Consider the following 72,089-nt stretch of genomic DNA (forward strand, 5'->3'; position numbering starts at 1 on the left):
TTTTTCTTAGATTCCATATATACATGTTAGCATATGGTATTTGTTTTTCTCTTTCTGACTTACTTCACTCTGTATGACAGACTCTAGGTCCATCCATCTCACTACAAATAACTCAATTTTGTTTCTTTTTATGGCTGAGTAATATTCCATTGTATATATGTGCCACATCTTCTTTATCCATTCATCAGTTGATGGACACTTAGGTTGCTTCCATGTCCTGGCTATTGTAAATAGAGCTGCAATGAACATTTTGGCACATGACTCTTTTTGAATTATGGTTTTCTCAGGGTATATGCCCAGTAGTGGGATTGCTGGGTCATATGGTAGTTCTATTTTTAGTTTTATAAGGAACCTCCATACTGTTCTCCATAGTGGCTGTATCAACTTACATTCCCACCAACAGTGCAAGAGGGTTCCCTTTTCTCCACACCCTCTCCAGCATTTATTGTTTGTAGATTTTTTGATGATGGCTATTCTGACTGGTGTGGGATGATTAACTCATTGTAGTTTTGATTTTCATTTTCTAATGATTAATGATGTTGAGCATTCTTTCATGTGTTTGTTGGCAATCTGTATATCTTCTTTGGAGAAATGTCTATTTAGGTCATATGCCCATTTTTTTTTTTTTTTTTTTTTTTGCGGTACGTGGGCCTCTCCTGTTGTGGCCTCTCCGTTGCGGAGCACAGGCTCCGGACGTGCAGGCTCAGCGGCCATGGCTCACAGGCCCAGCCGCTCCATGGCATGTGGGATCTTCCCGGACCGGGGCACTAGCCCGTGTCCCCTGCATCGGCAGGCGGACTCTCAATCACTGGGCCACCAGGGAAGCCACCTTCTGCCCATTTTTGGATTGGGTTGTTTGTTTTTTTGATATTGAGCTGCATGAGCTGCTTGTAAATTTTGGAGATTAATCCTTTGTCAGTTGCTTCATGTGCAAATGTTTTCTCCCATTCTGAGGGATGTCCTTTGGTCTTGTTTATGGTTTCCTTTGTTGTGCAAAAACTTTTTAAGTTTCATTAGGTCCCATTTGTTTATTTTTGTTTTTATTTCCATTTCTCTAGGAGGTGGGTCAAAAAGGATCTTGCTGTGATTTATGTCATAGAGTGTTCTGCCTAAGTTTTCCTCTAAGAGTTTGATAGTGTCTGGCCTTACATTTAGGTCTCTAGTCCATTTTGAGTTTATTTTTGTGTATGGTGTTAGGGAGTATTCTAATTTCATACTTTTACATGTACCTGTCCAGTTTTCGCAGCACCACTTACTGAAGAGGCTGTCTTTTCTCCACTGTATATTCTTGCCTCCTTTATCAAAGATAAGGTCACCATATGTGTGTGGGTTTATCTCTGGGCTTTCTATCCTGTTCCATTGATCTATATTTCTATTTTTGTGCCAGTACCATACTGTCTCGATTACTGTGTCTTTGTAGTATAGTCTGAAGTCAGGGAGCCTGATTCCTCCAGCTCCGTTTTTCTTTCTCAAGATTGCTTTGGCTATTCGAGGTCTTTTGCGTCTCCATACAAATTGTGAAATTTTTTGTTCTAGTTCTGTGAAAAATGCCAGTGGTAGTTTGATAGGGATTGCATTGAATCTGTAGATTGCTTTAGGTAGTAGAGTCATTTTCACAATGTTGATTCTTCCAATCCAAGAACATGGTATATCTCTCCATCTATTTGTATCATCTTTAATTTCTTTCATCAGTGTCTTATAATGTTCTTCCTACAGGTCTTTTGTCTCCTTAGGTAGGTTTATTCCTAGATATTTTATTCATTTTGTTGCAATGGTAGATGGGAGTGTATTCTTTTTTGGGGGGGGGAGTGTTTTCTTAATTTCAGTTTCAGATTTTTCATCATTAATGTATAGGAATGCTAGAGATTTCTGTGCATTAATTTTGTATCCTGCTACTTTACCAAATTCATTGATTAGCTCTAGTAGTTTTCTGGTAGCATCTTTAGGATTCTCTATGTATAGTACCATGTCATCTGCAAACAGTGACAGCTTTACTTCCTCTTTTACGTTTTGGATTCCTTTTATTTCTTTTTCTTCTCTGATTGCTGTGGCTAAAACTTCCAAAACTATGTTGAATAAGAGTGGTGAGAGTGGGCAACCTTGTCTTGTTCCTGATCTTAGTGGAAATGGTTTCAGTTTTTCACCATTGAGGACGATGTTGGCTGTGGGTTTGTCATATGTGGCCTTTATTATGTTGAGGAAAGTTCCCTCTATGCCTACTTTCTACAGGGCTTTTATCATAAATTGGTGTTGAGTTTTGTCTAAAGCTTTCTCTGCCTCGACTGGGATGATCATATGGTTCTTCTCCTTCAATTTGTTAATATGGTGTATCACATTGATTGATTTGTGTATATTGAAGAATCCTTGCATTCCTGGGATAAACCCCACTTGATCATGGTGTATGATCCTTTAAATGTGCTGTTGGATTCTCTTTGCTAGTATTTTGTTGAGGATTTTTGCATCTGTGTTCATCGGTGATATTGGCCTGTAGTTTTCTTTCTTTGTGACATCTTTGTCTGGTTTTGGTATCAGGGTGATGGTGGCCTTGTAGAATGAGTTTGGGAGTGTTCCTCCCTCTGCTATATTTTGGAAGAGTTTGAGAAGGCTGGGTGTTAGCTCTTCTCTAAATGTTTGATAGAATTCGCCTGTGAAGCCATCTGGTCCTGGGCTTTTGTTTGTTTGAAGATTTTTAATCAAGTTTTAATTTCAGTGCTTGTGATTGGTCTGTTCATATTTTCTATTTCTTCCTGGTTCAGTCTTGGAAGGTTGTGCATTTCTAAGAATTTGTCCATTTCTTCCAGGTTGTCCATTTTATTGGCATAGAGTTGCTTGTAGTAATCTCTCATGATCTTTTGTATTTCTGCAGTGTCAGTTGTTACTTCTCCTTTTTCATTTCTAATTGTATTGATTTGAGTCTTCTCCCTTGTTTTCTTGATGAGTCTGGCTAATGGTTTATCAATTTTGTTTATCTTCTCAAATAAGCAGCTTTTAGTGTTATTGATCTTTGCTATCGTTTCCTTCATTTCTTTTTCATTTATTTCTAATCTGATTTTTATGATTTCTTTCCTTCTGCTAACTTTGTTTTTTTTGTTCTTCTTTCTCTAATTGCTTTAGGTGCAAGGTCAGGTTGTTTTTTCGAGATGTTTCCTGTTTCTTAAGGTAGTATTGTATTGCTATAAACTTCCCTCTTAGAACTGCTTTTGCTGCATCCCATAGGTTTTCGGTCGTCATGTCTCCATTATCTTTTGTTTCTAGGTATTTTTTGATTTCCTCTTTGATTTCTTCAGTGATCACTTCGTTATTAAATAGTGTTTTATTTAGCCTCCATGTGTTTGTATTTTTTACAGGTCTTTTCCTGTAATCGAAATCTAGTCTCATAGCATTGTGGTCGGAAAAGATACTTGATACAATTTCAATTTCTTAAATTTACCAAGGCTTGATTTGTGACCCAAGATATGATCTATCCTGGAGAATGTTCCATGAGCACTTCAGAAAAATGTGTATTCTGTTGTTTTTGGATGGAATGTCCTATAAATATCAGTTAAGTCCATCTTGTTTAATGGGTCATTTAAAGCTTGTGTTTCCTTATTTATTTTCATTTTGGATGATCTGTCCATTGGTGAAAGTGGGGTGTTAAAGTCCCCTACTATGAATGTGTTACTGTCGATCTCCCCTTTTATGGCTGTTAGTATTTGCCTTATGTACTGAGGTGCTCCTGTGTTGGGTGCATAAATATTTACAATTGTTATATCTTCTTCTTGGATTAATCCCTGGATCATTATGTAGTGTCCTCCTTTGTCTCTTGTAATAGTCTTTATTTTACAGTCTCTTTTGTCTGATATGAGAATTGCTACTCCAGCTTTCTTTTCATTTCCATTTGTATGTAATATCTTTTTCCATCCCCTCACTTTCAATCTGTATGTGTCTCTAGGTCTGAAGTGGGTCTCTTGTATTCAGCATATATATGGGTATTGCTTTTGTATCCATTCAGCCAGTCTGTGTCTTTTGGTGGGAGCATTTAATCCATTTACAAAAAGGTAATTATCGATATGTATGTTCCTATTCCCATTTTTGTAATTGTTTTGGGTTTGTTATTATAGGTCTTTTCCTTCTCTTGTGTTTCTTGCCTAGAGAAGGTACTTAAGCATTTTTTGTAAAGCTGGTTTGGTGGTGCTGAACTCTCTCAGCTTTCTCTTGTCTGTAAAGGTTTTAATTTCTCCATCAAATCTGAATGAGATCCTTGCTGGGTAGAGTAATCTTGGTTGTAGGTTTTTCTCCTTCATCACTTTAAATATGTCCTGCCACTCCCTTCTGGCTTGCAGAGTTTCTGCTGAAAGATCAGCTGTTAACCTTATGGGGATTCCCTTGTGTGTTATTTGTTGTTTTTCCCTTGCTGCTTTTAATATGTTTTCTTTGTATTTAATTTTGGACAGTTTGATTAATATGTGTCTTGGTGTTTTTCTCCTTGGATTTATCCTGTATGGGACTCTCTGTGTTTCCTGGACTTGATTAACTATTTCCTTTCCCGTATTAGGGAAATTTTCAACTATAATCTCTTCAGATATTTTTTCAGTCCCTTTCTTTTGCTCTTCTTCTTCTGGAACCTCTATAATTCGAATGTTGGTGCGTTTAATGTTGTCCCAGAGGTCTCTGAGACTGTCCTCAGTTCTTTTCATTCTTTTCTCTTTCTTCTCCTCTGCAGTAGTTATTTCCACTATTCTGTCTTCCAGGTCACTTATCCGTTCTTCTGCCTCAGTTATTCTGCTATTGATACCATCTAGAGTATTTTTAAATTCATTTATTGTGTTGTTCATCATTGCTTGTTTCATCTTTAGTTCTTCTAGGTCCTTGTTAAATGTTTCTTGCCTTTTCTCTATTCTACTTCCAAGATTTTGTATCATCTTTACTATCATTATTCTGAGTTCTTTTTCAGGTAGACTGCCTATTTCCTCTTCATTTGTTAGGTCTGGTGGGTTTTTATCTTGCTCCTTCATCTGCTGTGTGTTTTCTGTCTTCTCATTTTGCTTATCTTATTGTGTTTGGGGTCTCCTTTTTGCAGGCTGCAGGTTCGTAGTTCCCATTGTTTTTGGTGTCTGTCCCAGTGGCTAAATTTGGTTCAGTGGGTTGTGTAGGCTTCCTGGTGGAGGGGACTAGTGCCTGTGTTCTGGTGGATGAGGCTGGATCTTGTCTTTCTGTTGGGCAGGTCCACGTCTGGTAGTGTGTTTTGGGGTGTCTGTGGACTTGTTATGATTTTAGGCAGCCTCTCTGCTAATGGGTGGGGTTGTGTTCCTGTCTTGCTAGTTGTTTGGCATAGGGTGTCCAGCACTGTAGCTTGCTGGTCGTTGAGTGAAGCTGGGTGCTGGTGTTGAGATGGAGATCTCTGGGAGATTTTCGCCGTTTGATATTATGTGGAGCTGGGAGGTCTCTTGTGGACCAGTGTCCTGAAGTTGGCTCTCCCACCTCAGAGGCACAGCACTGACTCCTGGCGCAGCACCAAGAGCCTTTTGTCCACTCGGCTCAGAATAAAAGGGAGAAAAAGTAGAAAGAAAGAAAGAAAGAGAGAGAGAGAGAGGGAGGGAGGGAGGGAGGAAGGAAGGAAGGAAGGAAGGAAGAGAGGAAGGAAAGAGGAAAAAATAAAGTAAGATAAATAAAGTTATTAAAATAAAAAATAATTATTAAGAAAAAAAATTTTTTTTAAAGAAAAAAGGGACGGATAGAGCCCTAGGACAAATGGTGAAAGCAAAGCTATACAGACAAAATCTCACACAGAAGCATACACATACACACTCACAAAAAGAGGAAAAGGGGAAAAAATCATAAATCGTGCTCTCAAAGTCCACCTCCTCAATTTGGGATGATTCGTTGTCTATTCGTGTATTCCACAGATGCAGGGTACATCAAGTTGATTGTGGAGCTTCATCCTGAGGCGCGCCGTGCGTTCTCCCGGGGAAGTTTTCCCTGGATCCCGGGACCCTGGCAGTGGCGGGCTGCACAGGCTCCCCGGAAGGGAGGTGTGGAGAGTGACCTGTGCTCGCACACAGGCTTCTTGGTGGCGGCAGCAGCAGCCTTAGCGTCTCATGCCCGTCTCTGGGGTCCACGCTTTTAGCCGCGGCTCGCGCCCGTCTCTGGAGCTCCTTCAAGCAGCGCTCTTAATCCCCTCTCCTCGCGCACCAGGAAACAAAGAGGCAAGAAAAAGTCTCTTACCTCTTTGGCAGGTCCAGACTTTTCCCCGGACTCCCTCCCGGCTAGCCGTGGTTCACTAACCCCCTGCAGGCTGTGTTCAGGCCGCCAAACCCAGTCCTCTCCCGGAGCTCCGACCGAAGCCTGAGCCTCTCCCAGCCCCGCCTGCCCCGGCGGGTGAGCAGACAAGCCTCTCGGGCTGGTGAGTGCTGGTTGGCACCCATCCTCTGTGTGGGAATCTCTCCGCTTTGCCCTCCGCACCCCTGTTGCTGCTCTCTCCTCCGCAGCTCCGAAGCTTCCCCCCTCCGCCACCCACAGTCTCCGCCCGCGAAGGGGCTTCTAGTGTGTGGAAAGCTTTCCTCCTTCACAGCTCCCTCCCACTGGTGCAGGTCCCATCACTATTCTTTTGTCTCTGTTTATTCTTTTTTCTTTTGCCCTACCCAGGTACGTGGGGAGTTTCTTGCCTTTTGGGAGGTCTGGGGTCTTCTGCCAGCGTTCAGTAGGTGTTCTGTAGGAGTTGTTCCAAGTGTAGACGTATTTCTGGTGTATCTGTGGGGAGGAAGGTGATCTCCGCGTCTTACTCTTCCGCCATCTTCCCGATTCCCGCAAATTTTTATTGATGCACATCACCATACAGTACAAAATTCTTTAGTTTGGGGATTACATCAAGGCCACTTAAAAAATATAATTTATGCAGTTAATTGATGTTACAAGTTGAGAAATCTTTGAACCTGAACAGTGAATGTTTATAAAAATATATTAATGCATAGAGGCAAAAATAAAATAATTGAAATTAATTCCAAAATATTTATACATTTTATTGCATGTTGCATTTCTTCATAAGCATAATATAAAGTAGGAGCTGAATTAAATGTCTATGCTTAAGTGTAAGGTAAATTTAATCAAGTGCTGCATATCAAATTAACATAGAAAATTACAGAGCAAAACACAAATATTTTAAGTCAGTTAATGATAGAATTAGCTAAGAGATTTCATTTTACCTGTTTCAATTAACAATATAAGTATATTTGCATTTCAGAAATTGCTTCTCTTATGTTGTTATAGTTAGCAATTTGTATCAACACAAGTTTCAGTTATATATATTCTTGTAATCATTTTAATTTTCAAGAGTTGCAGAATTTGATTTCATTGGTCTTTTAAAAAATTAATTAATTAATTAATTTTTGGCTGCGTTGGGTCTTTGTTGCTGTGCATTGGATTTCTGTAGTTGCAGTGAGCGGGGGCTACTCTTCGTTGCAGTGCACGGGCTTCTCATTGCCATGTCTTCTCTTGTTGCTGAGCACAGGCTCTAGGCGCACAGGCTTCAGTAGTTGTGGCACGCGGGCTCAGTAGTTGTGGCTCATGGGCTTTAGAGCGCAGGCTCAGTAGTTGTGGGGCACGGGTTTAGTTGCTCCGTGGCATGTGGGATCTTCCCAGACCAGGGCTCAAACCTGTGTACCCTGCATTGGCAGGCGGATTCTTAACCACTGTGCCACCAGGGAAGTCCCTGTTTTCGTTGGTCTTAAGCAAATGCTTCTTGAATTTTATGATTAAATGAGGTAATTGATTTTATCAATTGGATATTGAGTATAGTGAGAGTATAGCTATTAATGGGCGTAGATAAATATGTTTATAAAATTTATAAATATATTCCATTGGTTTTGAGAAACTGTGGAGAAACGTTCTGTTCATTGTAACTGTCCTAAATTTTATGAACTTTACCTCATAAAAGAGGGCAGGAATTAAAAACCTGAGTCAGACTTAGGAAGAATTTATTCAAAAATAAATTAATTTTACTTATTTTTTACTTTTAAAATTTATTTATTTATTTATTTATTTATGGCTGCATTGGGTCTTCGTTCCTGCGCACAGGCTTTTCTCTAGTTGCGACGAGTGGGGGCTACTATTCGTTGTGGTGTGCGGGGTTCTCATTGCAGTGGCTTCTCTTGTTGCAGAGCATGGGCTCTAGGCGTGTGGGCTTCAGTAGTTGTGGCGCACTGGCTTTAGAGCGCAGGCTCAGTAGTTGTGACCCATGGGCTTGGTTGCTCCGTGGCATGTGGGATCTTCCTGGACCAGAGCTCAAACCCATGTCTCCTGCACTGGCAGGTGAATTCTTTACCACTCTGCCACCAGGGAGGTCCAAAAACAGATTAATTTTATGTATAGCTTGAGTATTTGTCTTCTGTAAATCACTCTGAGTGTTAATTAGAATTTTTATTCTTCAGGATTCACTGCACACTCCGATGAGGGTACAACATGTGTAATTCAAATGTTAAAAAACATTTATGCGAAGTGGTTGAAGATTTGGGATTTTTCCAGGGAAAATGGGAAAAAATAAGTAATTAAATTAAGAGATCCATATGAGCAGATGTTTTCTTAAGGTGATGCTTCTCAAACTTAAGTGTGCATATGAATCATCTGTTAATTTTGATAAAAAAATGTAGATTCTGATTCACTAGGTCTGGGGTGAGGCCCAAGGTTCTGTATTTCTAACAAACTCTCCCAGGTGATGCCCCTCCTTCTGGTTCGAGAAGCACATTTTGTTTCTAGTTCTTAGTACTCTGTCTCTCTGAAAGCAGTTTAGAGCAAGGTTTACTGGCTATATCACAGCAAAGGAGTTTTATACTGGGAAGCAGCAGAGGCTACCATGCCACTGTACTTCTGTCCCAACAGTATTTCACACTGGGCTCAATTCCTAATGGACATGGCCTGAGGATGGTGGTGGCTTTCGATTTGTCAACAGCTCACAAGTGCACCTAGCCTCCACTCCAATTGTCCAAATGTACAAAAGGGACATTCTCTGCTCCCCTCTTGGCCTTGAGTTGAGAAAAACAGCCACTGCCAACTGTGGCCAGGCAGGGAAGAAGCTGGGGGGACTTCTGTTTTGTCTTACCCTTACATCCCCTGCTCATGCCTCTGATGGGCCAAGCCCAGCCAGAAGCCAGAACATAAGAGACCCAGCTGGTGCATTCCATGAAGATTAGTACAGGGCACGGAGAAGGGAACAATTAAATGGAGAGGGAAGCAGAGAATATTCAGCATACCCATTTAAAATACCTTTAATATAGCTCTGTCATGGTATAGCACATACCATGAACTGGTTAGAGCAATATTTTGTAAGGAGTGTATGAATCAGAGTGGGGAGAGGGGTTATCACTTGGGTATAGATATGAGAAAACTCGTTAATTGTTTTTGCCCATTCTCAGCCCCAAAATATTTACTGCCATTGCCAAGTAGGGTCCAATCTGGAAACTCATTTATAACATATCTAAAGGGTCTCTGTAACTTTTATCTTTAGGAAGAGTACAAGAGAATGCTGAATACATTAGATTTAATGGGAACTATAAGCAATTTAATATATAATGAATATTACATAATTATATGCAACCACTATAAATTAAAGAAGTGGGTTCTGATATTACTTTCCAGTTACTAACTCAAGGGACAGATGAAAACTCTTTCTTAGGAGTGACTAAAAGAATGGTCCCTAAGGAAACTTGCTCAAGCCTCTTAGATAGCCTCATCCACCAGAGGGCAGACAGAAGAAGCAAGAAGAACTACAATCCTGCAGCCTGTGGAACAAAAACCACATTCACAGAAAGACAGACAAGATGAAAAGGCAGAGGGCTATGTACCAGATGAAGGAACAAGATAAAACCCCAGAAAAACAACTAAATGAAGTGGAGATAGGCAACCTTCCAGAAAAAGAATTCAGAATAATGATAGTGAAGATGATCCAGGACCTCGGATAAAGAATGGAGGCAAAGGTCGAGAAGATGCAAGAAATGTTTAACAAAGACCTAGAAGAATTAAAGAACAAACAAACAGAGATGAACAATACAATACCTGAAATGAAAACTACACTAGAAGGAATCAATAGCAAAATAACTGAGGCAGAAGAACGGATAAGTGACCTGGAAGACAGAATGGTGGAATTCACTGCTGCAGAACAGAAAAAAGAAAAAAGAATGAAAAGAAATGAAGACAGCCTAAGAGACCTCTGGGACAACATGAAACGCAACAACATTCGCATTACAGGGGTCCCAGAAGGAGAAGAGAGAGAGAAAGGACCTGAGAAAATATTTGAAGAGATTATGGTGGAAAACTTCCCTAACATGGGAAAGGAAATAGCCACCCAAGTCCAGGAAGCTCAGCAAGTCCCATACAGGATAAACCCAAGGAGAAACACGCCGAGACACGTAGTAATCAAATTGGCAAAAATTAAAGACAAAGAAAAATTATTGAAAGCAGCAAGGGAAAAATGACAAATAACATACAAGGGAACTCCCATGAGGTTAACAGCTGATTTCTCAGCAGAAACACTACAAGCCAGAAGGGAGTGGCATGATATACTTAAAGTAATGAAAGGGAAGAACCTACAACCAAGATTACTCTACCCGGCAAGGATCTCATTCAGATTCGATGGAGAAATCAAAAGTTTTACAGACAAGCAAAAGCTAAGAGAATTCAGCACCATCAAACCTGCTCTACAACAAATGCTAAAGGAACTTCTCTAAGTGGGAAACACAAGTGAAGAAAAGACCTACAAAAACAAACCCAAAACAATTAAGAAAATGGTCATAGGAAGATACATATCGATAATTACCTTAAACGTGAATGGGTTAAATACTCCAACCAAAAGACACAGGCTTGCTGAATGGATACAAAAACAAGACCCATATATATGCTGTCTATAAGAGACCCACGTCAGATGTAGGGACACATACAGACTGAAAGTGAGGGGATGGAAAAAGATATTCCATGCAAATGGAAATCAAAAGAAAGCTGGAGTAGCAATACTCATATCAGATAAAATAGACTTTAAAATAAAGAATGTTACAAGAGACAAGGAAGGACACTACATAATGATCAAGGGAATCAAACCAAGAAGATATAACAATTATAAATGTATATGCACCCAACATAGGAGCACCTCAATACATAAGGCAACTGCTAACAGCTATAAAAGAGGAAATCGACAGTAACACAATAATAGTGGGGGACTTTAACACCTCACTTACACCAATGGACAGATTAAAAGGATCATACAACAACACATTAAACAACGCATTAAAAGTATCATACACCATGATCAAGTGGGATTTATCCCATTGATGCAAGGATGCTTCAATATACGCAAATCTATCAATGTGATACACCATATTGACAAATTGAAGCATAAAAACCATATGATCGTCTCAATAGATGCAGAAAAAGCTTTTGACAAAATTCAACACCCATTTATGATAAAAACTCTCCAGAAAGTGGGCATAGAGGGAACCTACCTCAACATAATAAAGCCCATATATGACAAACCCACAGCCAACATCATTCTCAATGGTGAAAAACTGAAGGCATTTCCTCTAAGATCAGGAACAAGACAAGGATGTCCACTCTCACCACTATTATTCAACATAGTTTTGGAAGTCCTAGCCATGTCAGTCAGGGAAGAAAAAGAAATAAAAGGAATGCAAATTGGAAAAGAAGAAGTGAAACTGTCACTGTTTGCAGATGACATGATACTATACCTAGAAAAACCTAAAGATGCTACCAGAAAACTACTAGAGCTAATCAATGAATTTGGTAAAGTTGCAGGATACAAAATGAATGCCCAGAAATCTCTTGCATTCCTATACACTAATGATGAAAAATCTGAAAGAGAAATTAAGGAAACCCTCCGATTTACCATTGCAACCAAAAGAATAAAATACCTAGGAATACACCTACCTAGGGAGAAAAAAGACCTGTATGCAGAAAACTGTAAGACACTGATGAAAGAAATTAAACATGATACCAACAGATGGAGAGATATACCATGTTCTTGGATTGGAAGAATCAATATTGTGAAAATGACTATACTACCCAAAGCAATCTACATATTCAATGCAATTCCTATCAAATTACCAATGGCATTTTTTACAGAACTAGAACAAAAAGTCTCAAAATTTGTATGGAGACACAAAAGACCCTGAATAGTCAAAGCAGTCTTGAGGGAAAAAATGAGAGCTGGAGGAATCAGACTCCCTGACTTCAGACTATACTATAAAGCTACAGTAATCAAGACAACATGGTACTGGCACAAAAACAGAAACATAGATCAATGGAACAAGATAGAAAGCCCAGAGATAAACCCACACACCTATGGTCAACTAATCTATGACAAAGGAGTCAAGGATATACAACGGAGAAAAGACAGTCTCTTCAATAAGTGGTGCCGGGAAAACTGGACAGCTACATGTAAAAGAATGAAATTAGAACACTCCCTAACACCATACACAAAAATAAACTCAAAATGGATTAGAGACCTAAATGTAAGACTGGACACTAAAACTCTTAGAGGAAAACATAGGAAGAACACTCTTTGACATAAATCACAGCAAGATCTTTTTTAATCCACCTCCTAGAGTAATGGAAATAAAAACAAAAATAAACAAATGGGACCTAATGAAACTTCAAAGCTTTTGCACAGCAAAGGAAACCATAAACAAGACAAAAAGACAACCCTCAGAATGGGAGAAAATATTTGCAGACGAATCAATGGGCAAAGGATTAATCTCCAAAATACATAAACAGCTCATGCAGCTCAATGTTAACAAAACAACAACCCAATCCAAAAATGGGCAGAAGACCTAAATAGACATTTCTCCAAAGAAGACATACAGATGGCCAAGAAGCACATGAAAAACTGCTCAACATAACTAATTATTAGAGAAATGCAAATCAAAACTACAATGAGGTATCGCCTCACACCAGTTAGAATGGGCATCATCAGAAAATCTACAAACAGTAAATGCTGGAGAGGGTGTGGAGAAAAGGGAACCTTCTTGCAGTGTTTTTGGGAATATAAATTGATACAGCCACTATGGAGAACAGTATGGAGGTTCCTTAAAAAACTAAAAACAGAATTACCATATGATCCAGCAATCCCACTACTGGGCATATACCCAGAGAAAACCATAATTCAAAAAGACACATGCAGGCTTCCCTGGTGGTGCAGTGGTTGAGAGCCCGCCTGCTGATGCAGGGGACACGGGCTCGTGCCCCGGTCCGGGAAGATCCCACATGCCGTGGAGCGGCTGGGCCCATGAGCCATGGCCGCTGAGCCTGCGCGTCCGGAGTCTGTGCTCCGCAACGGGAGAGGCCACAACAGTGAGAGGCCCGCGTACCACAAAAAAAAAAAAAAAAAAAAAAGACACATGCACCCCAATGTTCAGTGCAGCACTATTTACTATAGCCAGGTCATGGAAGCAACCTAAATGCCCATCAACAGATGAATGGATAAAGAAGATGTGGTACATATATATAGTGGAATATTGCTCAGCCATAAACAGGAACGAAATTAGGTCATTTGTTGAGACGTGGATGTATCTAGAGACTGTCATACAGAGTGAAGTAAGTCAGAAGGAGAAAAACAAATATCGTATATTAATGCATATATGTGGAACTAGAAAAATGGTACAGATGAACTGGTTTGCAGGACAGAAATTGAGACACAGATATAGAGAACAAACATATGGACACCAAGGGGGGAAAGCGGCGGGGGAGTGGTGGTGGTGGTGTGATGAATTGGGTGATTGGGATTGACATGTATACACTGATGTGTATAAAATGTATGACTGATAAAAACCTGCTGTATAAAAAAATAAAAACAAACAAACAACAAAGAAAAAAAACCCAAAACAAAACAAAAGAATGGTCCCTGGTCTGCTAAGACTGGATTTCTGTCTTTCATGACCCACTCTACTAGTTAGGATGTACCTTCTGCTGCCTATAACAGAAATGGAAATTAAGAATGGCTTAAACAAGATAGAAAAATATTTTTCTTTTAGGTAATAGTCCCTGGCAACACTGGTCTACATGGCTGTACAGGGATCCAGTTCCCTTCAATCTTCTTGCTCTTCTGTCTCTCCTCTGTGTTTGTTTATGCAGTTCCAGATGGCTTGCCATAATATTCATGTTCCAGACAGTAGAATAGAAGAAGCCATAGGAGGGAGGGAACTAAAATATGCTTCTCCTTTTAAGGGTGAGAACTAAAGTTTGCACATGTAACTTCTCTTCACACCTTAATGGCCAGAACTTTATCACATGGCCATACATAGCAGCAAAAGAGGCTCAGAAATTCAGCCTTTAGTTGGGCAACCATAATCAGCATAAACATTTTTTAAACATTTATTTATTTATTTTTGGTTGCATTGGGTCTTTGTTGCTGCACGTGGGCTTTAGTTGTGGCGAGTGGGCACTACTCTTCATTGCGGTGTGCGGGCTTCTCACCGCGGTGGCTTCTCTTGTTGCGGAACACGGGCTCTAGGTTCATGGGCTTCAGTAGGTGTGGCTTGTGAGCTGTAGAGCGCAAGCTTAGTAGTTGTGGCGCACGGGCTTAGTTGCTCCACGGCATGTGAGATCTTTCCAGACCAGGGCTTGGACCCGTGTCCCCTGCATTGGCAGTTGGATTCTCAATCACTGCGCCACCAGGGAAGCCTAGCATAAACATTTGATTACATCAAAAATGGATCACAGATACAAATGTAAAATGCAAAACTATAAACATCCTAGAACATACCATAGGAGAAATTCTGGATAACCTAGGGTTTGGCAATGACTTTTTAGATAAAACACCAAAGACACAATCCATGAAAGAAAGAATTGATAAGCTGGTCTTCATTAAAATTAAAAATTTCTGCTCTGTAGGAGACACTATCAAGAGAAAAAAAGGGAAGCCACAGACTGGAAAAAATATGTATTTTACTTATATTATAAAAAATATGGTAAAGGACTGTTATCCAGAATATGCAAAGAACTCTTAAAACTCAACAATAAGAAAAGAAACAGCCAGATTTAGAAATGGGCCAAAGTCCTTACAGACACATCACCAAAGAAGACATATAGATGGCAAGTAAGCATATGAAAAGATGATCCACATCATATGCCATCAGGGAAATGCAAATTAATACAATGAGATACTACTACACACCGATTAGAATAACCCAAGTCTGGAACACTGGCAGTGTCAAAAACTGGTGAGGCTGTGGAGCAACAGGAACTCCCATTAATTGCTGGTTGGAATGCAAAATGGTACACTTTGTATGACAGTTTGGTGGTTTCTTATAAAACTAAACACACTCTTATACAATTCAGCAGTTGCATTCCTTGTATTTATTCAAATGAGTTGAAAATTGTATGTCCACACAAAAACCTGCTCACAGATGTTAGTAGCAGCTTAATCCATAATTGCCGAAATGTGGGAAGCAACCAAGATGTCCTTCAGTAGGTGAGTGGATAAATAAACTGTGGTACTTTGAAACAATGAAATATTATTCAGTGCTAAAATGAAATGAGCTATCAAGCCATGAAAGATGTGGGGGAAACTTAAATGCATATTATTTACTGAAATAAACCAATCTGAAAAGGCTACATACTGTATTATTTCCAACTATATGACATTCTGGAAAAGGTAAAACTATGACAGTAAAAGGATCAGTGGTTGCCAGGGGTTAACGAGGAGGGTTGGCAGAATAGACAGAGCACAGAGGATTTTTAGGGCAGTAAAAATACTTTGTATGATACTATAATGGTGGATATATGTCATTATACATTTGTAGGGACCTATAAAATGTAGAACACCAAGAGTAAACTGTAATTTAAACTATGGACTTTGGGTGATAATGATGTGTAGCTTCTTCAGTTGTAACAAACGTACACTCAGATGGGGCATGTTGATAATGGGGATAATGTGCATGTGGGGGCAGAGAATATATGGGAAATCTTTGTACCTTCCCCACAGTTTTGTTGTAAACCTGGAACTGCTCTAAAAAACAAGGCCTATTAAAAAAAAAAGATACTCGGTGGGAAAAGCCCATAGATTAAGGCAGGGTGACCTCAGAGGTAATCTAATTTAATTCATTCATTTTGCATTTGGGAAGAGTGAGGCCCAGAGAGGGTGAATGACTTGCCTGACATCACACAACCAATTACAGTATAACCAGAACGACTCTTGACTGAGGGATCCCTTTTTGGGGGCATGAAAGATAACCATGACTCCACAGTTGAGCAGAATCTCTATCTGACAAGATCATCCCCAATCTTCAAGGCCTGACACAGCTCATTAGCTCTCTGGGAGTCTTGAGCAAGTTTCTGTGTATTTCCATGGCGTCCTCATGGCCACCATTTTCACATGGAGAACATGAGGCACAATGAGCCTGCTGTCATGCTGAGGTTCCACAGATAGTAAGAAGCTATCCAGAGCCTGGGTGCTAGGTCTCTTGATTTCATTCCTTACTGTCCCCATCTCCCTCTTTCCAGAAAAGAGACCTTCCTCTTTCACTTACATGTATAATGTTGAGCAACCACTCAAGGCACAAGATTCTCCATTATGCACTGGCAGCACCACAGACAAGGCACCTCCCTGCAACCGTTTCTCATGCCACGACACACAGCTTTTTCCCCTGTGCTTCTGGAGCTTTGCCTATATCAGTCATGGCCACTACCAAAAAACTGTATTACATAAAAGAAAAGGAGAGCAGATGTTGGGGGACAGCCAGCAGCCCCTCCCATACTTGGGTTCCTGTGATCTTCCTCTGGATCTTTTGCTGTCATTGCCACATAGCCATCACGCTTGGAAAGTCACCTGCTTGTATCAGGGCTCTTGGTATTTGTGGGAAATGCTCAGTATTTGACCCACATTTAGATATTTTTTTTGGCATTGTATTTCATTTAATTAATTAGTTAATTAATTTTTAATTGGGGTATAGTTGTTTTACAATGTTGTGTTAGTTTCTACTGTACAGTGGAGTTCCCTGTGCTATACAGCGGGTTCTCATTAGTTATCTATTTAATACATATTAGTGTGGATATGTCAATCCCAGTCCCCCAATTGAAATTTTAAATGTTGTAATCTTTGTATTGCTAAGGAAATTTAAAAGTTTTGCTTCTTGCCAATATATTGTGCCTGCTGCTGTACCTTTTTAACTGGAAATTGTTTCTCGTTCTGTCTGTAGAACCTGCAGCTTTTGTCTGTTACATTCACCTGACCACCCTATTTTCTCGTTTCTTTAGTCGAATGCTGCTTACTGTTTTTATGTTTGACCAGCAGTTTTGCTCCTTTGTATGAGGATGTTTTGCTTATTTCTTTGTTTATTCCTTCAGGAATATTTATTGTGTCTACTATGCCCTGGGCAGAATATTAATTATTGGGTAGTGGACAGGACAGGCACAGTTTTTGTCCTCATGAAATTTATGGTACAGTGGGGGAGGAAAAAATAAACATTATATAATATACATATGTATACATATATACACAAACCACACATGTATATGTACATATATACATGAATATATACACATATATCTTAGAAATGTTGCGAATTGCCTTAAATAAAAAGAAAGGATGGAGTCAGAGTAAATAATGGAGATAAATATAATTTAGTTTGGGTGGGAAGGTCAGGAAAGGGTTCCCTGAAGACATGACACTTAAGCTGAGACCTAAAAGATAAGAAGGGATGAACTGGGGGAAGAGAGGGGAGAAGAGTAGGCTAGGCAGAGAGAAGAGCATGGATTAATGTTCTGAGGAGGGAAAGAGCTTAATAAAAATTGGGAAAAGTGAAAATAGGTGAGTTTTAATGGAACAACGTGGAGAGTGGTGGAAGATGAGGTTAAAGAGGTTGGCACAAGCTTGAAATTCATGGAAAGCTATGGATGTCATTTTGAATTTTATTCTAAGTGCAGTGGAAATTTGAAGAACTTTAGGAGAATAACATGATGTAGCTTACATTAAAAATTCCTTTGGCTGCCTTTCGGAAAGTGGAGAGCAGGAAGGCCAGAGTGGGAGCACAGAGACCAACTCAGAGACTATCAGGATAGTCCAGGAGCATGATGATAGTTGCTTGATCTAGAGTGGTAGTGGTAGAGATGTGTTTGAATCATATTTTGGGGGTAGGTTTAGCGGGATATGGCAATGGGCTGAATATTGTAGATGAGGAAGAAGAAAGAATCAATAATGTCTGTCAGGTTTCTAAGTTTATCAATGGGCTGGATGGTGGTGGCTTTTTCCTGGATGGGTAAGAGTGAAAGTGGAATAGGTTTTGCAGAAAGATGAAGAGAAAGTTTGTGATTGGGTCTGGACTGCAAATAGCCTTATCTAATGGGTTAAAATCTACTCGTGGACACAGCAGGTCAAGGGTTTATGGTTAATCATAGTGCCTTGATTTTAAGATGCCATAAGTTTTAAGGCGCTGAATTGATTTAACATCAGCTTTTCATAAAGAAAGGAATGCTATCATATTAAATCTGTACATGGATGTAACACACATCTCAACTGAACTGTTAGAATGTGGAAAATACATCTTAGATTTGAGGAAATTTAATATTTCAAGCCCACTACCACATAAAGTACAATTGTAAATAAAGGATAATAATAATGGATAGACCCAAATAAAAAGTTTATTTTTAATTTCTAAAGAGCTTCAGGAAATCCTTTCACAACTTTGCAGAAATGGATATCCATTTGTCTATCGGATGTCTTTACACAAATGTCTCATGAATACCTCAAGGTGCTGTGTGTTTGAAATGGAATTCACTCTTTCCCATTAATCCCAAATCTGCTTCTCTTCCTAAACCTCCTATTTTGGTTAATGGTGCCACCATCCTCTCAGTTTTTCTTTCTTTCATTTATTCATCCATTCAACATATATTTTTTGAGCTCTGACTAGCAGTTAGGTACTTTGTTTTCATATCCCTTTTTATATCTCTTATCTTTCTGAGGGATTAGAGTTGCGGTAGCTTGGGCATGTGACATGCTTTGGACAATGGGACGTAGTAAATGTGATACAAGTGGACACTTAAAAAGTACTTGCACAATGGGGTTTGACCTCTCTTGCTGCTCTTGGGAACTTTGTGATTATCACTGTGTGAATAAGCTTAGGCTAGCCTGCTGGAATGATGAGAGTTATGTGGCCAAGCTCTTCTTATTATCCCATCTGACGTCAAGTCAACAGCCAGACATGTGAATGAGGCCAGTCTAGATCACCTAACCCAGCCAGGCTGGCCCAGACCAGAAGAAATGCCAAGACAATTCACAGAAGTATAATAATACATGTTAGTAGTTTTAAACACTAAGTGGTGAAACGGTTTGTTATGCAGCAAAATCTAACCAATAAGAGTCGTGGACTATTTCCTTAGTAACTCTGTAGGAGTGGGTGGGTGAAGGAGTCTGGTTTCACGTCTGTGTTCTGACATTTACATTTAGATACCTCAAGCAAGGAGAGTCCTATTCCAACATCCTATGATGTTAGACATTAGCGTCTCCAGTTTTACAGAAGGAAAAACAGATCGTCGCGGAAGTAAAGTGGCTTGTCCAAGGTCACACGTAAAGTTGGAGAGCTATGATTTGAACTCAGTTCTTTTTGAATCCAAAACCCTTGCTTTTTTCTGTAATATCAAATTATATATTTCTCTAATATTCCCTCAAATCTTCTGGATTAATGTTAAAGGATATAGCATGATTCCACATATGCTAAGATGTTTCCAAATAACTTTTATGTTTCTGCAAAACAAAACAAAGCAAGATCAAAACTCCCCAAATCATGTCATATTGTGCATTTTGTGTGGTTAAGAGACTCTTAGCTAGAATAGTACTTAATACATTTCAATTTCAAAGCACTGGATTTGTAATCTGCTTTTAATTAGACAGATGTATGTATTTACATGTTCTTATATAAATAAACATCTGTGCAGTGCACTGTAAGTACTTGAGATGATTACATTTTCACTTAAGGAAGAGTCCCTTCATTCTGTGCCTACAACCTGTTAACTTATCCTCTTATACTTCCATTTCATATTCATGCTCAGCCCAAAATGGGCTCATACTGCGTTTCTCTTCTTAGTTTCCTTTGTGTAGCATCAGTTACTACAGAGAATGAAGTAGATCCTGTGGGGTGCACAAGCTCCTGCCTGGATATAAATTAGGAACCTAAAAATATTTAAAATATATATTATATTCATTTATACTATATTATCATATTTATAATAGCTTCAATTTTTAAAATACAAACTGTGGGCCTTTAATTCTAAAAGGCAAAACATATGCTTGAATATATAGTACAATACACTGATTTTTTCCATTTTTATTATTGTTTAAGTATAAATATGCTCAATTACACATGTAGAATATAAATTTTCAATGGCCAAAACTTGAAGGTGGAGTGGGGACTGAAATTAGTCTCTATCTTGAACTCAGTTTATAGCAGAAAATGTAATTTAGTCAGTTCTAGGTAAACTCAGTCCCTTCTAGTTTCTGTTTTTCTGTGTCTTTTTCAAGTTAAAACTGTGAGTTTTCCTTCATTCAGTTTTCTCCATGAGCTCCTAATTCCATTCTACTTCTGTTACGGAGTTTCATCTTAATATAATTTATTTTATCTTTAGATGTATGTTACTTCTCTGCCAAAATATACATAAATGAATAGTTTAAAAATTTTCTGTGTCCTTCATGGGGCTGAAAGTGTTAAAACAGTGGCTTTAAATTTAAATCAAATTTCTTTCACAGGCACTTCCCTGAAAGTCTTTGCACATTTAATCCCATTTTGGCATCTGTTCTTGAGAGGACCTGGACTAACACATCTGTCTTTCACTTATTGATTCATAGGAATCCTTTCTATAGTCTTGACATAAGCCCTTTGTTTTTTGTGTATTACAAGTATCTTTTCCCAGTCTGAGGCTTGCCTTTTCACTCTTTTGCTGATGTCTTTTGATGAAAAGGTGTTCTGAATTTTAATGCAATACAACTTATTAATGGTTATTATTTTTTTATGTTTAGTTTAAAAATGTTATTGCCTCAAACGTATGGACACCAAGGGGGGAAAGCGGCGGGGGGGGGGTGGTGGTGGTGGTATGAATTGGGAGATTGGGATTGACATGTATTCACTGATGTGTATAAAATGGATGACTAATAAGAACCTGCTGTATAAAAAAATAGAAGAAAATTCAAAAATTCAAAAAAAATGTTATTACCTCATGCCTGGATCATGAAGTTAATTTCCTACCTTCTAGAAGACTTACTGTTTTTTTAGATTTCTGAATTTATTTTTGTATATTGTGTGAGAATGGAGTCAAGTTTGTTATATTTTCCATGTAGATATTAATTTGACTAAGAAGCATTTATTGAAAATGCCACCCTTTCTCCTCTGATCTGCAGTACCACCTTTGTCATAAATCAAGGGTCTTTATATGTGTGAGAGTTTGTTTCTGGTCTCTCAACTCTGTTCCATTGTTCTATTTTTCTGTCTTTGTGCCAATACCATGATGTCTTAATTTCGGTAGTTACAGAGTAAGTTGATGTCCAATAGACTGAGTTCTCCCACATTATTTTTCAAGAGTGTGTTGGTTGTTTGATTTCTATATACTAGTTTATGCCCTTATTTTTTCCCTAACTCTACTTTTTTGTTGTAATTTGCTCTTCTTTTTCTAACTTCTTGAGGTAATGCTTAGATCATTGTTTTTCAGGCTTTCTAATAGATGCCTTTAAGTTTATGTTACCCCTTAAGCATAGCTTTAGTTGCATCCATAAGTTTTGATACATTGCTTGTTTGTTTGTTTTTTGAAATTATCGTTCAGTTGAAAATACTTTCTGATTTTTGTCATTATTGCTTCTTTGAATCATGGGTCATTTAATTAATTGCTACTTAATTTCCAAATATATGAAAGATTTTCTAGTTATCTTTGTTATTTATTTCTAGCTTAATTCTATTGTGATCAGAGAACATACATTTGGTATATGATCAGCTTCTTAAATTTTTTTTTTTTTTTTTTTGCGGTATGTGGGCCTCTCACTGTTGTGGCCTTTCCCGTTGCGGAGCACAGGCTCCGGACGCACAGGCTCAGCGGCCATGGCTCACGGGCCCAGCCGCTGCACGGCACGTGGGACCGGGGCACGAACCCGCATCCCCTGCATCGGCAGGCGGACTCTCAACCACTGCGCCACCAGGGAAGCCCCTTCTTAAATTTTAATTAAATTTAAATAATACATTAAATTAAATTAATTCTATATAGAATTAAACAATATTAAATTATTAAAATAATAAACTTTAATAGTTGTTTTATATAGTCGTATTCTTTTATGTGTACCTACATATTTATTCATGTGTTTAATTTTCATTCTTTTTTATAGCTTCTTCCACCTAAGAATATTTTACTTGTGATTGAATATCATGATAGTGAAGATCTGTTAGTGATAAATTGATTCTTCTAGTGTATGTCTAAAAATGTTTTTATTTTACCTTAATTTTTGAAAGTGGGATAAAATTTCAGGTTAGGGTCAGCACTTTAAAATTTTAATTACATTGATTTATGGCTTCCATTGTTTTGTTGAGAAGTTGGTTGTCAGTCTTATTGCTGCTTCTGTGAAATGAACCTATTTGTTATATCTATCTGTAGTAGGACTTTCCTTTTTGTCTATGGCTTTAACAAGTTTTCTGTGATGTGCCTAGGATGTTGTATTATGGTTCTTCAGAGAAACAGAACCTGTAAGATCTATCTATCTAGATACACATCTATAGATATCTATCTATATCATCTATGTCTATCTTACATCTATATCTATAAATAGATATAGTAATATTCCATTTTTCCCAGTCCAGGAGGGGATCTTCCTGGACCGGGGCACGAACCTGTGTCCCCTGCATTGGCAGGTGGACTCTCAACCACTGCGCCACCAGGGAAGCCCGCACATACACTTTTGATTTTTTTATTTTTCCTTCAGTAAAGCTCAGAAGTTCTCAAATTTTAGGGGGCCTCAGAATCAGTTTGTGTGTAGTACACAGCATACCATTTGTTACAGGCAGTAAACTAATTATTATGAGTAATTTAAGGGATTTTCAAAAATGATTTTTACTATATGCAATATTTGCTTTGCATGTTGAATTTAGTGACTAAATCCCAAGTAACTCTCCTCTGTAGGCTTAAAAACATCATCATGGCATGAAGGGTTGAAGGTAGTAAGGTGGAGAAAAGGGAAATGGAGACATGAGTATTCGATTTTGGAGGGTAGAAAATTTAGCAAATACAGAGAAGAATAATGTAGAAAAGCAATCAGCGTTAACTTCACCACCCCAGAGATGATTACTTTTAATATTTCGGAATATATTCTCCTAGCTTTATTTATTAATTTAATAAACATAAGATAATAATTTGCATATTATTCTGTAGCCTCCTCATTAATCTGTACTGGGTTACAAACCTTGTGTGCCATCTCAGGTTTCTTTAACTGTTTCCTTTTTTCTGCCCTTTTGATTAATGCTCCATCTGCACTGAGTTATCCTCCACATTCAGACTGAGAAGAAATATTACAGTGGGTTGTAGGATCTGGTTTCTTGATCAGCTGCCCACGGGTCATTTGGTATTACTGGGGAATGTGCGAAATGGGAGCGGGAAATGAGTGATAAGGAGCTTGTCAGATAGAATTTGCCTCCTTCCTTTCTCCTCTGGAGTGCTCTGAAGTACCTACGAGTCCTTCTAGCAAAGCTTCTAGAGAAGTCCTATGTGCTGAGCGAATGCGTCTGCTGAGTGTATTACTGTGTCTCCTCGTGGTTCCTTGTGAAGGCAGTCATCATGCTAAGTAATTGCATGTTTTGCATTTTTCCTTATCTTGCTCCTTACCTCATTCCTTTTTTCCTCACTCTTACTGCCCAAGTTTGCACCTCCCAAATAAAGTTTAATGTCTTAATCCTTGCCTCAGGTTCTGATTTCTTCATGACCTGGGATAAGGTGGCACAAGCTTAACTATATATTGTGCATATTTTCTTAAATCATTTTTGGCATCTCATAAATTATTTTTATGTATTTTTATTTTAATAATAAAATAATTTTTGGAGAAATGTACACATCTTACGTTCAGTGAGCATACAAATATATACACATGTGTGGCATCCCAATCAGATTTGGAATGTTTCTGTCACGCAAGAAAGTTCCTTTTTCCCATCATTAAATATTATTCACTAATATCCTAGCTATAATTGTCCAGTGCTTCCTTGTTGAGAAATCAGTGCTGAAACTGGGGTTTCAGAGTTGTAGTGGAAAGAGCAATGAACTGTGAATAGTGAGACATAGATTTAAGTCCAATTGTCATAAAAAATTAGCTAGGGTGACCTTGAAAGAGTCGTTAAAATGCTTTGGATCTGCTTCATTATATGTCAAACAGAAGGGTCAAATTAAATAACTCTTACTGTTCCTTCAATTTTAACATTCCAAGCCTCAGCTGTACTTTGGGAAGCCCCTTTTCTTTCTCATGAGCGTAGTAGTTGGATGCTTCTTAAAGCAACCCCTTTGCACCAGGAGTCACCATCTAGAGCCAATTCAGTCATCTTATGTGGAAATAGTGACATTATGTTTTGGGTTCTACCCAGAGTTTCGGTGACTGTTGGTGTAGCCTCCTTTGAGATGTTTGGGGGGATTTCCTTCACACTCAACCTCCCTTGATATCTCAATGAAATGAGAGCGACCTGTCATATAATCAATGAAAGTCTTCCTTGGGCCACAGCAAGGTAAAGTGCCACTTTGTCCCTTCTCAGGCTTTCCTTTTAGGTTGTGAGTAGTGAGGTGAGGGTTTACTTGGGGATCAAGTATGTACTGAATGATTATGCTTCTCTTTGATGAATAACATAGAGGTCACCCAAGACTGTAAGAATAGCTTTTCTGCAGGGCACATAGAGGTGTGTTCTTGTGTATTGCATGAAGGTGTTTAAGAGGAGGATACCATGTGGCCTAGAGTTCACATACACACACACACTTCATTTTATTTATAGTTAAGTTATAAAAACAACCGTCTCATTTTCCACTCAAATTTTTTTAAATATGATTACTAGGATCGGGCTTCCCCAGTGGCGCAGTGGTTGAGAGTCTGCCTGCCGATGCAGGGGACACGGGTTCGTGCCCCGGTCCGGGAAGATCCCACATGCTGCGGAGCGGCTGGGCCCGTGAGCCATGGCCGCTGCTGAGCCTGCGCGTCCGGAGCCTGTGCTCCGCAACGGGAGAGGCCACAACAGCGAGAGGCCCGCGTACCGCAAAGAAAAAAAAAAAAATTCCTAGGATCGAACAGTTGGAACTTGGCAGCTGTTTCATGTTTGCTTGGATTGTCTCATGTAAATTGATTGGAGTCTTGTTTGTGTTCTCTCAAAGAATAAATTATTGGCCATTTAAGTGCATAGTGTAGGATTTAATATGGATAGGGCATTTCTACTATAATTTGGTTTGGGATGATTCATACTAGTTGGAAATTTTTAAATAATGTTCACTTCTGAATACCTAATTTGTCACTTTTTCAAGCATTCCCAGAGAGTCATAAGCATTCATGAGATTTATTATTAGCTGTTCTATTTATGACTGGGATTCTAAACTATTTTTGAATTAAGGAAGAAACAGTAGAATGCATAATCTCCAATAGTTTGATCTTGAGAAAATGATAATAACATTTACTTAGGTAAACTTCCACAAGAGAACAGCAAATGAGGGCTTCCCTGGTGGCACAGTGGTTAAGAATATGCCTGCCAATGCAGGGGACACGGGTTCAAGCCCTGGTCCGGGAAGATCCCACATGTCGCGGAGCAACTAAGCCCGTGCGCCACAGCTACTGAGCCTGCGCTCTAGAGCCCGTGAGCCACAACTACTGAGCCCACAAGCCACAACTACTGAAGCTCACATGCCTAGAACCTGTGCTCTGCAACAAGAGAAGCCATGGCAATGAGAAGCCCGTGCACCGCAACGAAGAGTAGCCCCTCCCTCGCCACAACTAGAGAAAGCCCATGCGCAACAAAGACCCAATGCAGCCAAAAATAAATAAGTAAAATAAATTTATTTAAAAAAAAAGAGAACAGACAATGAGTACTTTAATATACACCATAAAAAATCCAGTTTCTCATAGTTTTATTAGTGCTATTTGCAAGTGGTTTATAAAAATTCATTGGTGCCCTTCAGAAGAAGATCAGTATCACCCCTTTTTGGGTAACTATTTTCATTTTTGAAATTTTCTTTATTTCTAGGTAATCATTGTTGTCTTCCTGCTATGTTCTCTTGGTGATTTTTCCCCGTACATGGATGGAATTGCCCTGTTCTAGTTATACTTCAAAATGCTAGTCCATTTACAGGATAATAGCCCAAATTAAGTGGGAAGTATTTGACCACAACCCAGAGGAAACTAACCATGCCACAGCTCACATAAGCCATGACCTTGGCCTCTTTCCTACTTTGGGGACAAGAAATATTCTCTTTTCCTTTATCATACAAAGGGATTAGAAAGGGAAAGGAGAGAAGTGAATTGCTCTGATAGATTGTATTATTGTTCCCAAATACTAGCTCCCTTACTGATGAGAAGTTTTTATGTTTTTGCTTGTTGGCATTTGTGTTGCTGTGCCATCTTTTTTTTTTTTTTTTGCGATACGCGGACCTCTCACTGTTGTGACCTCTCCCGTTGTGGGGCACAGGCTCCGGACGTGCAGGCTCAGCGGCCATGGCTCACAGGCCTAGCTGCTCCGCGGCATGTGGGATCTTCCCGGACCGGGGCACGAACCTGTGTCCCCTGCATCGGCAGGCGGACTCTCAACCACTGCGCCACTAGGGAAGCCCTGCTGTGCCATCTTGAAGGCAGAGTTTATAATACTACTACATTGACTTTAGGCTTGGACATGTGATGTAATTTAGCCAATGGAATGTGAGTAGACGTGATGTGTGCCACATCTGAGCATCACGCACGTCCATCATCTCTCTTGCTTGTTCTCTTTGCCATTAAAATGGGTATGTCCCAAGTAGGGGCGTCTCCTGGAGTCTGGACCCCGGAATGAAATCACATATGGAATTGCAGCAGCACACCTGCAAGTGCAACATGATATGAGCAAGGAATAAATGCTTCTTGTTGTAATCTTGAGATATTTGAGACTGACTGTTTTACAGCAGAGCTGACATTAATACACTTGCTCTCTCAAGGTATGAAGGGTCCTTGGGATATTTTAGGGTAGGAAGTGGAAATATTATATGTAAAGAGGGAAGAGATATGGGAACATATGTATATGTATAACTGATTCACTTTGTTATAAAGCAGAAACAAACGCACCATTGTAAAGCAATTATACGCCAATAAAGATGTAAAAAAAAAAGAAATATTATATGTATATTTTGCTATGTGGCTTCAAAACTTTAAGGGACCTGAGACATTATTTACACTGGTGGCTTTGAAACTTTTTGATGACAACCTACAATTAAAAAAATAATTTTGCATTATAATTTAGTACAATCAAACATATATGTTCATGTATGTGTATGTAGACATGGTATATATGGAAATAAATATACATTATATATGTAAATAGCTATATACATGGAAATAGATTTTAAGAAACAATTCTTACTCTTAAGTGTACTCTAATATTTTCTAGTTTTCTGTTCGGGTTTATTTCTTTTAAAATGCTGCTTTTGATATGCTCAATCAATTTTACAGTTCACCAATGAGTCTTAATTTGCAGGTCAAAAAAATCACTGATTTAGAGAAAACTCTTCATTATAAAATGATGACGAGCTAAAAAGAGAGTGTACTTACAGTTACACTGCCATTATTTGGAACTTGGCAAAATTTAGATGTACTTGTAAAGTTCACACACTCAAAATATTTTCATCTATTTTTAAGGGAAGAATGGAGGCCACTAAGCTATGAAATAAAGAGAATTAAAGCTTGTCACTGCTTTACACATGGCAACTGATACATGAGCATAAAAATGAGCAGTTGATAAAATTAAGGTCAAAAGATACACGTGTAATCCATTTTGAGTTTATTTTTGTGTATGGTGTTAGGGAGTGTTCTAATTTCATTCTTTTACATGTAGCTGTCCAGTTTCCCAGCACCACTTATTGAAGAGACTGTCTTTTCTCCATTGTATATCCTTGCCTCCATTATCAAGCAGCTCAATATCAAAAAAACAAACAACCCAATCCAAAAATGGGCAGAAGACCTAAATAGACATTTCTCCAAAGGTATACAGGTCACCAACAAACACATGAAAGAATGCTCAGCATCACTAATCGTTAGAGAAATGCAATTCAAAACTACAATGAGGTACCACCTCACACCGGTCAGAATGGCCATCATCAAAAAATCTACAAACTATAAATGCTGGAGAGGGTGTGGAGAAAAGGGAGCCCTCCTGCACTGTTGGTGGGAATATAAATATGATTATATTTTAAATGGCTGATTCAATACCAACCAGTTTTGCTATGCCAAACTGTTGCAAACTTTCCCACTCTGCCAGGATAATACTAATAAACTGGAAATTACCTGAACCTTAAAAAAACCCCATAAAACAAAACAAAACAATAACAACAACAAAACACAAAAAAGCAATTCTGCCAGTGATACTCTGGATCCTATCACCCTTATCTTCTTAAGCCCTTGCTCCTTCAATTATGCTTTTTCTTTCCTGCAATATATATTTCTGTTTGTCTTATTTGGATCATTCGCCCAGCATATATGCTGTGGTCTAGCCATCTTAAGAACCACTCTGCCCCTCAAAAAAGAAAACCCAATATTGGCTCTGCATCTTTCTTCAGGTACTAAATTACTCCTTTGTTTTACTTTACAGCGAAGTGCTCTAAAGCAGTCTACAGATACTGTCTCACTTCTTCACTTCTCATTTACTTTTCAAAGTTTAATTTGGTTTTTACTTTTGTCAAATGTATACATATCCATTGTTAATAATTCAAATAATTCTACAAGGCTTGCTCTGAAAAATAGCTTGTTCCACCTAGCCACCACCATTTCTCACTTCCTAGAAGCAAACACTTAACTCTTTCAGTTCATTCTATTGGTATTTATGTCCATATCTAAATAACATGCTCACATTGTTATGTATCATTATCCCCCATTATCAACATTCTCCACCAGAGTGGTACATTTGTTATAATTGATGAACCTACATTGACAGATCATCAGTCAAAGTCCATAGTTTACTTTAGGGTTCACTCTTCGTTTTGTACACTATATGGGTTAGGATAAATATATAATGACATGAGTCATTATGGTATCATACAGAGTATTTTCACTGCTCTAAAAATCCCTTGTGGGGAATTCCCTGGTTGTCCAATGGTTAGGACTCTGAGCTTCCACTGCAGGGGGTACAAGTTCCATCCCTGGTCAGGGAACTAAGATCCTACAAGCTGAGAGGCACGACCCAAAAAAAAAAAATCCTTTGCGTTCTTCCTATTCATTCCTCCCCACCCTTTCCTACATGTTATCTAAATAACATGCTTACACAACCTAAGTGTCAACTGACAGATGAATGGATAAGGAAGAGGTGGTGTGTGTGTATATATATATATATATATATATACATACACACACACACAATGGAATACTACTCAGCCATAACAAGAATGAATTTTTGGCATTTGCAGCAACATGGATGGACTTGGAGGGCATCATGCTAAGTAAAATAAGTCAGACAGAGAAAGATAGATGCTGTATGATATCACTTATATGTGGAACCTAAAAACCACAACAGACTAGTGAATACAAAAAAGAAGCAGACTCACAGATAGAACAAGCTAGTGGTTACCAGTGGGGAGAGGGAAGGAGGGAGGGGCAATAGAGGGGTAGGGGTTAAAAAAAGGGTTATTATGAGATTATATGAAATCATGTGTGTGAAACTTTTGAAAATTGTGAAGCACTATAGAATTTACTTTTTTCTGTTGAATTTTTATTTTTAATTTTTAAAATTTATTTTAATTTTTTATTGGAGTATAGTTGATTTACAATGTTGTGTTAGTTTCAGGTGTACAACAGTGAATCAGTTATACATATACATATATCCACTCTTTTTTTTAGATTCTTTTCCCTTATAGGTCATTACAGAGTATTGAGTAGAGTTCCCCATGCTATACAGTAGGTCCTTATTTGTTATCTATTTTATTTATAGTAGTGTGTATATGTCAATCCCAGTCTTCCAATTTATTCGCCCCCTCCTTACCCACTGGTAACCTAAGTTTATTTTCTACATCTGTAACTCTATTTCTGTTTTCTAGATAAGTTCATTTGTACCCTTTTTTTTTTAAAGGGCGTATGCGTTTTTTTTTTAAAGAAGATGTTGGGGGTAGGAGTTTATTAATTAATTAATTTATTTTTGCTGTGTTGCATCTTCATTTCTGTACAAGGGCTTTCTCTAGTTGTCGCAAGCGGGGGCCACTCTTCATCATGCTGCGCGGGCCTCTCACTATCGCGGACTCTCTTGTTGTGGAGCACAGGCTCCAGACGCACAGGCTCAGTAGTTGTGGCTCACGGGCCTAGTTGCTCCGCGGCATGTGGGATCCTCCCAGACCAGGGCTCGAACCCGTGTCCCCTGCATTAGCAGGCAGATTCTCAACCACTGAGCCACCAGGGAAGCCCCATTTGTACCCTTTTTTAAGATTCCACATATAAGCAATATCATATGATATTTGTCTTTTTGTGTATGACTTACTTCACTCTCTATGACAATCTCTAGGTCCATCCATGTTGCTGCAAATGGCATTATTTATTTTATTTTATTTTTTACGGCTGACTAATATTCCATTATGTGTGTGTGTGTGTGTGTGTGTGTATACACACACATATACAATCACATCTTCTTTATCCATTGCTCTGTTGATGGACAAAGAATCTTTAATTCAATGAAAAAAAAGGAAAATGATAAATAAATAAATAAACAAACAAGTAAATAAATAAATGACATGCTTACGTTGCTACTTTGTGAATTTTTAGCTTTGGCCAGAACCATTGGTTTCTGACTAGAGAAGAAGAGGATTTAGTTTCTTTTACTACCATCCCATCCCCTCTACACCTACATGCTTGTGCACACACAGAAGGACAAGTCCTTTTATCCACCATTCCAATATTATAATTTTAGTTATATCACTATTCAGTATTTATGTGATAATCCCTGTGTAAAATGTTCTTCACATTGGTTTACTCCTCATTTTGATGGAGCACAGCTGTGAATAGAGCACGTTTTCCATTGGCTTCCAGAGAAGGGATACATAGAAAGTAGATAGTTTTTAGAAATTACATGTCTGAAATTATCTTATTTCTACCATCCCACTTAATTGTTAGTTCACTGATACTTTTAAGAAGAATTAAAATAATATTTTATCCATCTTTTTTAGTTGTCCTCAGTGGAAGCATTGATCTAAATTACCTAGCCCACTGTTACTGGAAGTGGAAGATTCATATGTTTCTTTTTTATTTTATTAATTTCTTCTCTCATCTTTTGTACTTCCTTCTACTTTGTTGGGGATTATTTTGCTGCACTTTTTTCTAATTTCTTGAGATGGCTGTTTTAGCTCTTTAATTTTTAGTTTGTCTTCTTTTCTAATTTATACATTTGAGACTATATTCTCTAAGTTCCACTTTAGTTGCAGTTAATATGTGGTATTTCTTTATTCTCCAGTTCAAAATATTTTATAATTTTTATCATGATTTCCTTCTTGCCCAATGAGTTATTTAGAACTGTGTTTCTTAATTTCCAAACATGTGAGTATTTCTAGTTTTCTTTTTGTAATTTTTTTCTGTGTTAGTTGTTGTCAGAAAATATGCTCTGTATTATTTGGTATTTTGAAATTTGTTGAGGCCAGCTTCATGGTCAAGCATTTTGTTTATAAGTATTGAATATTCTGAAAATAATTCTACATTGAGTATATTTTATTGTTGTATTTTATAAATATCCATTAGAACTTGTGTGTTCATCATGTTGTTCAAATTTTCCATATCCATTCTGATTTTTTATTCTATTTATTTATTAATTACTGAGACGTGTGCTAAAATCTCTATGTTTATGACTTTGTGTATTTCTCCTTTTTCTTTCAATTTTTGCTTTAATTATTTTGATGCTATATTATTAGGTACAAGTTTTAAATGGTTTTATCTTCCTGGTAAACTTTACCTTTGATGTATATAAAGTGATTATCTTTATCTCTGGTAATACTTTTTGACTTACATATTTTCTGACGGTACTATAGCTATCTATCCTAGCTTTCTTTTGATTAGTGTTTGCATGGTATATTTTTTTCTGTCCTTATACTTTAACATTTTTCTAGCCTTAGTTTTTAGATATTGTCACTTTTGATCAAAATGTAGTTTTTTGATTAAAATGTAGTTTTTTAAAGTTAAAATATATCTTTTCCAAGAACCTTTGTCTTTTAACTGGAGTATTGGATTGATTTACATTTGAAGGAATTAATAATAGGTTTTGGTCTTAATTAATCATTCTATTTTGTGCTTTGTATTTCTCTCTTTTATTGCATTATTTCAGATTGAGTACTTTTTAAATCGTTCTAATTTTTTCTACCAGTTTCAAAAATTAAACATTTTTTTCTTTTAGTGGTGCCCTTAGATTACAAAATACTTACTTAATTTGTCAAGTCTAAAATTCATAGGTACCTTTATTTTTCTCTTGGATACTGTAAGGGTCTTAGAACACTTAATTTCATTATTTCTCTCTTCAGTTATAAATTATTCTTGTTTTGTAAAAATTATATTTTAATCTCAAAAACATTATTATTATTGATATTTTAAAGTAATTTTTAAAAGATTTTCCGACAGCTCCACTTCTTCCTTGCCTCTATATTCTTTGTTCCATCATAATTCTTCCTTCTGGAATTTTTCTGCCTGAAATGCATTCTCTAGAATTTTCTTTAGTGAGATTCTGCTGGAGGCAAATTCTCTCCATTTTTGTTTGTCTTAAAACTTCTTCAATTTACAATCACTCTTGAGAATTTTCAACATAGAATTGGTGGTTATTTCCTTTTAGAATACTGAATATATCATTTTACCTTCCTCTGGTTTCCATTGCTCTTGTTAAGAAGTCAGCTTTCAGTCTGTCATTCATCTGAATGCAGTCTGTTCTTTTTTTTCACTCATTGCTTTTGAGATCTTCTCTTTGTCTTAGGTGTTCTGCAGTTTTACTATTATGTGTCTAAGGTAAAAGTCCTTTTATATATCCGGTTGGGACTCACTGGATTTCTTACATCTGCAGATCTGTGTTTTTCATTAATTCTCAGTCATTAACTTTTCAAATTCTTACCCTTTCTTTTCTTTCTTGGAACTCTAATTAAAAATGTGTTAAACCTTTTCACTCTACACTCTACATAGAGTCTCTTAAATGCTTTTTATTAATTTTCTATACTTTTATATTCCTGTGCTGCATTTTGGATTCTTCTGACCTGTATTTCATTTTACCAACGCTCCCTTTTGCTATATGTAATCTGCTGTTAAACTAATCCATTGAGTTTTAAATTTTAGATTTTAATTGTTTTTTTTAACATCTTTATTGGAGTATAATTGCTTTACAATGGTGTGTTAGTTTCTGCTTTATAACAAAGTGAATCAGTTATACATATACATATGTTCCCATATCTCTTCCCTCTTGCGTCTCCCTCCTTCCCACCCTCCCTATCCCACCCCTCTAGGTGGTCACAAAGCACCGAGCTGATCTCCCTGTGCTATGCGGCTGCTTCCCACTAGCTAGCTATTTTACGTTTGGTAGTGTATATATGTCCATTTCTATAAGTTCTTTGGCTACATTTTCAAATCTCCCTGGAAACTTTTTGTGGTTTCCAGTAAAGTTACTTTCAGGCTTGTGTTTTATTTCATTAAGCTTAGTAGGAATAGTTGTTTTAGATCTGTGCCTTAACAATTCATTCCTATATTCAAAGTCTTCGAGGGTCTGTTTCTACAGTCTCTTATTTTTTCTTAATCTTAATTATGGTATCTCGTTTTCTTGGGGCTTTCTTATTTTTGTCTGTGTAATGGTCATTGTTCTTGAAAACGGTGTGGGACTTCTTTGCAACCTAGGAATGATGTGCCTTCCTCCAAATAGTATTTGCATTTACATATGCTTTAGGATCACTAACAGTGGTTCTTCAACTTGGCTATATATAGAATTGTCTGATGAACTTTAAAAAATCCTGATGTCCAAGCTGAACTATATAGACCATTTAAATCAGAATCTGCAGAAGTCGAATCCAGGCATCAGTTTTTAAAGCTACTCAGGTGATTTCAATGAGCATCCACGGCTCAGAACTGCAGATATAAAATAACAACCCTTTCTGACTTACTTATATACACTACCAAATGTAAAACAGATAGCTAGTGGGAAGCAGTCGCATAGCTCAGGGAGATCAGCTTGGTGCTTTGTGACCACCTAGAGGGGTGGGATAGGGAGGGTGGGAGGGAGGGAGATGCAAGAGGGAAGAGATGTGGGGATATATGTATATGTATAGCTGATTCACTTTGTCATAAAGCAGAAACTAACACACTGTTGTAAAGCAATTATACTCTAATAAAGATGTTAAAAAAAAAACAACAACCCTGCTTGAAGTTGTTTTTGGCCCACCCAGGTGATTTGACTTTGGGATGCGAATCTGCTGGAAGCTACTGTCTTTACAAATTCTGAGAGATTTCCCCTTCATCCACCACTTGCTCAATACCAGTTGGCATATGGTAACTTTTTTCTAATGTCAACAGTATATTGAAGATGAGGAATACAGGGACAGGATTATAGGAGATTTTGAGAGAGTATTTAATTCATCTACCTCCACCATTTATGAATCATACGCAAAGCATTTTTTACCTTATCCAATTATTCATTCATTACATTAGCTGTACTAAGTTAAAGATAACGATGGTGAAAACGTAAAATGCTTTTTGAATTTTATGGTGTTGTCCATGAAACATGTTGGTTTTATCATGTATTATTTAATTTCTTCTGGGAAGTTTTCATGCTGACCCCTAAAGAATATCTGTAGGGTCTGATTATTCAACTTGTAAGTAAAACGATTAATTTTATTGAAGGTGGACCTTGCTATCTCCTGTTGGAAAGACCCCTAGACAATGTTAATGCATTATGAAATCATAAATTGAAATTGGCTTGCTTTTATCTGTAAGGATCTTGGCATGTATTAGGATTAATCAATATATTACTCCCACGTATACTTCATTTTTTGATAACACATTACATTTAGTATGAGCAACATTAATCATGATTTTATGTTAACGGAATGACATCATCTTCCTTTTTTCCTTTCAGCATTAAATATCTCATTCCTGTGTTGGGAGATAACACGTTGCGGCATTTGTCAGTGTTATTTCCAGTCCAACTTCTCCTTTTTAAGTTCATTATTCTTCTAGTTTCTTAATTATGAGCTGTCTTCTACTCAGTGTAGTTCACTATTTCTGTAATCATAAGAATCCATTCTCAGTCCTTTATAGGTGAAAAAAGGACAAAAACTACCCAAGCAGCCATTGAGTGCTGGGTACTGGAGCGTGTCCACTAACCTGTCAGCATTTCCCAAGATGTGTGTTGGGCAGAATTAAGTAGGTTCATAGATATTCTGTAAAATATATTTCCATGGTCAGGTAAGTTCAGGGAGGGCTAGATTAAATGAAGTTAAGCTGGTTTGTTTAAGGGAGGCTTGGTAGAATCTTTAATATCCAAATATGCATTTTGAATTTCTCAAGGAAATATTTTATTTGAGCATTTAAAATGCTTAATGTTCTTCAGAAATTTGGAAAATACTCATATATGATGATATTAAACCTTCATAATTGCCTTTTCACGTAATTATTGGTCCTGTTTTTACAGATGAGGGAACTTAGGTTTAAAGAAGTTGTTAGTTTGTTCAGTGTCAAAGAGCTATGAGGTGGAGTCTGGATGCGGATTCAGATCTGTTGTATACAAGAGTCTACATTCACTCTTCCTCTCCCTTGCTCCCTCCCTCCTTTCTTCTCATCCTGCCTTTTAAAATTGCATTTATTTATATGATTGTAAAATTAACATATATTTTCACTGAAGACTCTGAAAAAACAAACAAAAGCACAATGAAGAAAATAAAAATTACTCATAACCTCCTTCCCTGAGATAACATTAGAATTTTAATTAAATTAATTAATTAATGGCTGTGTTGGGTCTTCGTTGCTATGTGCAGGCTTTCTCTAGTTGCGGCGAGTGGGGGCTATTCTTTGTCTTGATGCACGGGCTTCTCATTGCAGTGGCTTCTCTTGTTGTGGAGCATGAACTCTAGGTGCGCGGGCTTCCGTAGTTGTGGCATGTGGGCTCAGTAGTTGTGGTGCACGGGCTTAGTTGCTCCACGGCATGTGGGATCTTCCAGGGCCAGGGCTTGAACCCATGTCCCCTGCATTGGCAGGCGGATTCTTAACCACTGTGCCACCAGGGAAGTCCAGCATTAGAATTTTAACATTTTATTTTATTACTCTTTTTTTGGACTTTTTTTTTGATGTGGACCATTTTTAAAGTCTTTATTGAATTTGATACAATATTGCTCCTGTTTTATATTTTGGTTTTTTGGCCACGAGTCATGTGGGATCTTAGCTCCGTGACCAGGGATCGAACCCGCACCCCCTGCATTGGGAGGCGAAGTCTTAACCACCCGACCGCCAGGGAAGTCCTGAATTTTAACATTTTAAATGTTTTAAACACACATGTAAATTATATCTATATAGTGTGTGTGTGTGTGTGTGTGTGTGTGTTTTACAAAATCCATATCATACTGTGTGTATTTTTAAACCTGCACTGTTAATTTAATGTAATTAAATAATCTTCTATAATTCAATTCTAATGGCTGCAAATTATTCCATCACAGGCATGCACTAAATTTACTTAGCCAGTTCTCTGTTGTTGGACTTGTAAGTTGTAGCCAATTTTTCACTGTTATAAATAGCATTATGATGAACAACTTAGTACATTACATCTTTGTGCACTTGTCTGATTTTTCCTTTGGATTAAACATATACACTCTACTAATAGTGTAGGAGAGTGCTTGTTTATTCATGTTCTGGTCAATATAAGTCTTATATATTTATTTTTATTTCTTGACATTTTTATAAGCAAAACATGCTTTTTATTGTTTAGCTCATTATTACCTCAGTTGTGCCCCTTTGGCTGTCATTAAGCTGCCCTCCTAGTAGTAGGGCTTGTGCCCTATATGATTCGTCCATGAGTGGAGGTTATTTTGCATCCAGCTTTCTTGCTGGTTTTGCCTTATGATATGAATTAGTCAAATCAGTCAGTGAGGTAAGGAGTACAATCTGAGTATAAGACAAGTAATCCACATGGGTATTAAACCTACAGCCATGGTTTTCTTAGCTTCTTGTTCCAGTGTAGCAGTTTTCAACCTGTAGTACACATAACAGATGGCATTCACATGTTGGACACATCATATGGGTACACTCTGTGGACTTCTCACAATTTGTGACATGCTCCATATAATTATACTTCTTTTCTCCTGCTCTATAAAACATTTTGGAATAGAAGTTAGTGTGAGTAGTATTATAATAGGACAACTACTCTAATGTAAAACAAAATAAATAACTCACAATCATCCATCCTTAAAATTTTATTAGTAAGAAATTACTTGCCATGTATCTATAATAGTATAAAATCTCTGCTCTAGCAGAGATGAAAATGAACAATGCCTTAAACAAGATAGAGGTTAATTTATTTATCAAAGTAAAATCTCAGCAGTTATGATGCTGCTGTACTGAGACGTCATCTAGAGCCCAGGCACCCTCCATCTTTTTGCTCTGTCATTCTTAGAATGTTGACTTCATCCACATGATCCAAGATGACTCTCCTAGCATCTGAATTCCAGGCAGCAAGAAGGGTATAAAATGGGAGTAGAGGGCCACATTCTTGCCATTAAGGACATGACCCAAAAATGTAAACTTTACTTTTGCTCATCTTCCTTTGACCAGAACATAGACACACAGAACCACACCAGTTACAGAGTAGCATGGAAAATGTTTTAAACTGGGGAGGCTAAGAGTCTAGCTTAAAATCAGGGGTTCTCTTATTGTGAGAGAGAAGGGGGACAGCTGGAAGTGCCTGTCATAATGTTTCTCATGAGTGTATTGTTTCTGGGTACTTGATAAAACTGCCTTAACAATCTCAACCCTCTGGACCACTGATCACTGCAGTGTCTACTGTCCTTCCCCTGCGTCCCAAACTGGTCAATATGCATTCCCAGTGGTCCTGTGTCTAGATCATTAACCACATTAGTGGACTGAACTGAATATGGGATACATGGTTTGAGACCCACATTGTTCAATATTTAAATTGCTCTTTTGTTCATGGTTTGAATTTTAATGAGAATTTAATTTGTGCTGGGGTCCTGGCCTTAATGTGAATAAACCTAAATGGTTAGCCTTACCATTTTTCTATACTGTTTACACAGGAGCAATGCTAAGCTGAACTAAATGGAAATTATCATGTGTTAGTTATTGGCATTTAGAGAATAAAGGGTATACATATTAAGAAAATGTAAAAAGAAACAATTTTATCACTGCCATTTCAAAATGTGCCTTTAATATATCCCCCCTTTTTACCCAAAGGAAAATAAGCAAGTCAGCAATACATTTTAACTTGAAAAATTCTAGCTGAAACTTTCTTGGTTGGGGTGGGGTGTGGATTGTGGAAAGGTGGGATGACTACTCTTATTGTTAAGAAGCTGGCATCACTGGCATTTTTTCTGCTTTATTTTCCTAAATATTCAATCATGTGATCTCCCAGTTACATAGCATCTGCTTCCTTCACGTTTTAGCCTAGGGCTGGCCTTGAACGTGGTTATATCGTCATATGAAACAGAGAGGAATAGCCCTTGAACAGTCTTTAGTCATGGTTGATATGATGCTGGAAATAAAGGATCCAAGCTAATGAACATTAATATTAATGCATGTTTTACAGGTGCAGCATGAGTCTTTGATGTGTACTCAATTCAGGCAAACCTAGCAACTTGGAAAGTGTCATATACATCAAGTTCAGATCCGTGAGTAGATATGAATAACAGATGCTTCTGTGTTCTGGAGCACAGTTCTGAAACCCAACATGTTCTGAATGTTCTTTATACTCAAGGAATTTAACAAGCCAGATCAACATAATGACCATTAAACTCATACCCCACCCTCATATCCAACCCTTTTTCTGAATACTCATTTTAGAGAAATATGGGACTTTTTAGGATATGTGTGGGTGAGTCTACCTGTTGAAAGACAATTTCACACCTCTACCAATTTCCTAATTCTCTGTAGACCCCGATGGCTTTTTTTTTCTTCTCCTATGTTTCTTTTTTTTTTTTACATCTTTATTGGAGTATAATTGCTTTACAATGGTGTGTTAGTTTCTGCTTTATAACAAAGTGAATCAGCTATACATATTCATATATCCCTATATCTCCTCCCTCTTGGGTCTCCCTCCCACCCCTCTAGGTGGTCACAGAGCAGTGAGCTGACCTCCCTGTGCTATGTGGCTGCTTCCCACTAGCCATCGGTTTTATATTTGGTAGTGTATATAAGTCCATGCCACTCTCTCACTTTGTCCTAGCTTACCCTTCCCCCTCCCCGGGTCCTCAAGTTCATTCTCTATGTCAGTGTCTTTATTCCTGTCCTGCCCCTGGGTTCTTCAGAACCATTTTTTTCTTTTTTAGATTCCGTATATATGTGTTAGCATACGGTATTTGTTTTTCTCTTCTGACTTACTTTACTCTGTATGACAGACTCTAGGTCCATTCACCTCACTACAAATAACTTAATTTCGTTTCTTTTTATGGCTGAGTAATATTCCATTGTATATATGTGCCACATCTTCTTTATCCATTCATCTGTCGTTGGACATTTAGGTTGCTTCCATGTCCTGGCTGTTGTAAATAGTGCTGCAATGAACATTGTGGTACATGACTCTTTTTGAATTATGGTTTTCTCAGGGTATATGCCCAGTAGTGGGATTGCTGGGTTATATGGTAGTTCTATTTTTAGTTTTTAAAGGAACCTCCATACCGTTCTACATAATGGCTGTATCAGTTTACATTCCCACCAACAGTGCAAGAGGGTTCCCTTTTCTCCACACCCTCTCCAGCATTTATTGTTTGTAGATTTTTTTGATGATGGCCATTCTGACTGGTGTGAGGTGGTAATCACTGTAGTTTTGATTTGCATGTCTCTAATGACTATGATGTTGAGCATCCTTTCGTGTGTTTGTTGGCAATATGTATATCTTCTTTGGAGAAATGTCTCTTTAGGTCTTCTGCCCATTTTTGGATTGGGTTGTTTCTTTCTTTGATATTGAGCTGCATGAGCTGTTTATATATTTTGGAGATTAACCCTATGTCCGTTGATTCATTTGCAAATAATTTCTCCCATTCTGAGGGTTGTCTTTTCGTCTTGTTTATGGTTTCCTTTGCTGTGCAAAAGCTTTTAAATTTCATTAGGTCCCATTTGTTTATTTATTTGTGTATTTATTTTGCGGTACGTGGGCCTCTCACTGTTGTGGCCTCTCCCGTTGCGGAGCAGAGGCTCCGGACGCACAGGCTCAGCGGCCATGGCTCACGGGCCTAGCCGCTCTGCAGCATGTGGGATCTTCCCGGACCGGGGCACGAACCCGTGTCCCCTGCATCGGCAGGCGGACTCTCAACCACTGCACCACCAGGGATGCCCCCATTTGTTTATTTTTATTTCCATTTCTCTAGGAGGTGGGTCAAAAAGGATCTTGCTGTGATTTATGTCATAGAGAGTTCTGCCTATGTTTTCCTCTAAGATTTTTATGCTGTCTGGCCTTACAGTTAGGTGTTTAATCCATTTTGAGTTTATTTTTATGTATGGTGTTAGGGAGTGTTCTAGTTTCATTCTTTTACATGTAGCTGTCCAGTTTTCCCAGCACCACTTATTGAAGAGGCTGTCTTTTCTCCATTGTATATTCTTGCCTCCTTTATCAAAAATAAGGTGACCATATGTGCATGGGTTTATCTCTGGGCTTTCTATCCTGTTCCATTGATCAATATTTCTGTTTCTGTTCCAGTACCATACTGTCTTGATTGCTGTAGCTTTGTAGTATAGTCTGAATTCAGGGAGCCTTATTCTTCCAGCTCCATTTTTCTTTCTAAAGATTGCTTTGGCTATTCGGGGTCTTCCATACAAATTGTGAAATTTTTTGTTCCAGTTCTGTGAAAAATGCCATTGGTAATTTGATATGGATTGCATTGAATCTGTAGATTGCTTTGGGTCGTGTAGTCATTTTCACAACACTGATTCTTCCAATCCAAGAACATGGTATATCTCTCCATCTGTTTGTACCATCCTTAATTTCTTTCATCAGTGTCTTATAGTTTTCTGCATACAGGTTTTTTGTCTCTTTACATAGGTTTATTCCTAGGTATTTTTTTCTTTTTGTTGCAGTGGTAAATGGGAGTGTTTCCTTAATTTCTCGTTCAGATTTTTCATCATTAGTACATAGGAATGCAAGAGATTTCTGTGCACTAATTTTGTATCCTGCAACTTTACCAAATTCATTGCTTCGCCCTAGTAGTTTTCTGGTAGAGTCTTTTGGATTCTCTATGTATAGTGTCATGTCACCTGCTAACAGTGACAGCTTTACTTCTTCTTTCCTGATTTGGATTCCTTTTATTTGTTTTTCTTCTGTGACTGCTGTGGCTAAAACTTCCAAAACTATGTTGAATAATAGTGGTGAGAGTGGGCAACCTTGTCTTGTTCCTGATCTTAGTGAAAATGGGTTCAGTTTTTCACCATAGAAAACAATGTTGGCTGTGGGTTTGTCATATATGGCCTGTATTATGTTGAGGTAAGTTCCCTCTATGCCTGCTTTCTGGAGGGTTTTTTTTTATCATAAATGGGTGTTGAATTTTGTGGAAAGCTTTTTCTGCATCTATTGAGATGATCATATGGTTTTTATCCTTCAGTTTGTTAATATGGTGTATCACATAGATTGATTTCCATATATTGAAGAATCCTTGCATTCCTGGGATAAACCCCACTTGGTCATCGTGTATGATCCTTTTAATGTGCTGTTGGATTGTGTTTGCTAGTATTTGGTTGAGGATTTTTGCATCTATGTTCATCAGTGATATTGGCCTGTAGTCTTCTTTCTTTGTGACATCCTTGTGTGGTTTTGGTATCAGGGTGATGGTGGTCTTGTAGAATGAGTTTGGGAGTGTTCCTCCCTTTGCTCTATTTTGGAAGAGTTTGAGAAGGCTGGGTGTTAGCTCTTCTCTAAATGTTTGATAGAATTCGCCTGTGAAGCCATCTGGTACTGGGCTTTTGTTTGTTGAAAGATTTTTAATCACAGTCTCAATTTCAGTGCCTGTGATTGGTCTGTTTATATTTTCTGTTTCTTCCTGGTTCAGTCTCGGGAGGTTGTGCTTTTTTAAGAAATTGTCCATTTCTTCCAGGTTGTCCATTTTATTGGCATAGAGCTGCTTGTAGTAATCTCTCAGGATGCTTTGCATTTCTGCAGTGTCAGTTGTTACTTCTCCTTTTTCATTTCTAATTGTATTGATTTGAGTCTTCTCCCTTGTTTTCTTGATGAGTGTGACTAATGGTTTGTCAATTTCATTTATCTTCTCAAAGAACCAGCTTTTCTGCTAACTTTGGGGGTTTTTTGTTCTTTTTTCTCTAATTGCTTTAGGTGTGAGGTTAGGTTGTTTATTTGAGATGTTTCTTGTTTCTTGTGGTAGGATTGTATTGCTGTAAACTTCCCTCTCAGAACTGCTTTTGCTGCATCCCAAAGGTTTTGGGTCGTCGTGTTTTCATTGTCATTAGCTTCTAGGTATTTTTTGATTTCCTCAGTGATCTCTTGGTTATTTAGTAGTGTATTGTTTAGCCTCCATGTGTTTGTGTTTTTTACAGATTTTTTTCCTGTAATTGATATCTAGTCTCATAGTGCTGTGGTCAGAAAAGATACTTGATACAATTTCACTTTTCTTAAATTAACCGAGGCTTGATTTGTGCCCCAAGATATGATCTATCCTGGAGGGTGTTCCATGAGCACTTGAGAAGAAAGTGTTGTCTGTTGCTTTTGGATGGAATGTCCTATAAATATCAGTTAAGTCCATCTTGTTTAATGGGTCATTTAAAGCTTGTGTTTCCTTATTTATTTTCATTTTGGTTTATCTGTCCTTTGGTGATAGTGGAGTGTTAAAGTCCCCTACTGTGGTTGTGTTACTCTCGATTTCCCCTTTTATGGCTGTTAGTATTTGCCTTATGTTTTGAGGTGCTCCTATGTTGGGTGCAGAAATATCTACAATTTTTATGTCTTCTTCTTGGATTGATCCCTTGATCATTGTGTATTGTCCTTCTTTGTCTCTTGCAGTAGTCTTTATTTTAAAGTCTATTTTATCTGATATGAGAATTGCTACTCCAGCTTTCTTTTTTTTTTTTTTTTTTTTTTGTGGTACACGGGCCTCTCACTGTTGTGGCCTCTCCCGTTGCAGAGCACAGGCTCCGGACGCGCAGGCTCAGCGGCCATGGCTCACGGGCCCAGCCACTCCACAGCATGTGGGATCTTCCCAGACCGGGGCACGAACCCGTGTCCCCTGCATCGGCAGGCAGACTCTCAACCACTGCGCCACCAGGGAAGCCCTCCAGCTTTCTGTTGATTTCCATTTGCTTGGAATATCTTTTTCCATCCCCTCAACTTTCAGTCTGTATGTGTCCCTAGGTCTGAAGTGGGTCTCTTGTAGACAGCATATATATGGGTATTGCTTTTGTATCCATTCAGCCAGTCTGTGTCTTTTGGTTGGAGCATTTCATCCGTTTACATTTAGGGGAATTATTGATATGTATGTTCTTATTACCATTTTCTTAATTCTTTCGGTTTGTTATTGTAGGTCTTTTCCTTCTCTTGTGTTTCCTGCCTAGAGAAGTTCCTTTAGCATTTATTGTAAAGCTGGTTTGGTGGTGCTGAATACTCTTAGCTTTTGCTTGTCCGTTGAATCTGAATGAGGTCCTTGCTGGGTAGAGTAATCTTGGTTGTAGGTTTTTCCCTTTCACATTCAGCCTTTTTAAAAAAGAAGGATATTTTGCCATTTGTGACAACATAGATGGACTTGGAGGACATTATGACAGTGAAATAAGCCAGACACAGAAATTAATTCTTATTGTAGCATATCCCATCCAAAACCATTGGCAAAGACAGGCAGCAAAGAAATGTGCCACACCTGGCTCATCATTTGCTAACCCCTCTCGACCTAATGCTGTAAACTCCTCATCACGTGAATGTTACATAAGAGCAGAAGCTTTGTTTTGTTCATTGCTGTACTGCCAACAGCTAGAACAGTGCCTACAAGCAGCAAGTGCTCAATACAAGTTGATGTTGCTGGACATAAATATAGCTCTGAGCCTTGAAAGAACAAAGTCACCTTTTCATAACCAAGGTTATATATGCAAATATTAGCTTCTTCTAATTCCCATTTCCATTATGAAAACTTTTTTGGCAAAACTCAGATTTACAGGTCTGCATCTGATCTGCTAAACCAGTCACAATACATGTCACTGGAATAAAAGTACATTTCAGATCTGAGCATTTGTGAGTATACAAGTATAAAGATTGTTATTTCCAAGGTTCATGTTTTACCAAATTAACATTTCATGCAAGATAAATAAGTTCTGTGCCTATAGCTAACAATACTGTATCATATACTCACATTTTTCTAATAGGGCAGATTTTTTTTTTTTTTTTTGCGTACGCGGGCCTCTCACTGTTGTGGCCTCTCCTGTTGCAGAGCACAGGCTCCGGACACGCAGGCTCAGCGGCCATGGCTCACAGGCCCAGCCACTCCGCGGCATGTGGGAACTACCTGGACCGGGGCAGAAACCCGTGTCCCCTGCATTGGCAGGTGGACTGTCAACCACTGCGCCACCAGGGAAGCTCTAAGGCAGATCTTATGTTAAGTGTTCTTACAACAAAAAAAATAATGAAAGTGATGAGAGTAAACTTTGGGAGGTAATGGAGGTCTATGGATGTCTTGATGGTGGTGTATACTTATCCCCAAACTCATCAAGTTGTATGCATGAAATATGTCCCGATTTTACATGTCAGTCATACCTCAGTGAAGTGTTTTTTTAGAGAATGTCTTAGTTTGCATTTCCCCAGAAGCAGACCTCAAGGCAAAGACTCAAGTACGAGTAGTTCATCTGGAGGTGAGGAAACATTGGTATGGGAGTGGGGAAGTGAGACAGGAAAGAGAAGGTGGCCAAAAAAACCCCACCAATGTGAGTGATTGTTGCTTAATGTCATGAGAAAAGTCTAGGAAACAGAGCCTCCCTCCTGCGGGGCAAGGGAGCTGGGATGTTTATATGCCAACTCCCATTAGTCATCCATTGAGACCTTTTGGGAGCAAGGTTGATGCTAAGTCTGGCTTTCTGTGTGAGCAGCAAGGTGGGCTTTGGTATCCTAAGAAGCCCTGAGGCACAGGCACACAGGTTCTAGAAGCTGGAAGACAGCACAGCATGCAGTGAGTTTGTAAGGACTGAGGTTAGAGGATGTGGGCTGGGCTGCACAGATGTTGAGGGAGAGCTGGTTTTCCACAGTAAATGAAAGCACTCCTCCTGTTTCACAGATGGAACTGATGCATGGGCAAAGCAAACTGAAATAATTCTTCTAAGACTTCGTTAGTGGTGTAGTAAGATAGGTGTGTCACAATGGGCTACCTTTTTTTGTTGTTGGAGTATAGTTGATTTACAATGTTGTGTTAGTTTCAGGTATACAGCAAAGTGAATCAGCTATACATATACATGTATCCACTCTTTTTAAGATTCTTTTCCCATATAGACCATTGCAGAGTATTGAGTAGAGTTCCCTGTGCTATACAGCAGGTTCTTATTAGTTATCTATTTTATATATAGTAGTGTGTATATGTCAATCTCAATCTCCCGATTTATCCCTCCCCCTCCCTTATCCCCTGGAAACCGTCAGTTTGTTTTCTACATCTGTAATTCTATTTCTGTTTTGTAAATCAGTTAATTTGTACCCTTTTTTAAGATTCCACATATAAGCAATATCATATGATATTTGTCTTTCTGTGTCTGACTTCACTCAGTTTGACAGTCTCTAGGTCCATCCATGTTGCTGCAAATGGCATTATTTTGTTCTTTTTTATGGCTGAGTAATATTCCACTATATATATGTACCACATCTTCTTTATCCATTCCTCTGTTGATGGACATTTAGGTTGCTTCCATATCCTGGCTATTGTAAATAGTGCTGTGATGAACATTGGGGTGCATGTATCTTTTGGAATTATGGTTTTCTTCAAGTATATGCCCAGGAGTGGGATTGCTGGGTCATATGGTAGTTCTATATGTAGTTTCTTAATTAACCTCCATACTGTTCTCCATAGTGCCTGTATCAATTTACATTCCCACCAATAGTGTAAGACGGTTCCCTTTTCTCCACACCCTGTCCAGGATTTATTGTTTGTAGATTTTTTGATGATGGCCATTCTGACCGGTGGGAGGTGATACCTCATTGTGGTTTTGATTTGCATTTCTCTCATAATTAGTGATGTTGAGCATCTTTTCAGGTGTTTGTTGGACATCTGTATGTCTTCTTTGGAGAAATGTCTATTAGGTCTTCCACCCATTTTTGGATTGGGTTGTTTGTTTTTTTGATATTGAGCTGCATGGGCTGTTTGTATATTTTGGAGATTAAACCCTTGTCAGTTGCTTCATTTGCAAATATTTTCTCCCATTCTGAGGGTTGTCTTTTTGTTTTGTTTATGGCTTCCTTTGCTGTGAGGAAGCTTTTAAAGTTTCATTAGGTCCCATTTGTTTATTTTTGTTTTTATTTTCATTACTTTAGGAGATGGATCAAAAAAGATCTTGCTGCGATTTATGTCAAAGAGTTTTCTGCCTATTTTTTCCTCTAAGAGTTTTATAGTGTCTGGCCTTAAAGTTAGGTCTTTAATCCATTTTGAGTTTATTTTTGTGTATGGTGTTAGGGAGTGTTCTAATTTCATTCTTTTACATGTAGCTGTCCAGTTTTTCCAGCACCACTTACTGAAGAGACTATCTTTTCTCCGTCACTTTAGCAGTATAATTTTCTCTTACTGCTAGGTAAAACATACACTGGATTGGAGGTGGTACCTTCTTGTGGAGACACTAGATGGTGCTGTTCTCTAAGTAGAAATCTACAACTAGCATTCTGATGCTGGTCTATTATTACAGCTTAGCACACAATTTTAAATCAGTTGGGCTTCAATCAATCAGAAAGTATTTACTGAATACCCATTAAGCGCCAGAGTTGGGCCTGAAATAGAAAGGAAAATAGCATTAAGAAGAGAAAGGCAGCAAAGCCCCAAACCTAAGCAGGAGCTTTCCAATTTAAATCAGCCTGGATTTTCCCTTTCTTTAGAGAACCTGTAGAGAATTTATGTAGCATAAGAATTTTATTTTTTGTGTGAAAGAACTTTGTATTAATGTAACCATATTTAGCATCAGTGTTTGACTATATTTTTGATTGAATGTTATATATTCAGTTACTGATTAACTATATTTGCTTTCTGACTTTATAACGAAATAAAAAGCCATGTTTTCTGTAAAATAATGTTTTAATATCCTTCTCAAATATGTCTTCTCCATGAAGCTTTACCTGTGAAATCCCACTAGCTTTAATTACTCCAAACTTCTCTTCTTTCCCTTAGTAACTCTAGGGAGTCCTTAAAGCAGTGCTTCCTAAACTTTCATGTGCATAACAGGTACCTGGGGATCCGGTTAAAAAGATTCCGAGTCAGTGGTCTGGGGTACAGTCTGAGATTTTGCATTTCTAATGATCTCCCAGATGGTATTGATACTGCTGCTCCATAGGCTGCACTCTGAGTGGATTTTCACTGGGAAATATGGTGGTTGAATGAGTTTTGCCCCAGTTAGAAACATGTTTTAATTTTAATTTCCTGTAGGAAGAGTACTTTCTTCCTTTGTGACTCTCCTTCCATCTTCAACTTCCTTTACCCCAGCCCCACCATGTTTTTATAATTGTGTACATTGCATATAGTAGACACTTACTATATGAAGATGATGCTTGGGAAAAGAAAAACTGTTTTGCCCTAAAACATGGAGTGTTGGATAGATTCCATTTGTCCTTCCAGAGCCAGTCTCCTTTTGTGTTTGCCCTGGGATGCTGACCTGTGTGGATCTCATCAAGGTGTTTTATGTCCTCTGGCTTCCAGGTAGGTTCAGCCCATGGTAGCCCCAGCAGAAGTTCAGAGAGGGAGTGAGATCAGGTATTTATCTCTTGACTCCCTCCCTCCAAAGTTACCTTGGGCTGGCTGAGAACTTCTGAAGGTCAGTGCCCTTCACACAACTCTCTCCTTTTGCTTTCTGGAAACTGTTCCCTTCCCCCGCTCCCTTTCAGCCTAGGGGTTGTAATTGTCCCTGTATTATTAACCCTGGGCTACTTGTGGTTCCCCTGCATCTTGCCCACACCTTTTTAAAAGAGGTCCTTTTAATATAAATCCTCCTCAAATTAACCTAATTTGCGAGTGCCAACCCATTTGGACCCTGACTGAAACACTTGGTTGCCATTGATTTTGGAAATATAAATAGGTAAAATTTGATGGAGCTGTAGGAAGACATAAAATAACAGAATTTGAGCCAAATAGAAAAGGCTTGATTTTGACAAATATTTAATTGCTTTACAATTTCAGGGACATGTCAGTATTGTATGAGTTTATCAACTCTGTGGGGCAATGACTGAAATTTGACTTAGGTTTTCCATTATCTCTGTGGTATTTGAAAGATTCATACAAATTCTTCTATTTCTCGCGTCAGTGTGGGTCAGAGTCTAAGTTAGATGTAGCTGAGCAGGGGCTTCTGGCTTGTTAGAGATTTCCCAGACTGCTGGTCTTTATTCTCATTACAATGGATTATGACAAACAACAGAAATGTAAATTTCACTTACTCTGCAAAACAATGGTAATCATTGTCTCTCTTTGACTCACCCTTTTTATCTGAACAGATTAATTTTGCTATTCTCTCATCTGACGGTATCTGTGCATACGTATGGGAATATAAAGATACTCAATCAAAGTATTTACTTACAAAAAAAGAGCTTTATAGTGGTCTGATTGAAGGAGATATGCTTTGTGTTAAATGTACCTATTACCATATTTAATTTACACCTATTAAAATGTCAAAGAATGATCCATTTTGAATTTGACCTGGAATATTCCAGGGTGATAAAGTTTCTAGTCCTCTTTGCGACAGGGATTTCTTTTTGGCTGTATTGACTCCTTCTCCACGAGACTCTAGCACTTGAGGCTGCAAATTCATTCTTCTCCTAAATAAATGGTCACGATGTTTACCAGAATTTTATTACTATGGCAGAGACCTCATCATTGGGATTTTTTTTTTTAATGGGGAAATTTCATGGCCTGTTTTCAAGGTTATTACTCAGAGCACCAGATATGTAACAAGGTTTTATTTTTCTTTTATATATTGTCACAGTCGATGCCAACATAGCAGTTTCAATTGCTCAAATGATCATGGCAGCAGGAACTTTTTCATTCAAGACAATTAGGAAATCTAGTCGGAATGTTTAGAAAAATAAACAGTCGTTGATGGTTTACTAATTGATTTCTTCTTCACTTTAATCATTCATCCATTCACCACCTGGTGATTGAGAACAAGTGCTAAGTATGTAGATAGGAACAATAAATAATCTTTCCTCATAGAGGTTATCTTTTTAGATGAGTAGCACCTGTACACAAATTAATTATAATTTATTTTAGCAATGATAAGGATACTAGGTACGTGACATAGAGGAAGGAGGGCCTAAGTGGTCTGTGGGGAGAGGGGTTAGTTAGGAGAGCTTCATAGAAGAGTTGACATCTGAGTATGGTTTTGAAGGTTGATTAGGAGATAAAGAGATGGCAAATAGGTAGGAGCCAATTTATAAAAAGTCTAAGGAAGTTGGGTTTTATCCTGTAGACAATGAAAACCTCTAGAGAATATTACCTAGGGAAGAAATATGGTCAAGTTTGCATTTTGGAAAGACAGACCTTTTTTGGTGAGGATGTAAGGGATGCCCTGGAAGGGAGGGGTGAAATTGTGTGTGTATGAAGAAAAGTAACTAGTTGCTACAGAAAGAGCCCACATAAGAGCTAAAGACATTCTGGACTAAGGTTATAGTAGTGAGAATGAACAGAAAGAGGCAGATTCAAGAGATAATTAGGAGGTAGAATTGGCAAGACAATGTATGAGAAATTATTGCTAAGATATGGAGTATACATAAGAATATGTTGGGAAAATGGATAGGGAGAAAGGATGAGTTTACTTTTGGATTCTTTGAGATTGTGGCACCCCTAACAAGACAGCCAGACTACTAGATAACTCTGGAGCTCAGAAAATAAGTCTGGAGTAGAGCCACATGTTTGGAAATCAGGAAGTTGTTAAAAACCAGAGGAGTAGATGGGATGTTTGAGAGGTTGAGTGCAGAGCAGAGCCCTCCAAACTGCTTTTTTGTCTTCAGCTTTTCCTATGTGCAACACTCTAATGTCGCTAATTACAGGAGGATTTCCACCAGGATGCGGAGTGGGAGGGACATGCCCTGAGTTCAGTTTAGAAGATGGACTGCGAAGTTGCCTGTAAATGTAGGAAAAGAATGAGGAGAAGCTAAAGTCCCAGAGTCCAAGGAAAGAAAGAGTTTTAAGAAAGCAAAACTCAATTGCTTAATGGGATAGGTTGGTTTAGATTAAAAAAAAAGAGAGAACATTAAAATTTTTTTAAACATGTGCAGTGATAGTCATTCTTAAGCAGAGGTCTCATTTTAGCATGGAACATGGATGACTCTGAAGTCAGAAATAATTGAGAAGGACCCCGAAGCATTTGAAATGGTTGTCATGGACTGCTTTGCTGAAACCATATGTCCTTGATAGGCTTATCTTCACTTCACTTTGAGCCATCTTTGCTATTTTTAATACCAGCAAGAAGTACTTTGAACACATATTTAAAATTATTTTCTTCAGAATTTGCCTAATCATTGTTTTTTCTATTCTGAAAAAATTTCCTCTGGTAAAATCAGGGGTGCAAAGCCTGCTTTTCTAGAAACAGAATGATATATTCAAACTGCTGAGAGTGATTATTAGAATTCAGGGTCCAAACAGGGACATGACGGTAAAGTTCCTTCTGTCTATGCTGTGAGTAACCTTTGGTGAATCCACTTTGCAAAAACTGCTGCATGAGAGCCTGAGAGTGCTACATCCAGGCTCCCCACTGCTCCTAGTTTGCGACTGTTGATCAGACTTATTGCATTCTGTAGCAATAGGGATGTCAAGCTGTGCTATACTTGAATCAACAGAGAGAATAAAAGGAGTTGTTTATCTGTAAAGAGCGTCGCAGAAGTGTTACAGGAAACATGTGCTTGCACATATATACCTATGTTTATGTCTCGTTCAGTCTTCTGAAGTGAGGCTGGGAAGGTGACGCCGCTTCTCTTGGCCGCTTGTATGTAGGGAGAATCTGGGACCCTGCCAAGAGGTCTGTCAGTGAGCTAGCTGCATGCCAAGGCCGGGTGAGAAGGCTTGGTGGGGTCTAGGTATTAAAGTATTAAAGCAGGAAGATTATGACTTCAGAAGTCAATGGAATGGCTGGGAAGGGCTGAAAACAAGCTCAAATAACAATGGAAATGCCCAAATGTGGATAGTCATTGTTGAGATGAGACCCAAATGGAACTAATGCTGACCTCCTAGAAGCAGGCAGTGGCCAGATGGTTAAAAGCCACATACATCCAACTAAGGGAGTTAGATTTTTTTTTTTTTTATCCTGAAGGCAATGGGAAGCCATCTGTTATCTCAGATCTTTGGTTTAAATATGGCATAGGATGTCCTAGGATTTCTATGCATTCCTTCTACATAAATGGCTTTCATTCAGGTTTATTGAGATATGATTTACATACATAAAACTCAGTCATTTTAGTGTACAGTTATAAAAGTATTGACGAACACATACAGTTCTGTAACAGACAGCACCTTCAAGCTATAAAATAGTTATATCACTCACTTTGTTCCGTTGTGGCCATTTGTAGCCAACCCTTCCCTCCACCCCAACCTCTGGCAACCACTGGTCTGTTATTGTCCCTGTAGTTGAGCCATTTTGGCACAGCCGGTATGGAAAATAGTTTGGCAGTTTCTTCTAAAGTTAAATATACATTTACTATGTGACTCAGCAATTGCACTCCTAAGTACTTACCCTCAAGAAATCTAAATTTATGTTAACATTAAAACCTATATGTGAGGGCTTCCCTGGTGGCGCAGTGGTTGAGAGTCTGCCAGCTGATGCAGGGGACACGGGTTCGTGCCCCGGTCCGGGAAGATCCCACGTGCCGTGGAGCGGCTGGGCCCGTGAGCCATGGCCCCTGGGCCTGCGCGTCCGGAGCCTGTGCTCCGCAACGGGAGAGGCCACGGCAGTGAGAGGCCCACGTACCTCAAAAAAACAAAACAAAACAAAAAAACAACCTGTATGTGAAAGTTTATAGGCAGCCTTACTCATAATTGCCCCAAACTGGATAAAAACAACTGGTTTATCCATAAAATGGAATACTACTTGGCAATAAAAAGCAAGTAACTATAGATACAAGCAACAATGTGAATGAATCTCAAATGCATTATAAGTGAAAGATAAGTAAAAGAAGGCAGCCTCAAAGTGCCTCAAAAGGCAGCATGCTGTATGATCCGCAATGGCTGTACCGTTTTGCATTCCCACCAGCAATGTATGAGAGTTCCAGTTACTCTACAACCTTGCCAGCACTTGGTAGAGTTAGTTTTCTTAATTTTAACCATTGTAATAGATTTGTAATGTTATCTCATTGTGCTTTTGATTTGCATTTTCCTAATGACTAATGATGTTGAACATTTTTTCATATGTCTATTCAGTATCCATGTATCTTTTTTGGTAAAGTGTTTTTCATATCATTTGCCCAGTTTTTATCAAGTTGTTTGTTTTTATACTGATGAGTTTTGAGAGCTCTTAATGTATTCTGGAGACAAGTCCTTTATCAGACACATATTTTGCAAATATTTTCTCCCATTCTGTGGCCTGTTGGTACATTACTTTAGTGTCTTTTGATAGAGAAGTTTTTAATTTTGATGAAGTAGAGTTTATTATTTTTTTCTTTTACATAACCTGATTTTGGTATTGTATACAAGAATTTTTTGCCTAACTCAAGGTCACAAAGATTTTTTCCTATATTTTCTTCTAGGATACTTATAGTTTTAGGTTTTACATTTAGGTTTATGATCCATTATGAGCTAATTTTTGTATTTGATGTGACAAATGGACTAAAATTATTTTTTCTTTCCTTTCTTTTCCTTTTTTCCCCTTTCCTTTCCTTCCTTTCTTTCTTTTCTGCTTACATGGGGATGTCCAAACGTCCCAGCACCGTTTGTTGAATACACTGTTCCTTTTTTTTTTTAATTTATTTTTTATTTTATTTAAAAAAAATTTTGGTTGCATTGGGTCTTTGTTGCTTCGCACACACTTTCTCTAGTTGCGGTGAGTGGGGCCTGCTCTTCATTGTGGCCCCCAGGCCTCTCACTGTGGTGGCTTCTCTTGTTGCGGAGCACGGGCTCCAGGCCCATGGGCTTCAGTAGTTGTGGCTCGTGGTCTCTAGAGCGCAGACTCAGCAGTTGTGGCGCATGGGCTCAGTTGCTCCATGGCATGTGGGATCCTCCCGGACCAGGGCTCGAACCCATGTCCCCTGCATTGGCAGGCAGATTCCCAACCACTGCGCCACCAGGGAAGCCCTAGACTGTTCTTTCTCTTTTGAATTTCATTTGAACTTTCATTGAAAATCAATTGACCATGTGTATGTGGGTCTGTTTCTGGACTCTCTTTTGTTCCATTGATTTATGTGCCTGTCCTTTGGCCAATAGCACAGTGTGTTGATTATATATAGTAAGTCAGTTAATCAGGTAGTGTGAGTCTTCCAACTTGGTTCTTTTTGAAGACTACTTTGACTATTCTGGTTCCTTTGCCTTTCCACAAACATTTTAGAATCAGCTTGCTGATTTCTATAAAAATCCTGCTGGTATTTTTAAAATATTACATTCATCTATAGATGAATTTGGGGAGAATTGCTAACTTAAGAATATTGAGTCTTCTAATCTACTAAAACTGTATATCTCTCCATGATTTTTATAGTTGTTCTGATTTCTTCGATAAGTGTTTTATAGATTTTATCATATATTTCATCACTTGTTTTGCTAAGATTCATACCAAAGTATTTTATGATTTATTTGATGCTATTTAAATCGTTTTTTAAAAATTTTATTTTCCAATTTTTCATTGCTAGACTATAGAAATACAATTGATTTTTGTACATTGATCTTGTATACTGCAATCTTGCTAAAGTCACTTGTTTGTTCTAGTAACTTGTTTGTAGATTCTTTGGGATTTTCTACATAGACACTCATGTCTTCTGCAAACTATATGCCTTTTATTTCCTTTTTCTTGCTTGACTGCACTGGCTAGCAATTCCAGTTTGTTGAATAGAAGTAGTAAGAGTGTACAGCCTTGCCTGATTCCTGATCTTAGGGGGAAGCATTCAGTCTTTAACTGAGGAGTCTGGCTCCTATATAAAATACCTATATGTGATTTATCAGGCCTGATCATAGGCAATTCCAAAGGCTTTACCTGGCAGACCTCACAGGGGAAATGCCCTTCCCACCAGACTGCACTGCAGTCTCTGAAGGGAGTTGCAGTCAAAGACTCAGATCTCTCTGGACGCCCATGTTCTTACACATGTTTTCATTCTTAGCCCAGGTACTCTTTGGGCAAGGCTTTCCTCAGGAGCCTCTGTGAAGGGTTCCTTTTGGGGATTAAGGGGAAAATTGAAGACACTTGTCCCCATTCTGAGTCAGTACTCAGTATTTTTCCATGCCTAGCCCTCCCCCCTCTCCCTCTCACTGGCCTGAGTCCATACAGGAGCCTTTTGTTTGGGATACGTCCACAGTGAGAGGACCCTCACCCACATCTGTGCTGATTTACCTGACCCTCAACTGCTGGGGAAAATCGAAGTGGGTGTGGAAGAGTAGGGAAAGTCAGTACTTTCTCTAGCTTTAGCCATTTTGCTTATACTATTACAATAAATGTTTAAAAGCTTTATTGTTTGTTACTTTCATTCTTGGCTTATTTTTTTAATTGTCTACTCTAGACACCTGGCAGCTCAGCTCTCTTAACTCAGCTGAGCTCCTGCCATTCACCATTAAGTATGATGTTAGTTGCAGGGTTGTTTTGTAGATGCCCTTTATCAGACTGAGGATGATTCCTTTTATTCCTAGTTCGATGAATTTTTTCCTAAACCATGAATAGATGTTGAATTTTGTCAAATAAGTTTTCTACGTCTGTTGAGATGACTCTACACATTTATTCATTCTCTGCTTTAACATTGTTTTATGCTTCCCACTCTGTATCTAGTTTGTTCTTTATAATGTGTAATTCTTGATGCCAAAGGATTTGAGTCATTCAAGAACCATATAAAACATAAGGAGCTAGGTCCTTTGGTTTATTCTGATGAACACTCTCCCAAGCCCACAGTTTCCTTAATGGGAATGGAGAGGTGAATAGTATGAAAGCAGTTAAAGATTTTGAGTATTTGGATGTGGCTTCATTCTTTTCTTAAAATAATATTTATTTCTTTAGTATGTAATGAATACAGATATGCACACTTCTGCCATCTTTTCTGTGTTTGTACCCCTGATGCAGGACTTGGGAGGCGGGACAGGAAAAAAACCAGATGCTTTCTTATATGATTGTTCATGACAAGTTGACTCTTCTTTATTTTGGTCACAACTGCTTTTCCCATACAGGAGCAGCAACACTTTTGGTAGTTGGAAGAGTGGTAGTCCTTTTTGTGTGTCACCCAAGTCGATCTGTCTCATTTGTAGACTTATCATGAACTGATTGTGTCCCTAACAGGCCTGCTGGAGGGGAGCTCAATCCTAAGAACCTCTCCTAGTCTCCTAGGGCTTGGTGGTCCTTTGGGAATTTCACCTACCTCTTCTGACTGGTGACCTCATGCCTCTTTTCTCAGATCTTCTTCTTTGTCCCATGTTGCATTGGTTCACAGAAAGTGGATAGACCCTATCTTTCTTCTCTCATTCATTTCTCCAACTCTGGTAACACTGGTATATTCCAATTTTTGTTTTTAAAAATTTTTTTAAAGCTCTGTGTTTCTATTTTATTTTATTAAAAAAATTTTTTGGCCACACCACGTGGCATGTGGGATCTTAGTTCCCCAACCAGGGGTTGAACCTGCGCCCCCTGCATTGGAAGTGCGGAGTCTAACCCACTGGACCACCAAGGAAGTCCCTTTGTAAATCTTTTGAGACCTGAGAACTTCAAGGGAGAGCAATCTTTGCCCACTTTATACCTGGTCATACTATGACACTATTTCTGAACACTTTAGACCTCCCTTCTTTCAGAATCCACCAACTTAAAAAATAATTATTTTTTCTCCCCCTTCTCACTTTAGTTTTAAGGACAGAAATATGGCAAGTCTCCCCTTCTTTAAGGTGAAGTGAAGGCTAGCTTCTCTTTATAAATTCAATATTCTTCTTAAAAGGCACATTTCCTTCTCCCTTACAGTCCTGCTTTTTATATCAGTTTAGCTTGTCTTGTACCTAGAGGAAGGCTAGAAATTTTATACCAAGGATGAGGCCTTTATTAAATTTGAACTTGGAGAAATAAGTAACTTTGCTCTCAACAGGGTTTTTAAAAATCTTTGATACTATCCTTGTAGTAGTTGTTAAACACCAAGGTAAATAAAATATTTAAATTATCATCTCGTGAGATTTTTGTCACACGTTCAATATTCTTTTTCCTGTGAGTGTTAAGATACTTTGGGGTATGAGGAAAAGAACTTCAGAACTTGTAAAGCAACTTGAACTTGCTTCAGAAATGGAAACTTACTCAAAGAGTACCTGTTAGTAGATATAATTCAAGGAACGAACGATAGAAGGTCACATTCACAGGTTCTGGGTAGACATGAAGTTTGGGGGGGATACTATGCAACATAGTATATATATGCAGTCAATAAAAAGAATATGTATGTGTATACATATATATATATATCCGTCTGAAGAATGCTTTTTAGTGGCTGCATGTTTCTTAATCATATGGTTAACTATAAGTTATTTTTCTAATTTTTGCCATCTAGGCTACTATTAATGAGTTTCTATTGTAACCAACACTGCAGTAAATATTCGTTTTTTTTTGGTTCCAGCATTGTGATTTTTTAAATTTAATTTCTATTTTATATTGGGGTATAGTTGATTTGTAAATGTTCTCGTATATACATCCTTATGTGCATATCCAAAAAGTTCCTTGCAACAAATTCCTAGGTGTGGAATTCGGGATCGGTTCCATTACATTTAATGTAATCTTTAATTTTTAAATTTTATTTATTTTTATTTTTTTATTGGAGTATAGTTGTTTTACAGTGTTGTGTTAGCTTCTATTGTACAGTGAAGTGGAGTTCCCTGTGCTATGCAGCAGGTTCTCATTAGTTATCTATTTTATACATACTAGTTAGTGTATATATGTCAATCCCAATCTCCCCGTTCCTCCCACCCTCCTTTTCCCCCCTTGGGGTCCATACGTTTGTTCTCTACGTCTGTGTCTCTATTTCTGCCTTGCCAACCGGTTCATCTGTACCATTTTTCTAGGTTCCACATATATGCGTTAATATACGATATTTTTCTCTTTCTGGCTTACTTCACTCTGTAATGTAATCTTTTATAAGATACTTCTTGTAAAAGCATTTTGCCAAAGAAATTGCAGACAACTTCCTGTTCCAAAGCTAGAATTCTAGGTAGTGTCATTCTTTGTCTTTGAATTAAAAAAAAAATTCAGAACCTAAAAGGGAAATGGCTCTGCTGAAATAAACACACATACAAATACACAGATACCTTTTTGCTTCTCTGACAAGCACCTTCTAGCTGGCTTCCTGTATGCCTCTTATATGGTTGTGCTTAAAACTGATGCAAGGAAAAGTAGTTGAAACCACATTTCATTATATTACCAAAAAAAAAAAAACAGTCACACACAAACAGTTCAATGGATTATGCACTGTTTGTTCCTATAGTATCAACCTCTTGTCAGTGCAAAGAGAGAAGGCCTTTGTGAAATCTTTTTTTGTTATATTGTCAAAATACAATTTGTGTCATAGTGTTGTGAGTGTCTACTTATAAGGTGCTTCTGATATTCATGGTAGCTACTCTTGGTTGAAGTGCAGTCACTGCTAATGGCCAAGCTTTGTCGTTTATTTGGAAGGGATTGTTGCTATTGAAATTCCTCCTATACAACTTAAGAGAAATACTTAGGAAATGCCTGTAACTATTTCTGGTGCCAAGCTGACCTTTTGGCTTGGTTTGCCTGTAACAGTCATTTTGGATAAGCTAGTTTGGTTACTTGAGTGTAATTTCTATGAAAGTGTAAGAAAAACTCACTAACTTTTATACTAATTTCTGGGTCTTTGGCATGGATAAAGCTTTCTGGTGATTCTGTTCTTTGGGAGAAATGATTTATTTAAAATCTGATGACTGAATTATGGGAAAGTTGTAAAGTGGTATTACTGTTACTCCCAATGACATTGTTTTCTGGTAGAGCCAAATGTCATGACCAACAGCTTTATGATTACTTTTAAAGGATTGCTGGCTGGGGTTGAAAAAAATTACGTTGGCTTCATTGAGTATGCATTGGCTTTATACATGTTGGTTTAAAATTTATAGACAAGCAATGGCCTGAAGCAAATTCAGTCAAGTACATCCTATAAACAGATTTTGGTATCAGGGTTATTCTAGTCTTATAAATCAAATTGAAAGTCTCTTCCTCCTAGTGAAACCAATTCCCCCTAAAACTGAGTTCCCCTGCAGAATTTATAATTAATCTCTCTATCCAAAACTTTATTCCCTTTCTTGCCCCGCCCATGTTCCCCTCAGGATTGAGGAGTGTCAAAGAAAAGGGATTGAAACCAAGCAGGACTCTATAGGGCCTTCTTGGGTACAAAGGTCCTCTGTGCCCCCTGTCTCTTGTTTGTAGAAAAAAGACTTTAGTCTCCTAGGCCTTTCCTGAGTTCCAAAGAGCAGACTCAAGCAGTTAATGATTAGAATAACAGAGTCATGGGACTCCTAGTTCCTCCTGAAGGGATATAGATAACAATGTGATGCATATCTCTGAGTTGTTCTGCAGAAACTAAGACCCCTCACCCAGTGGAGGATGGTGACTCCATGCTGATCACAAGCACGTAGACCTCAGACTGGTTGGAACCAGAAGATTGCTGACTGAGATTCCCAAAACATCATCCTATGACCTCACCACCAACCAATAAGAAAGAAGGTCCACAAGCTAATCAGGCATCCTACGACCCTCTCCCCTAACACTGTCTTTAAAACCTTTGCCTGAAAGCCATCCAGGTGTTCTGGCTGAGCTGCCCATTCTCCTTTCTTGACACCCTGCAATAAATACTATACTTTCCTTCACCATAACCCGGTTGTTAGTAGATTGGCATTGCTGTGTGTTGGGTGAGCAGACCCGAGTTTGGTTCAGTAACACCGGGTTTTCTGAAAGATTTTGTGTAAATTTGTGAAAGATTTGTGTAATTCTTTCTTAAATGTTTGATAGGATTCACAGGTGAAGCCAAACTTGCCTTCAGTTTTCTTTTTAGGAAAGTTCATAATTTCTTTAAAAGATATAAGGCTATTCAGATTTTTGATTTCTTTTGTTAGATTTTATAAATTATAAATTTTGTTATTTTGTTTTTCAAGGAATTTGTTCATTTATGTTGTCAAATTCATTGGTATAAAGTTGTTCAAATATTACCTTATTACCTTTTAATACCTGTAGTAGTATCTGTAGTAATGTCCTCACTTTCATCCCTGACACTGGTAGTTGATATTTTCTCTGATTTTTTCTCCATCAGCCAAGCTAGAGGTTTATCAATTTTATTAACCATTTAGATAGCCAATTTTTAGCTTTTGTTTTTCTGTTTTCTATTTTATTTATTTCCCTTTTATTATTTTTCTTACTTTCTATCTTAAACTTACTTTGGGTTTTGTTTGCTCCTTTTTAAGTCTGGCTTCCTAAGGTAGAAATTTTCTTTTCTCCTAATACAAGCATTTTAAAGCTATAGGTTTCCTTCTAAATACTGCTTTAGATAAATCCTACAAATTTTGATATATGGTGTTTTCATTATCATATAGTTCAAAACATTTTCTAATTTTGTGTGATTATTTTTCACCCATGGCTTCTTTCAAAGATATGGCTTAATTTCCAGATATTTGCAGATTCTCTAGTATCTCTTTGTTATTGATTTTTCAATTAATTCAGAAAATAAATTATGTTTGATTCTATCTTTTAAAAACGTATTGAGACTTGCTTTGTAACAGCATATCTTTGTGAATATTAACTCTACACTTGAAAAGAATTGTTTATCTGCATTTGTTGAGTGCAGTGTTCTATACATGTTAATTAGGTCTAGTTGGTTGATATTATTGAAGTCTTTTATGTCATTACTTATTTTTTCCTACATTCTGTCTATTACTGAGAGAGACAGGGAGAGAGAGACAGACAGAGAAGGTCATAAGAGAAAGAGAGGTGTTAAAATTGCAACTATGATTAGTTGTCTATTTCTCCTCTTAGTTTGGTCAATTTTGCTTCATACATTTTGAAGTTCTGTTATTAGGTGAATAGCGATTTAAAATTGTGTCTCCTTTGCAGACAAAGATGTCACAAAAAAAGAAAAGTATAGGCCAATATCACTGATGAGAATAGGTGCAAAAATCTTCAACAAAATACTAGCAAACCGAATCCAATGACATATTAAAAGGATCATACACCATGATCAAGTGGGGTTTATCCCAGCAATGCAAGGATTCTTCAATATGCGCAAATCAATCAATGTGATACACCATATTAACAAATCGAAGAATAAAAACCATATGATCATCTCAATAGATGCAGAAAAAGCTTTCGACAAAATTCAACACCAATTTATGATAAAATCCCTCCAGAAAGTAGGCATAGAGAGAAGTTACTTCAACATAATAAAGGCCATATATGACAGACCCACAGCCAACATCATTCTCAATGGTGAAAAACTGAAACCATTTCCTCTAAGATCAGGAACAAGACAAGGTTGCCCACTCTCACCAGTATTATTCAACATAGTTTTGGAAGTTTTAGCCACAGCAATCAGAAAAGAATAAAAGGAATCCAAATCAGAAAAGAAGTAAAACTGTCATTGTTTGCAGATGACATGATACTATACATAGAGAATCCTAAAGATGCTACCAGAAAACTGCTAGAGCTAATCAATGAATTTGGTAAAGTAGCAGGATACAAAATTAGTGCACAGAAATCTCTTGCATTCCTATACACTAATGATGAAAAATCTGAAAGAGAAATTAAGGAAACACTCCCATTTACCACTGCAAAAAAAAAGAATAAAATACCTAGGAATAAACCTACCTAAGGAGACAAAAGACCTGTATGCAGAAAACTATAAGACACTGATGCAAGAAATTAAAGATGATATAAATAGATGGAGAGATATACCATGTTCTTGGATTGGAAGTATCAACATTGTGAAAATGACTATACTACCCAAAGCAATCTACAGATTCAATGCAATCCCTGTGAAACTACCAATGGCATTTTTCACAGAACTAGAACAAAAAATTTCACAATTTGTATGGAGACACAAAAGACCCTGAATAGCCAAAGCAATAATGAGAAAGAAAAATGGAGCTGGAGGAATCAGGCTCCTGGACTTCAGACTATACTACAAAGCTACAGCAATCAAGACAGTATGGTACTGGCACAGAAACAGAAATATAGATCAATGGAACAGGATAGAAAGCCCAGAGATAAACCCATGCACATATGGTCACCTTATCTTTGATAAAGGAGGCAAGAGTATGCAATGGAGAAAAGACAGTCTCTTCAATAAGTGGTGCTGGGAAAACTGGAGAGCTACATGTAAAAGAATGAAATTAGAACACTCCCTAACACCATACACAAAAATAAACTCAAAATGGATTAAACACCTAAATTTAAGGCCAGATACTATAAAACTCTTAGAGGAAAACACAGGCAGAACACTCTATGACATACATCACAGCAAGATCCTTTTTTGACCCACCTCCTAGAGAAATGGAAATAAAAACAGAAATAAACAAATGGGACCTAATGAAACTTCGAAGCTTTTGCACAGCAAAGGAAACCATAAACAAGACCAAAAGACAACCCTCAGATTGGGAGAAAATATTTGCAAATGAAGCAACTGACAAAGGATTAATCTCCAAAATATACAGGCAGCTCATGCAGCTCAATATCAAAGAAACAAACAACCCAATCCAAAAACGGGCAGAAGACCTAAAGAGACATTTCTCCAAAGAAGATATACAGACTGCCAACAATCACACTAAAGGATGCTCAACATCACTAATCATTAGAGAAATGTAAATCAAAACTACATGAGATATCACTTCACACCAGTCAGAATGGGCATCATCAGAAAATCTACAAACAATAAATGCTGGAGAGGGTGTGGAGAAAAGGGAACCCTCTTGTCCTGTTGGTGGGAATGTAAATTGATACAGCCACTATGGAGAACAGTATGGAGGTTCCTTAAAAAACTAAAAATAGAACTACCATACAACCCAGCAGTCCCACTACTGGGCATATACCCTGAGAAAACCATAATTCAAAAGGAGTCATGTACCACAGTGTTCATTGCATCACTATTTACAATAGCCAGGACATGGAAGCAACCTAAGTGTCCATTGACAGATGAATGGATAAAGAAGATGTGGCACATATATACAATGGAATATTACTCAACCATAAAAAGAAACAAAATTGTGTTATTTGTAGTGAGGTGGGTGGGCCTAAAGACTGTCATACAGAGTGAAGTAAGTCAGAAAGAGAAAAACAAATACCGTATGCTAACACACATATATGGAATCTAAAAAATAAAATGGTTCTGAAGGACTTAGGTTCTGAAGATGCAGATGTAGAGAATGCACTTGAGGACACGGGGAGGGGGAAGGGTAAGCTGGGACGAAGTGAGAGAGTGGCATGGACGTATATACACTACCAAATGTAAAATAGATAGCTGGTGGGAAGCAGCTGCATAGCACAGGGAGATCAGCTCGGTGCTCTGTGACCACCTAGAGGGGTGGGATAGGGAGGGTGGGAGGGAGATGCAAGAGGGAGGGGATATGGGGATATATGTATATGTATAGCTGACTCACTTTGTTATACAGCAGAAACTAACACAACATTGTAAAGCAATTATACTCCAATAAAGATGTTAAAAAAATTTTTTGTCTCTTTGACGAATGTATGTTTTATCATTGCAAAATGAACCTCTTTACCTTCAGCAAAACTCCTTGTCTTGAAATTTACTCTGAGTTTAATAAAGCTTAGTGTTTGTGTGATATATCTTTTCCTGTTTCTTTACTTTTATGCTGTTTGTGTCTTTGTACTTAAAATTGTCTCTTACAAATACCATATAGTTGGATCTTGCTTTTTAAACAAATCTCGTCTGATGACCTCTGTCTAATTGGAGTCTTTAGTTCATTTTTATCTAATGTAATTTTTAATATTGTTGGATTTAAATTTATCTTCTTGATGTTTGTCTGTTTATCTCCTCCATTCTTCATTCGTTTCTCTTTTCCTATCTCCTCTAAGTTAAAGTTTTTTAAACTTTTATTTTTTAGTATTCCATTTTACTCTCAATCGGCTTTTTAAAACCATACCTCTTTACTATTTTTTTAAGTGGGTTCTCTATGGATTTCAATATGCAACCTTAACTTACTGCAGTCTACCTTGAGTAATATTATACCACTTCATATATAATATAAGAAGCTTACAATATAATTCCACCTAGAGCCATTCCATCATTTATGCTGTTGTTGTCATATACTTCACTTCTACATATGTTAGAAACTCCACAATATACTTTAATATTTTTCTGTTAAAAACTCATAGTTTTGTCATACTAATGTTGATATTAGTATAGTGGCCATACTAATATCAGACAAAATGGACTTTATGCCAGAAATTCTTACTAGAGACAAAGAAAGACATTTTATGATAAGAGGGTCAACCCGTAAGGAGTATATAACAATCATAAATGAGAATAATAAGTCAGGATCTGTGTATTCCTCACCATTTCTCCCATCATTTACTTCTTCATAACCATAGTAAAATATCAAAACCAGGAAATGGATATTGGTACAATGCATGTATATAGTTCTATGCCTTTTAGCACATGTGTAGATTTGTGTAACCACCTCCACAATCAGGATATAGAACTATTCCATCACTACAAAGATCTCTCGTTGTACCCCATTGTAGTCACACCCACACGTCCTCTCCCCTCCATGGCTTCTGATGAGAAATCTGTTGTCGTTTAAATTGTTTTTGTCTATGGGTATTGCTCCCCTCTTGCTGCTTTCAGTTTTTTTTCTTTGCCTTTAGTTTTGAGAAGTTTGATTATGATATGTCTAAGCATGGGTTTGTTTGGGCTTATCCTGTTTAGGATTCACTCAGAAATTTAAATCTGTAGGTTTATGTATTTTCCTAAATTTGGGAAAATTTCTGCCACTCTTTCTTTGAATAATATTTGTGCCCCACCTTCTTTACCACTCCTTCTGAGACACCATTGATCAAGATATTAGATCTTTTTTTTACAGTCCCAGAAGTCCCTGAGGCTCTGTTCATTTTTTTTTGCAGTCTGTTTTCCCTCTATCATTCTAATGGGATAATTTCTATTGTTCTATTTTCAAGTTCACTAATTCTTTTTCTATCATTCCCATTCTGCTTTTAAACTCATCCAGTGAGTTTTTCCTTATAGATTATTGTATTTTTTTTCTTTTAGCTCTAAAAGTTCGGTTTGGCTCTCTTCATATATCTTTTGTTTCTTTGCTGAGACTTCCTTTTTTATGATTTGTTTCAAGCACTTTCATAGTTATATTTTTATGATGGCTACTGTATTTTTTATTTATTTTGTGGCCACACTGAGGCAGCGTGCGGGATCTTAGTTCCCCAACCAGGGATCAAACCCGTGCCCCCTGCAGTGGAAGTGTGGAGTCTTAACCACTGGACCACCAGGGAAGTCCTAATGATGTCTACTTTAAATCCTTATTATGTAATTCTAGCATCTCTGTCATTCAGTGTTGATGTCTGCTAGTTGTCTTATTGTCATTCAAGTTGAGATATTTCTTGTTCTTGGTATGACAAGTGCTTTTCAATTGTACCATGGACATTTTGGGTGTTATTTATGACTTTGGTTCTTATTTAAATTTTGTGTCTTAGCAGGCCTCCTCTGTCCCCAAGCAGGCAAAGTGAACAAGCATGCCACCTCATTATTGTCAAGTGGGGGTAGAAGTCCAAGTTCCCCACTTGGCCTCTTTTGACATCCTGTGGGTGAGGGGCACTTTATTATTTCTGGGCAGGGGTGGAAGTTCATGCTTCCCATTAGGCTTCCACTGACACCCACCCCGTGCTGGGAGGGAGCAGGATAACTTGTTATTGCTCCCTGTATGGGCCCCCACTGACACCACAGGGAGTGGAGTGAGGTTTATTATTATCCAGCAGGGATGAAAGTCCTTAGCTCCCCACTCAGACTTTTCTACCACCACCCCAGTTGGGGAAAAGGAGCACTTTGTTACTGCTGGGCAAGCCTCAAAATCTAGGCTTCCTATTAAGCCTTTGTTGATGGGGGTGGTGGGTGATGGGGCTGCAGTTTTTTGTGGTGCTAGGCTGGATTTGTGTGGTTATTGTCTAAAAGTTTGTCTTGCCAGGCTGCCCTTTTCCTGGAGAGTACAAGCTATTCTTGCAGTTGTTTTTGTCTCTGCCCACTGGCATTTCTGGGTTACTGGCTTCTCCAGCACTTAGTATAGGATATATTAACCAGAAGGAGAACCCCGAGAACTTACTGCTAGGTTGTTTTCATGATTCCTGAGGTCTCTAGCTAGTCTGCTTTCTTTTCACCACATTTCACAGTCTTAGGTTTCTTTTATATGTAATGTCCGGAGTGTTTAGCTGTACTTAATGGGAAGAACTGGGAAAAGTACATCTACTCTATCTTATCCTGGACCAGAAAAACAATGTTGGATGTTATATAGCTTTTTATTTTTTATTTTTTTAAACATCTTTATTGGAGTATAATTGCTTTACAATAGTGTAAAGTTTAGTTTCTGCTTTATAACAAAGTAGCTTTTAATTTTTCAAATCTGATAGGGATTAAATTGCATTGATGTTTTATGTTTATAAACATATTTATACTGAGATAAAGCATCTTTTACTATGGAATTGATTATATTCCCTTTTTCTTTAACTTTCTAGTCATATTCTCTGCCTATTTTTTATAAGATTGTTCACCTTTTTTATTATGTAAGTTATAAAAAGAAGCCATTTCCTATAGTTAAAAAATATTTTCCCTTGCTTGCTGATTTTTTTTGGTTATAATATTTTGTTGCCGTGTGGATATTTTATAATTTTTTCTTGTCAATTTAATCAGTATTTTACTTTATGACTTCCGGATTTTGCATCTTTTTTAGAAAGGTCTTCCCCACACCAAGATGAAAAGTAAATTCACTCTTGAGTTAAATAGATAAATTCCTTCTAGATCTTTCATTGTTTTATTTTCTCTATTTATACTTTTGTTTCGTAAATAATTTATTTTGGTGTAGGGTGTTAGCTGGGAATTCAGCTTTATCTATTTTGCCTTATGTTTAGTTAGCTATCCTAGTACAATTTATTAAAAAGAAACTTTCTCCCACTGATTTGAAATGCCACTTTTATCACTAACTAAATATCTATAGTGAACTAATATGTAAACTGCTTTACCAAGCAAACCGTTTTCAAGAATAAACTTTCTAAATATTTTCTGGCACTTTTGAAGTCAACAAACTATATACTAATTAAATATAATTCTCACCTATTTATTAAAAGCAAGTTTCCTGGTGTCTTCATTAAGCAACAATTTATTAGTCTAATTCTATCTATTGTATTTTGAGAAAGACCTACAATTGGATATCTTTAAACATATTCTAAAATTTAGGCCAGCTTTCATCTCATTACTTAGAATTAGTGGGCTCTCCCCATTACCTTTTGATTTCTTTATGTTTCTATTGTTGTTAGTTACAGTATTTTTTTACAGCTATTGAAATAACAGTACAGTCTTGGATAAATTGAGTCTCAGTCATTTTTGAGATACCAAACAATTCTATTAGTCTTTATTTTTTATGTTTAAAGATTGATTACATATATGGCTGATTTAACCCTTTATAGTTTGAATTTTTATATTTTTCCTCTCTATTTAATGAGAGCCCTATTGATGCATTTGGTCAAAGATGTTTGGGTTGCTCCCTCACATATAGGTATATCAAGAAATTCTTGTTACCATACCCGGCATCTTCTGCCACAAGCCTTTTATATTTCAGTAGTGTTTTTCAACCCTGGCTGCACATCAGAATCACCTGGAAGGTTTTTACAGCCCTGATGCGGAGACCACAGCCAGGACCAATTAAATCAGAATCTCTGGGATGGCATATAAGTCATTTTAAAAGTTCCCCAGGTGATTCCAATATGCAGGCAAGCTAGAGAAATACTGGGTGAAAGGAAATTGAAAAGCTGAAATGTCATGCAGAATTTCTCTATACAAGGGTTTTGAAATTCTGAAATTCTAAAATAGAGTACTTAAAGTTGATTATGCTTCAGTTTATAGTTGTGTTTTTCACAACACAATGCCTTTATTGATTTTTTTTTTTTTTTTTTTTTTTGCGGTACACGGGCCTCTCACTGCTGTGGCCTCTCCCGTTGTGGAGCACAGGCTCCGGACGCGCAGGCTCAGCGGCCATGGCTCACGGGCCCAGCCGCTCCGCGGCATGTGGGACCTTCCCGGACCGGGGCACGAATCCATGTCCCCTGCATCGGCAGGTGGACTCTCAGCCACTGCGCCACCAGGGAAGCCCCCTTTATTTTTTATTTTATTTATTTATTTATTTTTTGTGGTACGCGGGCCTCTCACTGTTGCGGCCTCTCCCGTTGCGGAGCACAGGCTCCGGACGCGCAGGCTCAGCGGCCATGGCTCACGGGCCCAGCCGCTCCGCGGTTTGTGGGATCTTCCCAGACCGGGGCACGAACCCGTGTCACCTGCATCGGCAGGCGGACTCTCAACCACTGCGCCACCAGCGAAGCCCTCCTTTATTGATTTTTAAAAATTCTGTAAAGTTGATGTGGATGTTCCTTCTGTTTTCTCAATTCTGTCATAAGCACCTTGAAGGTAAGCACATTGTTTTTGTTTATTTGGGACTCCTCCTGTAGAGTTAATACTGAAGTTACCGAAAACTGTGAATATCATTGATTATCTTGAGCCAAAATCTCCTTAGGGTTATATATACACAAATCCTATTAGGACAGTCTTTTTTTTCACTCAAAACGTGTTTATTGAGTACCTATTCTCTTCAATCCATGGCTTTACTATACTTAGTTGATTTCCAAATATCTCTCTAGGTGTGACCTACCCTCTGAAATCCAGACCCATATATTCAGTCGCCTATTCCATATTGGCATTTGATTGTATAATAGAATTCTCTAATTAACATGTCCCAAAGAGAACTCTTGATTTACCTATCCAAACAGTATTCACCCAGTCTTTCCCATCTCAGTAAAGGGCATTAATATTCATCCACTTGCTTAGTCTAATTCCTAGATTCTTTTCCTAGGAACACAACCCCATCCAACTCATTAGCAAGTTTGGTCTATTCTACCTTTCAAAGCAGACTACTTCTTAACCATCTCCACATATACCACCCTTGTCTACTAGGGGTTGCTAGCCTTCAGGATTTTGTGACATTTAGATAAAGGACTCCTTTCAAGTGGAAATTTTCTTTTATTGAGATGTAATTGACATATAACATTATGTTAGTTTCAGGTATATAGTATAATGATTTGATAGTTATATATTGTGAAATGATAACCATAATTAGGCTAGTTAACATCCATCACTACACATAGTTACAAATTTTCTTTTTCTTGTGATGAGAACTTTCCTTTTTTATTGTAGTTGATTTACAATGTTGTATTAATTATTGCTGTACAGCAAAGTGACTCAGTTATACATATATATACATTTTAAGATCTACTCTCCTAGCAAATTTCAAAGGAAAATTTTATATTAGCACATTACTGCTCAATCTGAAGTGGTTGGTCCAGGGATTGTGGGTGGCTGATCCCTCTGGGTGCCATAGGCAACCCAGGACATGGCTCAGGAGTGAAGGCGGGGAGGGAGAGAGGAGCATGGGGACTCTACTTGTTGTGTGCCTGTAAGTATGTGCATGTATCCTTTCCCAAGTGGGGGTAAGGCTGCATGCTTGGGTGGGTCTGTGTAAGAGGAGGCTCTGTCCTCCATTGCTCCAGGACTCAGCCAGGAGACCTGGAATCTCTATACCTGTACATTTGCCTACAGCTCTCACAGGAGTTACTCTAGGTCTATTTTGTGAATAGCACTTTCATGCAAATGACCCGATTGTGTCTTGTTCAAACTAACAACTGAATGTGCTTATCCTGTTTGTCCAAATATCATCTAGATTGCTTCAGTAGCTCTTAACTAGTGGCCTTGCTTCTCTTAATCCCCTACAGCCTGGCATCCAGAATCATCCCTTTAAAACACAAACCATTATGCCACGTTCCCAGTCCAAACTCTTCATTAGCTTTCTGTCACACTTGGAATGAAATCTAAAGTTCCTACCAAGGCTTACGTGATCTGGTCGAGCTACCTCTGTGACCTCATTTTCTACTTTTTCCCTTTTTCGCTTTGTTCTAGGTGCCTTGACTTGCTTGCAGCTACTCAAACACATCAGGAACGCTTCCAGCTCAGGCTCTTTGCAGTTGCTGTTCCCTCTTCTTCGAATGCTCTTTCTGCAGATACTCACATGGCTCACTCTCTCATTTCCTTCAGGTCTGTTCAAATGCCACAGTCTCAGAGAAGCCTAGCTTGACCACCCAGTGTTGGAAATACATTTCCCCTTCACCTAACCCTGATTTGCCTCTATTCTCTTACCCTGCTTTTATACCCTGCTTTTTATACATTATATATGTTTATTTGCTTATTTGTTGTTGTCTGTTTCCCACCTTAGAATGTAAGCTCTAAAGGGAAAAGACTGTGTCTGTTTTATTCATTGTTGCACTCCCTAGAGCTGGGACCATTTGCACATAGTTTGCTGTTAATAAATACTTGCTGAATTAATAAATGAAAGACACTGTCCTCTGTAATCTGAGGAACATAAAAGTATATACGATACAGAGGCATGGTGTGCTGCTAAATGTTTAACGACTGTCTCTTTGTGTGTGGGGGAGCCCTGATGTGTGGCATTTGCTGATTTACGTGGTGTAAATACACCCACTGTGACCCATTTCAAGCTACCAATATGACATCAGTGAAAGTGGAGTTAGAAAGAGATGCATACTTGGTGCTCAAGAGCTGGTACAAACTGGCTTCAGCACACAGCTACAGGAATTTAGTGGGATGGATAAGGTGTGTCCACAAATACCCATAATACATGATAAAATAGAATAAGTATGGAAAGAAATGGGTAAATGAAAAGTTATGAAAATTTAAAGGGCGATACTATTTTTTTCTGGATGTTGTAAGGTGTTTGCACATTGGTGGGGTCAACGTGCATCCTAGGACTAGTCTTCAACTTGCTGAGGATCTTCAGTTTTTCAGTTTACCCTGAACAAAGGGAGATTGTTATTTTATACAGAGTGGTCCAGCTAGGGTTCTCCGAGGTAGTGGCGTTTGAGCAGAGACGTGAAGGGAGTGAGGGAGCAAGCCATGCGAGTATCTGCAGGAAGAGCATTCAAGGGAGTGGGCAGAGGGCACTTGGACATTGATTTTCAAAAATGGTATTGGTTGGGATATTTTTGGCTCTGTGTAACTGAATACAATTCAAAATGGCATAAATAATAAGAAAATTGTATTAGCTCACATTTGAAGAAGCTCAGTAGGTGCTCAGGGTTGGGTAGTTCAGTGGTTCAGCAATGTCATCAGGGAAGCAGGTTTTCTGTTCTCCTGCTCTTCCACCGTCAGCATGCCAACTTTTCCCTTCAGCCTTGCTCTCCTGATGGCATCAAGACGGGTGCCTCAATTTTGGGGATCATGTGCAGAACCAATAATATCCAGTAGAAGAGAGACTCATTATCACTTTTGGGGGGGACTGGTTAAAGTTTAATTGCTCATAAAAGTAGAGAGCATAATATAAAAATTAGCCATATCTATCACATAGATATAATCCCATACCTATCACATAGATATAATTATTAACATTCTGACATATTTGCTTCATCTCTTTTCTGATGAATAATTTTAAATTACTGACATCATGAAATTTCTTTAGAATGCATCCCTGAAAAAAGGATATTTCCTTAACTAATCATATTATTTTCATACCAAAAATTTAATAACTATTCCTTAATAGCATCTAATATTCCAGGCCATATTCATATTTCACAGTTTTCCCCAAAATGTCTTTTATGGCTGGTTCAAACAAAAATCCAATCAAGGATCATTCATTACATATTATTGTTATATTTCTTAAATCTCTTTTAATAGTGATTCTAGAACATTACCTCCTTCCTGTTTTCTGCATAAAATTGAAATGTCGAAAGGCCCAGTCTGTTGTCCTGTAGAATGACTCAGATTCACTTTGGTTGGTTGTTTCTTTGAGGTGTTTTTCTGTCCTCCAATTTCCTGTAAACTTGATGTTGGATTTAAAGAGTTATATAGGTTCAGATTAAACATTTTAAGAAGGAATACTTCATAGGTGATGTTGTGTACTTATTGCATCATGTTAGGAGTCAAGTAATATCAAGTCCCATTCTTAGTGGTGGTAAAATAAGGGGATTTCAGCCTCCTCTCTTCATTGTGAAATAACATCGTATAGTAACATTTTCCTTGCAACTAGTAAATAATTTGGGATATGGTATTTTGGCACTTAATGTAACTATCCAGGTCCCCATTAACCTTTTTTGACCTAATGGCTCTGGC

The sequence above is a fragment of the Globicephala melas genome, chromosome X, assembly GCF_963455315.2.
Source record: "Globicephala melas chromosome X, mGloMel1.2, whole genome shotgun sequence".
Taxonomy (NCBI): domain Eukaryota; kingdom Metazoa; phylum Chordata; class Mammalia; order Artiodactyla; family Delphinidae; genus Globicephala; species Globicephala melas.